Genomic DNA, 72,089 nt, shown 5'->3' on the forward strand with positions numbered 1-72,089 from the left:
TTATTTTTTGTCTAATAATATTAATTTAATTTTCTTTGTATTCTAAAGTTACAATATGGAAAAAACTTACGTTTAAATTTTCTTATTTCATCATTCTCTACAGGAACTTTTTAACTAGATGTTTTAGATTAATTTATTTCAGATATGAATTATTTATGTAGAGTTGAGATTAAAAATTTAAGGTTTTCATTCGTCTAAATAGTTATATCTCTTAAAATTGATCATTTCATTATCTTAGTTTTTCAACAGTTACTTCTAAATTTTTCATTTTCCTTGACAATTAAATCTTGATAAACCTGACAATTTGTATTTAAACTGTAAGGAATTTGTAAGTTGACACTTAATTTCTGTAACATTATATATCTGCACCAATCTTCTGCTATTTAGACTTCGATCAATCTTATATTTTTTTAGAAGTAAAAATATATGTTTTAATAAATAATTACATATCTAAAAAGCCTTTTCTGGTAATCTTAAGGTCAACATTGATTCTTTTATTTGTAATTGTAAATGGATTTGGTTACAAAATTCTATTTTGTTCTAATTTTTTTGGTGGATCATTTGAACACCTCTTCAAATTTTTCTGTTCTTCTTTTGAGTTGCTAACACCCAATATTTTATCTTTGTTTTCATATCAGTATTTTGAAATAGAATATAATATATTTAGAATAATTCCAATTTACTTTTATACGTGTAGTATATTTAATAAACTTGTGTATAATAAACAATATATAGTTAAAAAATAATAAAACACAAATAAATAATTTTTATAAAGTATAGATAAATATTAAATATGTTTGTTGTGTTTACATTTTTAGTATTAAACAATTTAAATTTTCATTAAAGAATTCAATAGCCATGCGCGAATGCACGGGTTTGTTTCCCAGTATAGATAAAAGCACAATCGTTTCTGTAGGAAGAATCTTGCACATAACTCTTGCATTATTATAGATTGGGTATCTAGGTTTAGTATAACTCTTCTACATGTATATAAACTCTTTTCAAGGGAATAAGAACACACAGCACTCTTTACCTCTTAATCATATAAAATGCACGTTTATTTCAAGATCTTATAAGAAAAATGTAGCTAAAAAGTCGCATCAGCGACTGTGAGGGAGGTGACAAGCAGAACCGTGCTTATAGCCTTTTGAAAAAGGCATTTGCCTAGGGTCCCCAAGTTTTGTAGAAATTTTAGAGCCCCTAATTACAAAATAATTATTTTTACAAGGCACTTAACATATTCTCTTGGTTAGATTTTTATTCTTATTAGATTCTGAATTCTGAATTCTGACTTATGTTTAAAATAACTAGGTTTATGATTAATTTTGTTATATTTATAAATAAAACTATAAAGATTCTACTTCTAAAAAACAGTAAATATTTGATCCATATTTTGTCTTCCTTTTATATGCTATGAGTTAGATTTATTTTATATATGTATGAGAATTTGGTAAAAACAAAAAAATTGAATATATAGTTTACTATATTTAATTTAAATGATAAGATTTGTTTTTTTAACAGGCACCAACATTTCAATCCAAAATCCATATCTTTTCTTTTATACTAGAAATTCATACTTTTTGATCATGATTTAAATTTTTTCGTTTATAAAAGTTTGGTGAAATTTTTTTTATGTAATAATTTAAAATTTTGTAGTGTCATATTATATGTATATTCTAATTCAAAACTTTGAAGCTGAATAAATTTTTTTGTTTATAAATATCATGTAAAATGTATTTTTTTTTTAATCCGCCTTAGGCCTCCAAAAACCTTCGCACGCCACTGGTGACAAGTAATCTTTTGCAGTTGTAGGAGTAGAGATAGCCCCTATCAGTCAAACATTATACAGCAACAGTCTACAAAACTAACAAAAAAGGCATGCACGTTGGCACGTTGCTGCATCAAACATAAGAAATCTTTGATAAGTCGTGTAAACTAGTATATATATATATATATATATATAATATATATGATTAACATGACAGATTGATATTTGTGGTAAATTGTCATAAATGAGCAATAAAATAATAAAATGCAATGCAACATGATCTTTGAAAGTAAAACATTCAAAGGGCAAGAGAATTGAGGTGTGATTTGAGTAAAAACTTGAGCAGGATAAAGTATTCTGAATATGCATGTATATCACGTAGTAGAGATTTTAAGTTTAAGGTTTCACATTAACCAATTGATTTTATACTTAACAGTGCTCCAAAAGCGTTCTAGACGTCTGAACGCCAAAGCAGAAACCTGGTAAAGTCATGACAGCTGTTTTCTAAACCTTCTAGACAATTACAATATTGTAACAATAATAATATATAATTTATTATTCATAATTATAATAATTGATATATCATAATGTAGAATTTATGAAACTAAATAAATTTTTATCATTTGTGATTAATAATATTTAATATAAAATATCTTTTTGTATATATTAAGTACCATAGTTTTTAAAATTTATAGACATGTAAACCGTTTAACTAGTAATCTAGTTGTCTTCTTTTTGTTCAAACAAGATTGCATTAACCTTAAAGGTTTTATGCTCCACGAGTAGAGCTTGTTACAAAGAGTGGAGAGCTGATTTCCTCAGGGCGTCAGCCTCGACGACATTGAAGTTCCGAGAAATAAAACTAAAGGAGACAACATCAAAGAGAGGAATAAAGTGATATATCAAACACGATTATTTACTGAATATGGTTTTGCGTCTTGTGTTTTTTTTTGTTCTATTTTTTCTTGTTCAACTTCTTAAAAAGTTTTAACATAGTACTTTAGTTTTATTTCACGATTTGAACTTTTATTTGTTTTAGGTCAAGCAAAAAATAAGAAATTTTATATAATATATGTATGCGCATTCTGTTTTCAAAAATATTTATTTCATGCACTTTCTATTTATATAATGATTTAAAATATTTAGATTCAAAATATATGGATATATGTTAAATTTATTTGTTTAATAATATTGATATTTTAGTCTCTATTAAAGAAGTCAAACAAATTTCCTTTTTATTCGTGTTTTTGTATATCACGAATCAATTTCGATCATTTTACAAATAAATATTCGGCATAACAACTAAGAGGAAACATTACTTAGACTATCTCCAACTCACCTCTATTTTCATCTCTATATTTTCCTCTAAAATAGAGAATCTCTATTATAGAAGTAAATTTGCTCCAATGTATGCCTCTATAATAGAGTTCCTCTATTTATAGAAGAAAATATAGACCATCTCCAACCCACCTCTATTTTCATCTCTATATTTTCTTCTAAAATAGAGAATCTTTATTATAGAGGTGGATTTGCTCCAATGTATGCCTCTATAATAGAGTTCCTCTATTTATAGAGAAAAATATAGAGATGTGATATTTTCACCTTTAAATATAGAGGTAAAAAGTAACATTTCTCTATATTTCTCTCTAAAATAGAGGAACGCTATTATAGAGTCATACATTAGAGCAAATCCACCTCTATAATAGATATTTCTACTTTATAGAAAAATATAGAGACATACATTAGAGATGCTCTCATCTTTAGTACTCTTTTAAACTATCAGATTTCATATATTACGATGATCTATGTGTGTTCCTGTATGTGTAATTAATTCTGTAAATGTGTATTTCTTTTGCATATAAAAGCAGATGCCGTCCAAATCATGAAAAATGTGAGAAGCAGAGAAACTGCAGATATGTAGTATACCACATTGTGACTCCCAATGTCTACTATATAGTCGTGAGCAAGAATCGAATACAAGACTTGCGAGTGGTCTGGATAATTATCGTTGTATTGTTGATATTTTAATGAAGATACACAACCCTTGTATACAAAACAATTCGACCATAAGTCGGATGTTGCAAACTTGCAACCATACGTTACGCATACCATAACTATTTGATTTAAATATTTTATTCTTTTGACAAAGCTATTTGACTACTAAGGTTTGACTTTATTAAAAAAGAGTTTTTGACTTTATTAAACATTCAGAAATGAACAACGAACGTATGTGTATATACAAAATAGAATGCCACCAAACAGGGATTATAAAAGGGTTCGAAGAAGTCCGTACTTTGATCGTAGACCTTATTGCATATAATAAAGATCGAATAATCTGGTAGAAAGTTATAATTATATTTCCATTTGATGCAGAGCTGTCATTTGCATGCATTTAGACATATCGGAGATAAAGAGAAGCTTCCTTCCAATCACGAGACGCAACTCGGATTAAGCAAGTATTACGAAGCAAACTACTCGGTGTCATCAATACTTATAATCAAGAAAATTTATTGTTCCATTTTCTTGATATATTGTGTTATAGATCCTGGCTTTAAATTATTAGTGGCGAACCTACACTACTCAAGGAGAGGGCAAGTGCCACCATGAAATTTTCATAATTTGTTTAATAATTAATATGCTTAAATTTTAGCTATTTTTTCTTAGTAAATATCATTTTTAGCTATATTTTTTAAGCTTATATAAACATTCGCCACTGCTTTAAATTGAACGTCTAGATCAGGAGAACGATTTCTTGTTTATTTTATTGTCAAGCTTTATGAATCTTTTCTTTCATTATAATTTTTCTTTTTGAGTGAATTCATCATAAATTACAAGACAGGTTCTTGAAAAAGAAGAAGAAGATAGGTTATCATTCTCCCACATGCATTTAAATCAGTCAGAAGGATGTGATATTATGTGTGATAGAGACAACTTAATGGATTTAGCCCCTGTTGCTAGTCGCTACGATGCTTCGAAAGCAACCAATTTCAAGCTACTCCTAGTTGTGCTTGGCGGTAAAGTATGAATGATCATTATTATGATAACTTTTTTTTTTTTTTTTGTCATCGTCCAACCTTTATTAAAGAAACTACTGTGGTCCGTTAAGGTCCGCTACTTGAGCAAGCCTATTAGGAACCAAAACGTCTACAACTGAGAAGCAATTACCTCGTGATCTTCCCCCTTTAGCCAAGGAGTCCGCACGGAAATTTAAAGTACGAGAGATAAAAGAGAATTCAAGATCTTGAAAGTGTGTACTCAGCAGAGTAATCTCGTCCAGCTCGGGTGCAAGAGAGGGCTATTCAGTTTCATTAAGAAAGATGTTTATCAGTTGTTGGCAATCTGACTCTACGGTAACTCCATCACAACCTCGGTTCTTCATTTCGCTCAGAGCCCATATGAGTGTCTCCGCCTCCGTCTTCAATGGTGATTGCGCACGGTGGGTGCACTTCTGTCCCTGCAAGATTACTACACCAGCCTCGACCAGGGTGAAGCCCAGTCCCATCCATTTGTCTTTCTCAGACCAGGATCCATCTACTTGACATTTGTAACGAAGTCCAGTATCTACTTGTACTGGAGCTGTTTGTCGTGTTTCCACATTAGTTTCATCTTCTACTTCTTCCAGGGTGTCTCCAAGTTGAGCCACTCTCCATGCTTCCGCTTCTTGGGATGCTGCCTGCAGTGTGTCGGGGGGGGGGGATATATCTTTTCCATTAAAGCATTTCTCGTTTCTCGCTTTCCATATATACCACACAAGCCATGGGAAAATAGAGAAGCCATCTGTCTGGTTATTCGCTGTCGCAACTTGAGTCAATAGGAAGTCGCCGTTCGAGAACAAAGATGTTCACGGGAATAGACCCGGAGAGGAGGGGATCGGTGACAGAGCCCAGCACTGAAGGGCCGGTGGGCACTCGAAGAGGATATGATTAATATTCTCCATTTGAGCACCGCATCTCTGGCACGAAGGGTCTGTACCACAGTGTCGCTCCACCAGCTTACTTGCCGATGAAACAAAACCTGCTAGGGCCTGCCAAATAAAGTGTTTGATCTTCCTTGCTGTCTTTATCTTCCAAACTCTTTGTTTCAGCGCCGTGACGCTGGGTTCTACTATCGGCATAGAGTTTTGGTTTCTTCTTTGTTCGACCGCGATATCATAGCCCGATCGGACCGTGTATGCTCCCGACGTTGTATGTTTCCAACAATATCCGTCTCTTCTTCCTGATTTGCTGATTTTAATATCCAAGATAGTTGGAATATCGTCTTTATAAATTACCTCAGAGATAAGTTCTAAATTCCAACTCTTCGTCTCAAAGTCTATTAGGTGATGCACTCGAAGGTTTGCATCGAACTCCGCTTGAGCTTTACGAGCTGGTCTTGCCACTTCTTCTGGGATCCAAGCATCGTCCCATACGCTTGTCTCTGCTCCTGTCCCTATAGTTCTACAGATGTTATCCTCCAGAATATGTTTTGCAGCCATCAGGCTTCTCCAGCCATAAGATGGCGTTGATGCTTTACCAGTCTGCAATGGGTTCGAATGGCGGTAGTATCGTCCTTTAAGGACACACGCAAGAAGAGAGTCTGGGAACACTAGCAAGCGCCGAGATTGAAATCTCTAAAGTCTCGAAAACCTAGCCCTCCTTTATCAAGAGGAACAAAAATTTTATCTCATGCAATCCAATGGATACCACGATTATTATCTTTAGTGCTCCACCAAAACCTCGCCACTACGGCGGATAATTTTTTACAAATACCATGCGGAATTAGGTAGCATGGCATCACATAAGACGGAACCGCTTGTGCTACAGACTTGATTTGTACCTCTTTTCCTCCTCGAGATAACAATTTACCAGACCAGCCGTTGATTCTTCCATTCAATCTCTCTTGAACAAAAGAGAAGACTTGAGCCTTTGAACCACAAATTTTCTCTGGCATACCTAGATACATTCCCATACCTCCTTCTCTTGAAATCCCAAGTGATCTTTTCAGATCGTGTTTTATGGACGTTACAACCTTAGAACCGAACAGAACTGAAGATTTGACTTTATTCAGTTGTTGTCCTGAGGCTTTTCCGTAGACGTCAACTATTCGCATCAGTTCCTCGCATTGAGGTTGGTCTGCTCCACAGAAGAACATGTTGTCATCCGCGAATAAGAGATGAGAGATCGGGGGCATTCTCTTGCAATCTTGATACCAGTAAGAGTTTTGGTGGCTTCTGCATGTTTGATGTGTGAGACCAAAACTTCCGTACAGAGTATAAAAAGGAAAGGCGACAGCGGATCGCCCTGCCTTAGACCTCGTGTCGGTTTGATATGGCCCTTCGCTTCTCCGTTAATCAGTACCTGGTACGAGACCGAAGATATGCATTTCATGATCCTGTTGACCCATACTTCATCAAAACTGAGTTTCAGTAGCAAAGCTTCCATAAAACTCCACTCCACCCTATCATATGCTTTGCTCATATCGGTCTTGACTGCTACGAATTTTCCTTTACAGCTTGGGTTTGTGCGGAGAGCATGAAACATTTCTTGTGCCACCAAAATATTATCCGTAATCAGTCTTTTCGCCACAAAAGCTGATTGAGTCTCGAAAATCAGTTCCGGAAGGATAAGCTTTAATCTATAAGAAAAAATCTTAGATATCACTTTATAACCGACGTTGCACAAGCTGATCGGTCTGAATTCTGTCATCGACGAAGGTCTATCTGTCTTTGGGATTAGGCAGAGGTTCGTTTGATTTAGTCGCTCATCCAGCTCTCCTGCCTCAAAGAATGTTCTTACCATTTCGCAGACATCTTTTCCGATTGTAGCCCAAAACTTTTGATAAAAAAGGGTTGTCATCCCGTCGGGGCCAGGAGCTTTTTCAGGATTAATCGAGAAAACAACATCCTTTATCTCCTCATCGTGAGGGATTCTCATAAGATGGTTATTCATCTCGTTATCTACTATCGTGGTAATATACCAGAGAGATTCATCTATATTATCTGGGTTTGAAGTAGAGAATAGTTGCTGGAAGTAATCAGTTGCAACCATCTCAATGCCTTCTTCAGTTTCCACCCATTGCCCCATCGAGTTCTTTAGCCTGGTGATTCGGTTAGGAGCTCGTCTCTGCTTTGTCTTTGCATGAAAGTATTTAGTGTTCCTATCTCCCTCTCGCAGCCAGAGAGCCGGACTCTTTTGCTTCCAATAAAGTTCCTCATCTCTATAGGTTGCACATAACTTCCATTTGATCTCCAGTTCTTCTTCACTCGAAATAGAGTCATCCGCTTGTACCCGGTCTAGTTCTTTCTTTAGGCTTTCAATAAGCTTTGCATTGTTGGAGACATGACTTCGTTTCCACCAGGAGATTGCTCTTCGGCTCTTACTAATTTTATCACACAGGGAAGCATCTCTATCCCAATCTCCTGGGTCCCAAGCTCCTTTCACCACATTGGTGAAGCCTTCCTTTCCGATCCAGCACTTATTGAATTTAAAGCTGCACTTGTTTTGGTTCTCTCTGGATAGGAATCTCGCCAGTATGGGTCTATGATCAGAGCCCCATCTCATCAAATACTCCACATAAGTGTGGGAAAACAGTTGGTGCCAATCCTCATTTCCAACTGCACGGTCGAGGCGGCATTGGACTCTTCCAGCTCTCGTCCGCCCTGCCCAAGACATAGAATTACCAACAAAGGGAAAATCGATCATACCACAACAAGTTAACATATTTTTAAACGGTAAAAATGAGGTTTCTGATCTCTTTCGTCCTCCTTTCTTTTCCCCATTGCTGGTGATCTCGTTAAAATTTCCCAAGATCAGCCAAGCCCCTGTTCGGTTCATACTCATCCTCATCAATCATTCCTAAACATTTTCACAATATTCTATCACCGGATCACCGTACATGAAAGTGATATACACTTTATGTCATTCTATCCTTGCTTCAACATCTATCATACGATCATTTAAAAAACCAATATCTATCTCCGAAGCATTCATATAAAACAAACCAAGTCCACCGCTCCTACCAACAGGATCCATGGTGAACAAATTATCATAACCAAACTCAATTTTACATATTAGTGCACTAACTAAAGACGATTGAGTTAAGTGTTAAGTTAGTTTGTGATTTCTTGTATAAATTCTATAATAAATCATAAATATAGTGAACAAAATTAAGTAGTTTCAAATAATAATTTACATAAAATTTGGGAAACAAAATTCTGTTAACACTGAATTAACTATATTATCAAAATAATTAGTAGCTATGTAAAAACATCATGATGTTTTGTCGTACGCCTTGGATCAATTGGTCTACATAGAACATTTGTTGGTAACTCATAAAAAAATACTTTATAATTAAAAGGTTTGTTAGTAGAAAACACGTTTGTTAGTAGCTAATTACCAACATATGTTTCTAGAACCACCAAGTCCCTAGTAACATTCTATGTCATCACATCTCATACACGAATTGGAGTTATTAAACCCCGGCAGCACAAGTGTCAACCATTAGCTATAAGCCCGGATTATAAGAAAAAGGAAGAGAATATGCTAGAATGACAAAGTATATAAGTTAATTGGCACATAGTATGCATAAACCCCATTGAAACATATATCCAATACATATGGGACCACTCATTCTAGGTTTACACGACGGACAAATACACAATCTAATTGTGCATGAGAGGAGATCTATAAGTTTGTTAGCTAGATACTTATTTCATTTCTTGGATTGTAATTGAAGAAATAATTGTATATATAGCGTTGTTGACCAAACCTATATCAATGGTATAAAAGTTTTGATAGCAACCCCTGCAGTCAACAGTTTACGTGCCAATATTATTGTCTTGGTTTCTGATCAAGTACTATCACAAATGATGACCCTTTCACAAAACTGCAAAGAACACTGGTGGACAAAGAGAAAATAATAAATAGTGATAAAGATCGATGGAAATACCTTTTTTGATATTTAGTGGAAGAAATATACGTTGTATATATGGCAATTAGTTTACCATATAGGAGTATGAGTTTTGTTGAACTGCCCGACTAATTTAAAGTATACCATAAAACATTTTCCGCAAACTCATCACGGATACAATGGTCGAACCAAAGTCTAATACTCCGTGGAAAGTGTTAACATATAGTAGACTCGAACGGTCGAACCCAAAGATACAGCAAATTTACGTTTTTGGTATCAAATCAAATCGTCCACACGTCACATTCACAGACGATGTTCTTCTTACGACCATTACGCATATATTATCTTAAAGTAGTATCACAGATCATTAGTATCATTTTTCTTAATATACAATTATCATTCTTCTTAAAATACAATTATCATTTTAGTACAAATTGTAACGTGCTGCATGCACTTACAGAACTCAAGAATCATCAATATCTTGTGATTAGAGTTTGGATTCACGGCTAGTAGATGCGGGACATAAAGTCGTGTGGGAGATGTATAAGAATCCATCATCTCATTATGTTTATTATGATGAAGATTTCATCGAAGTTTAAATACTATTAAAATAAATTGGATCAGAAAGGGAGCTTTAAAATTCAAACGAATCATTACCAAGATCATTAAAAACTAGTCGAATAAGATCTATCTAAGATTGTCTTTTAAGATTTGGAGGATTTCGTTTTAACTAATATTAGTTGTCATACCCGACTTCAAATAAGTATGTGGAGCTGTCTGAATCTGATAACTCTTTGCGGCTCAGGTTACAAAATTCTGTTTGCAACAAAAAGAAACACACATAATTATACAACAAAATGACAATTCGTGTTTTTCTAATACAAAGCTCTATATATTTAAAAGAAATGTAAACTTAAAACAAATAAAATTTGAAAATATCCGTATTTAAAAGAGTATAACATTAGCTGTCAAGCATCGTAAACATATCTTTAGAACTTAAGATAGTACCAATGGATTACATGAACTGTTATAAAAAATGCTCTACACGATCATAGACAATAGACTAAAGTTTAAACCGTATATAATTTCTTTCAGTTTTTTTTGTGTCTTCAATCCAATGTAACGTTTTACTCGTAACTATGATCGGGATTGTCTTTTTCTTGTTGGAGAGTAGATTCATAGAGCTTTAAAATTTTGTAAAACCAAAATTTCAGTTCTATCTTTCACCATATTTTTGTAAAAGTAATTCGAATAAATTAGGCATGAGACTTTGTAACTGAATCCAAACCAAATCTTATCCGAAAAACCTGAATCCGAATCTGATCCTGCATATAAAATACATAAATAGATCATGTTTAACGGTAACATGGATATCGAGCATTATCCAAACTCGTTCCAAATTCACAATATAAAATCTGAAAATTGACCATGAATAAATGTTTTTAGATTTGAATTAGTATCTGAAATTAGGGTATGGAACCTAACTATCTAATATTATATTTATTATCGGTATTTGGTCATACATTATTCAAGTTTTGTACGTTATCTAATGAATTAAATCGATTTGTTAAGTGATTTCAGAGTATTTAATAAGTAGTTCATATTAAAATATCAGCACTAACTCAAAGAACCTAAAAATAATATTTTTTTCCGGAAAAAAAAACCCATATAAATACTTGAATTCAGCATGAACCCAAAAGGATTTGAACCAATTTGGCTCAAAATTCAAAAATACTCGAATGGTGTTTAATATTTATTCTGAAAAAATTGAAATATCTGAACTGAATCCAAATAAATATCCAAACGTAAAATAAATATACAAAAGGTCGTATTCTTAATAACGCAAAATATATATACAAAAGGTTTCTTTGGCAAAACCAATTATTGGTTTATGCTGAGGTTTAAGGTCTAGACTTCCGGTAAAAAGGAAGAGAAAAATTAAAGGTGAAATTTCCAATGACATAACAAAAACAACAAAAAGGTTTATTTTGTTCTGACGCTAAATGCAAAGCTTCGCAGTTTAGCTCATCTCTCCTTGCCGTTGCTCTCTCATACGCTTTTCTTTTCCCACACACACATTTCTGCAGACTAGACAAACAACCTCCTAATTTTCTAAAGATCAAAACTTTTATTACATTTTAAAGAACATAACTTTTGAAAAAAAGAAAAGGAACATAACTTTTGAAAAAAAAAAGAAATGGACTTTGTTCAAAAAAAGAAAGAAATGGACTTTTTTTTTGCTTTAATTTCCACAGAATTTCAGAATAGAAATGGAGTTTTGGAGTGCCAAAAATGGAGGAGATCATATGTATTACATGTTTGTAGATAACCCAACAAAAAAAATGTGCCTTTTTCGAAAAATAATCTCTCAACGAACCCTTTTTATGATATGAAAAGCAAAAAAAAAATGAGCTGGAAAATGGCTGGGAAATAACCTAATCTTCCACCAACAGCCGATTCACAATCTTTACGCTTGGCTCCAAAACTTGCTCCTCCCAAATCTCTCTCCACTCTCGCGACGAACTCGAACTCATCATAACAGCTCTAAACGACGCCGTTGCGTCAACTCTCTTAATATCCCAACCTGCTTCTCTCAGCTTCTCTATCTTCCATACTTGCCTCCTCGCTAACCTCAACGTGTTCTCCTTGATATCCCCCACCGCCTTATCGTACGCCGCTCTCCTCCCTGAATCCCACTTTATCTCCTTCTCCGGTGGGTACATTTTGAAGTAACCGTCGAACTCCGGTACGCCTATGGCTTTCCGGATCCCAAACCGGGCCCTACTCGCTTTCACCGGGTCGTAAAACCCGGACAGCTCCTCGAACATGCCCGAACCCATCATCTCGTCGACCCGTTTCAGAAGATACTCGAACAGCACAGGTTCCGACACATCTACCCAGATGAAACAGCTGTCGTACCGCAAATCCCGACATATCGAAGAAGAAGAGAAAGGATCGATCTTTGGGTCGAATCTCTCGGCGAGGAGCGCGTGGACGAAGGAGTTGGATCCGCCGGCGATGATCGGAAGCTTTTTACGGGAGACTATGTCGGAAACGGCGTTTGAAGCGTCGACACGAAAATCTCCGGCGGTGAGTTCGCCGTCTTCGGAGGGGAGATAACCGAGGAGGTGGTGAGGAACGCCGCGACGGTCCGGGATGGTAATCTGGTTGGTGGTGATCTCTAGTCCTTCGTAGACTTGGATTTTGTCGGAGTTTATGATCTCTGAAGGGAAACGAGTGGCGAGATCGACTGAAAGACGTGACTTTCCGGCGCCGGTTGCTCCTAAGATGACGACGATCTTGTCTTTTCGGTTTCTCGGTCGTGACTGCTCCATGCGTACGGAGACAGGTCTGTGGTTACTTTGTCGTGTTCGTCGATGGGTGAAGGGAAGAAGGGAATGTGCGGAGAAGGACGGTGACGGTGACGTCGTCGTGAAGCGATCGGAGGTTGTTGGGAGGAAGTTGAGTTCTGTCATTACCATGGAAAGAGACAAAAAAAAACAAAAACAAAAACAAAAAGTCTGTGTCTTTTTTTCGTGTACGGGTTTGGTTATGTTTTGTAACGATGCACCACACTACAATCTCTCTCTCTCGGAGCTTCGCTTCAATGGAGGAGGTGGCCGAAAACTAATGCGTTACTACTTCTCGCTCTTGTGTTTTTGCTCCGGTTTATTGGGTTTGGAGAGGGTTTAGGAGAAACAAATCATGAAATTATGTTTTAAATTTTATAAAAATAAGCCAAATTACATGATTAATCAGAGAGTTTTTGTCTCTAGACCTGAATAGAACCTAGAAAACAACAAAAGAAAATGTTAATTTCAGGTATATTATATTAGTACCTTTCAGTACAAGCTTATTTTTTAATTTTTTTTTCCTGACATTTTAATGTTTGTTTGTTTTTATTGTTTTTCAGTGTGTTCCATCATTAGAGTAGTGCTAATAAACAAGGACAAGCTGGGTCTATTTATAATTTTATCCAAAAAAAAAAGATAGATCATCCAAATGGCAAAAAGGGAATAAATAACTTTGGGTGTAAAAACGCAGATGAGTGCCACGTGTTGGGGACTGAAGTTTATGGGGTGAGCAATGGGAAGAACGCAATGGTGAAGGTGTGTGCACAAGATAGACGCGTGGGGGGATTCATTGGGCCATTGCGAGCGTGAATTACAACATCACATGCTTCTTAACAACTCTCTAATTGTGCGTTTCCACGTTCTTTAAGCTCTCCACGCACCTACAATCTTCATAGATAAGTATTAGCTTACAAGCAATGATCCAAATAGCTCTCTCTTTTCTCTAAACCGAGAGTTTTTATATCGAAAGTTTGTACTTTCTATGTTTCTTCCGGATACCAAGAGGTCCATTACACATCGTATGGCTTTAATTGCGAGCATAGAATCTAAACTTGGTATGAAACATTCTCAACTTCATTTCGTAAAGAAAAATCTTTGATTGGTTATATGTTTATGTTGTTTATCATTCACATATTTATGTTTTACAGTTTTTTAATTAATATAAGGTTCTAGATCTAAAGGCTCGCAAATTGTTTTAGGAAGAAGCATAACCATTTCAACATCTATTATGAAAACTTCTCCATCAAATATTATCAACAAGGAAGTTGAAAAAACTTTAATTGTTGATTTCTTAACCACATTGTCTCAAGTTAGTGGATTTAAGAATCTTTCTCGCTTCACTGTGCTAGATGATGAGGATCAAGCCACCAATGAACCAATAAATTTGCTCAGTTTGACAAGGAGTGAAAAAGAGACAAAATCTCATATCAAATACCATGATTTGAAAGGGAAAACAATGCAAAAGAATGTAAGCATGATTGGCGCGGTCGTGGTACTACTCGCTAGTTGCTCTTTCTCATTTTATTTTGGTTCATCTCTCTTGTGCTTTAGAAGTTTCAAGGTATAATGTAATTATATATGAAATGTATTCATGTAAGCTTTTTCTCTATAAAGTTATTAAACCTTATCTTATAATCATTTATATTTTTAGTTTGAAAGCCCTTAGTAAAAAAAAGAGGAAGATGTGTAACCATGTTAAATTACATCTCCTAAAGAGAGCATATCATTTCTAACGAGAATCAAACATATGACCATTTGTACACTGTCAACTTTTCGTTGGATACAATTTCACTGTTATGATAAAGAAGATAAAAAGAAAACGTATCTTTTAGCACTGCAAAATAACACAATTTTAACGACAAAAAATAACGAGGAAAAAAGTCCTCGTAAAATTACATCGTCTTTACGAGTATCTTACGAGGAAAAAAAATTAACGTAATTTCGTCGTAAAATAACGACAATAAAGTTTTGTCGTAAAAACGACGCAATTTAACGTGATTTTTACGTAAAGTAGACGTAAATATAACGAGGACTTTACGACGAAATATAACATTTATGTGATGAAACACCATAATAAACATATTAAGGAGCAAGATCTCCCATTTTTTACGTCTATTTAGCATCGAGATCTCGAGTGCACCAATTTTTTCGTTGTAAACACGTTTTTTGTTTCGGCTAGCTAACTATATTTTCTTCCATACCCTCAGATGAGAGAATTATGAATAAATTGGTTAGCCGTTATCAAAGTTACACCTCGTGGACGAATAATCGGTGGAGAAGAACAACCTTTGCAAGAAGAACACATCAATGAAGTCGAGGAACCTGAACAATAAACTGATGACATCCTTCTCATTGATCCGCAAAATCGTGAGTACGAAGATCTTCCCGACGATACTACGGACGAAGCTATTGAAGACGAGTTTAATGAAAATGATGATGTTTCTAGTGATGACGAGAATGTCAATGATGTATCCAAATGATGATGTAATTTTTTTTATATGATTTACTTTCAGACTTAATGCATGTGTTTAGTTTGTTTAATCATGAAAATTAAATTATATAATTTGATTTTGTGTAAAGCAATTGGGGGTTTGGGGTTTGGAAAGAAGAGATTGAGATTATAAGTTAAGGAATTTGGGGTTTGGGGTTTCGGGTTATATGGATTTACATATCTTCCTCGTAAAAAAACACCGGCCTTCTTATTTTCTCGTAAATTAACGAGGTTCTTACGACAAAATTTAAAAACACTACGTAAACTACTCGTTAAAAGAAAACACGGGACTTGTTATTTCCTCGTAAATTTACGTGGACTTTACGACGAATATTAAAAATGTATGTGTTTAGTTTGTTTAATCATGAAAATTAAATTATATAATTTGATTTTGTGTAAGGCAATTGGGAGTTTGGGGTTTGGAAAGAAGAGATTGAGATTATAAGTTAAGGAACTTGAGGTTTGGGGTTTCGGGTTATAGGGATTTACAAATCTTCCTCGTATAATCCTTGTAAAAAAACATGGGCCTTGTTATTTCCTCGTAAATTAACGACGTCTTTACGACGAAATTTAAAAACACTTCGTCGTAAACTACTCGTAAAAAGAAAACGCGGGACTTGTTATTTCCTCGTAAATTTACGTAGACTTTACGACGAAAATTAAAAATGTGTGTGTTTAGTTTGTTTAATCATGAAAATTAAATTATATAATTTGATTTTGTGTAAGGCAATCGGGGGTTTGGGGTTTTAGGGATTTACATATATTCCTCGTAAAGTCCTTGTAAAAGAAAACACGGGCCTTGCTAATTCCTCTAAAAAAAACACGAGCCTTGTTATTTACTCGTAAATTTATGTGGTCTTTACGACGAAAATTAAAAATGAAAAGGCAGGCCTTGTTACTTCCTCGTAATTTCACGAGGATTTTACGACGAAATATAATTCCCTATATATACCCGAACCATCTCACTTCTCATTTCGTAGTCACTTCCTCTCCTCCTTTTAGCAAGGTACTCCTCTCTACTTCCTCTCTAGTTTAGCTTAAGTGGTTAGTTTAGGGTAATTAGTGTTGATTAGGTGGTTAGTGCAGGGAATTTGTAGATAGGTTTATGGAATTTGTTGACAATATAGGATGATGATTTTTAAATGTTAATTAATAATCTATTTATATGTTTTCTTTTCATATTGTTAATAATGAAAATTAATTTTTTTTCCAGATGGTTAGAAAGAACAAGCTTACAGGAGATGCAGAGACAAAATCCCGTTCCAGAGCCACCCCACACAGGAGGATGAGGAAAAAATAAAGAGGAGGAGTCAGGACCTCTTCTAGGAGATGCAGAACAACAACCCTTAGTTTTTTTTCTTCTTTTTTATTGTATTACAAATTTGAAACTTAAATATTTATAAAATATTTTCGTATTGATTTATTATTTACATTTTTAATAATTTTGAAATAAATTTAAAAATAAATTTGATTATATTTTTTTGTAAGAAATAAAGAATCGAAGTAAATTTGTAGCTAAATTACTTCTAGTTAACGAGGAAATTGAAAAGTTGTTAGCGAGAAATTTACGAGGAAACACTTTACGTGTACTTTACGAGGAAAATGTTTACGTGGCTTTTACGGTGAAATTATTGACACTACTTTACGACAAACCTTTCCTCGTAACTTTACGACGAATTAGCGAGGAAATATATGTTACGACGAACGATTATAGTAAGAGGTTTCAACAACGAAAACCGTCGTCGTTATACATGCGTTTTCTTGTAGTGTAGCTGGATATTATTTTCCTTTTCCATTATTCTTCAGTTATTTTGTATTTCCATTTAATTAACTTTTTACCAATCATATTTTTGTAGAAAACAAATCTTTCCATGAAGATTTTTTGTATAGTCTTTTTTTTTTAATCGCTGAATGATTTCAGATGGCGTTGAGTGAAAAGATTGTATCTAAGTTAAGAACTTAAGATATTGAGCGTGTGACTAAACGAAAAACAGCTGCGTATGTAGTTATAAACACTTTTACGTGTTTTACCACGACTTCAAATGTCATAACATACTTCATAAAATAGGTAATACGCTAATAACAGTCACTTGAACTGCATGCTGTTGTATTCCTCGTACGTTTCACACATTATATTTCTTGATAACTACGTACGTTACGCACGTTGTTAAATTGTCATTAAACTTACTCTATACAACAAACATATCGCCAATGGGAATAATCTATATGCGCTTACGCTGAAGCAAGGTTCTTTTTTTTTTTAACCAAGCGCTCGTGGCTTGGTGGTAAAAGAGGTACAGCTGTACTGCCCGCCACCCGGGTTCGAGCCTTGGCCACAACGGATTTAACATCCCTTCCGTTGGGGCGCTGGATCCCCTACGGGGATAGTTGGGAATGTGGATGCTCAGATACCAGAGTTACCGAAAAAAAAAAAGGGTTGTTTATTTTGTTTGGTCGGAGACTGATGATGTCGACGTATGCTACTATCATATGATCGACCATTTATCTAGCTACTCCTTGTGGGCAATAAAACAAAATAATATACGATTAGTTATTTTATAAATGGTATGCCAGTGTTTCCGCAAAGTCAACGGCTTCTCTAATCCAATACAAGAAAATATAAAATTTATTAACACTAATCAGGTTTCTTATTTTATATACTTCACTAAAACTTCCCTTTCATCCACATTATCATCAACTATTATATGATTTAAACCGACACTAATCCAACTAAACTGAAATTAAAATTCACATATCTAACAAATTATATGATATAATAGTCCAAACTGCCCTACAAGATGTCAACCGATTCAGATGGATACATAACTCACGTATACACAAATGGTTTTATATAGTTTTGAAATTCAGTCTTTGCTGACCAAAATAAAGAAAACCATGCACTCTTTAGATATACAGCGAATCACACATCTATTTATGAATATAATCAATCATCAATTTTTAATTGACAAAATATTTAAATTCTCATGCATGCGTGTCTAAAACTGTACGGCAAATATCGATTATCTTGTATGTGATTTATCTAAGTTCAAAAAAAGTTTGTAATAACGGCACCCAGCAAATTTGAAAAAACTACAATGACAAGGGTATTAATTATTACCAAAATTTAGAAAAAAGAGATTAATTATTAGAAAAACTTGAGAAATAAAATTGATAAATGACAAAGAAACGTTGGACTGGACAAAGCCTCCACTTGGCTTCGCCACAACTCAACGCCACGGTGCACACATCATCCGGAACTGTATAGTATCTGTATCTAATTAATGTTAAACCAGTGGCTGTAATCATGATTAAGTGCCGTAGGTCTTGTCTCTTGTGGAAATGTATAGATTATAGTCTTAAGTTCGTTTGATATAATATATATAATAATACAAATACATCCAAAAAGTGTAGCGCTAAAACTGAACTCATAGAATAATCATTGCCTATATTAAACAAGTCAGTGATCTGATGTATCAAAATATCAAATTATATAAAAATATTCTATAGGTACTTTAATTTCCAAGTAAAAAAATCACAATAAAATGACCACTTTTTCTTTTAATATAAATACTAAAACCCGTAAATGAATCGAAAACAGTCATCGCCGGTACACCAGATAATAGCAGTGGAGTTATCGTTGGGTTCACCAACCAATAGAAAGTTGTCATTTTAAATCTAGTATCTTTTAATTAAGGAAACCAAATAACTTGCAAATTATATTATTTTTTCAAAATAAAATTTAAAAATAAATAAAAATAATATATAAAAAACGAATTCAAAAAAAAAAATGTTGTCAACAAAACACTAAACCCTAAACTCTAATACTAAACCCTAAACTCAAATCCTAAACCCTAAATCCTTAAGTAAACCCTAAATCCTTGGGTAAAACCCCTAAACCCTTGGAAAAACACTAAACATGTTGTCAACAAAACACTAAACCCTAAACTCTAATCCTAAACCCTAAACCCTTGGGAAAACCTTAAACCCTTGGGTAAACTCTAAACCCTTGGGTAAACCCTAAACCCGTAGGTAAACCCTAAACCCTTGGAAAAACACTAAACATTTGGATAAATTCTAAATTATAAATCTTAAACACTAAACTCTAAATCTTAAAAATAAATATTTTTTTAAACAATATTTTTTTAGAACTATTGTTATTTTTATTTACTTAATTTTTTATTTTTTATTTTAAAAGCATAATATAATTTGGCAAGTTATTTTGTTTCCTTAATTAAAAGATACTAGATCTAAAATGACAACTTTCTATTGGTTGGTGAACCTAAAAGTTCACCCTAGGGGGTGAACCCAAGAAAAAGTCATAGCAGTGCTATATTACACGGAAGTAAAGCAAAGGCGAACCAACAACAATAACATAAAGAGGAATTGACAAAAAAAAAATAAGTAAAAGAGAAAAAACAAGAGGGGAGGGGGAAAGGAAGATTATGGAGCTATGTTACATACGGAAGCGCAGAAGCGAAATTTTTTAAAAAATTAAAAAATCGGATACGTGTTAAAAGCATATCCATATATATGTAAGATTTTGTTTTAAATCTAGAACTAAAAATTATATGATTTAAATTTAAAATAAAATATTTATTCATTTATAATAATTTTGAAATGACTTCATATTAAAACTGTAAAAATACACATAAATTAAATTAAAATAAATTATTATATTTATTTTAAATTCTTTATAATTAACTGACATAATATATTTGAATATATGATTTATTTTAATAAAAACCTCAATGAGGCTTCCATGCAACATAGCAATAGAGGCAAGCCCTCCTTCGATAAATATCGGCGGTAGTGGATCCAAATGTTTGAGACTTCACTAAGACCGGGGTGTCCAAACCCGCATTTAGATCCGTCTTCGTTATATCATCATAGAAACCATTTTGGAGGCGTCCTGCGGCCACCGACACCGTATTCGAAAAAAATGACTCCTGAAGCCCCAACTGCCATAAGTCGCCATGGAGCATCGCCGCCTCATAGTTCGAGCGACCGCATGTTTACCATAAATTTATACGAGTCATACAAAACACTAAGGGCATGATTAACCTCGGTTTCTTAGTCGGGTTTCTTAACTCATGATTTGACACTTTTTTGTTTTTTGTTTTTGTTTTACACTTTTTTTGGCAAATAGATGATTCTTATATCTCTTATTTAAGAGACGGTTCTTAGATTTTCTTAGTTAAAATCTAAAAAAAGCTAAGAACTGTCTCTTACCCGAAGCTAAGAACCCCAGTTAAGAGACTGAGGTTAATCATGGTCTAATAATGCTTAAAATCACAACCATCCAAATTTGTAAACTCTGACAATTGTATCTCCAACCGTTATGTTTACACCAGTCAGATCTTAAATGGTAAAAGTTTCAACAAAATCTCTAATTAAACCTTTTTCGTGTTACTGTGAATCCAAATTAGTTTATTAAACATACCATCAACACTAGAACTGTCACCAAAAAGAATTGTCTCCAACAATAAAGATACTGCTTTTTTGGAATATATTAACGTTAATAATCAAGGAGATTATATGTACTGCTCCACAGAAACAACATACAATATAGAAAAGGAAAAAAAAAAGAAGAATAACGTAATAATACAACTGATAGTTGTAATTAGAGAGTTTAGAGACTGAATATTTCTGTTGTTATTATTAATGATCAAGGGGGTTCCTTTATATAAGGATTACAAGGTGAAGATAAATGGAAAGTATCCAAAACCTAAACTCACTAAGATTAGGAAAACTACTAATACATAATAATGAAAAGAATACATCTACTAGGAAAAGGAAAGGGTTTCATTTTCTCCAAGCTTTGTGGTCGCCTTTCTCTCTCCTGAAGTCGGCTCTCTCTCTCCTCTCTCTAGGCTTCGGCCATCTCTCCATCTTCTAGGTATTGGGCCGGTCTCGGTCCAGGCCTGGTTAATGGCAATCCACTCCATGATTTATAACACTCCCCCTTGGATGCATAACCATACAGGATTTGTAGTACGCTTCATGTTGCCTCATTAAAACCTTATCAGGAAAACCCAGTGGGACAAAACCATGATGAAGGAAAAAGAGTACAACACGCACTACTCCCCCTGATGTGAACCTCACTGTAGGTTTCTACATTCTACGCATCTGGTGCGTGATCTTTCCTGTATATGTAGGAAAGGAGTAATCGGCCAAGTTCATTGCTAAGCCGTATCTAGACCACTTTAACCTCTTAGGTCGTTTCTCATGTCTCTTGACATTGAGTGTCCTGGTAAAGCATGTGTGCTAAACAATGTGAACCATATTGTTCTCGGGGATCACTATTAGATCTTTGCATATCGTGTTTGCATGTGTCCATAGTCTAGACGTGATCGTCTACTCTTAACTCTTTACTATGGTCGGATAAACCAAGTACTTATGGACAGTGTACTAGACATGGTTATCATGAACCTATGTCTCGATCTGGCCGATCCATGTCTGGGTCATAGACCTCGTCTATACATGTCCACTACCTGTCTCATGAGTGTTCAAGATCAATGATCATTGCTGTAAGTTTATAATCTCTTATTATGGCTCTGCGGCCGAACACTCTCATGGATGTGGACATCGATTTTTATGCCTTAGGCAGTACCATATCTATCTCGGACATTGTAGTCCTTTATCCATTTCTTGATGGTGTCTCATGACCTCCGTTGCTGTGGATTATATCACACACTGAAATATATATTATTAGGTCATAGATCTCGGCTCTCACAAGCTTATGGACTACAATACATTTGTATCCGGTTGATCTTTTGTCTCTACTAGCCCGTGATCAAGAAGAAGGGCCAGACGCCTTTTAGTCTTAAAAGCCGGACGCGTTTAGTAGAAGAGCCAGACGTTCTTTGCTGAAGAGCCGGACGCCCTTAGATGGACAGAATCGGACGTCTTTAATTTGAAGGGCCGGGGCCGGATGCTTTTGGTCGGACACCCACATAGATTTATTCTATGCCTACTAACCTCTTTTAGGTTTAGTATCACAAGGAATTTCAAATATATGGACTGTATTGGATTGTCTTTTATACAACTCCAAGATCAATGATCATGCGTGATCAATTTCTTTTACATACTATATGCAGCTGCTTTATGTTTCAGTCCATGAATCAGCTTTGGAACGAAGCTGTTCTTTCATCTTATCCAGTGATCCATATGCTGCTTACTACATCATTTGTATCTAATATCTTTCTTATGACCAGACCATTGTCAATTTCAAAAATCTGTAGCAGCATCCACCACATAGGAGTTTATCTCCTTATAATATGTTCCTTTAATCTTTGTGAGGACCTTGTGTAACAAGCTTTAATATAATGTTGTTAGTAGGAAAACATGAACACCTTTACATCATGTACATCTCTCACGGTTTCTTTACTTCTCACAAGATCCATCTATTTCACTGGTTGATCAGATGGCGTTTCTGTATATGTATATGGCCAATACGCCCATCTCTCTTTTAGATACTTTGAACCTCCACGTTTTATCTTTTCTAATCTCTATGATCTTTTATGATTGTATGAGTACTCATTCGTGGGTTCATGATCCTCGCTTATCTCTTTATGTTCAAGTGCTATAACTTTATGTATATTTATACAAATGTGTGTGTGTGTCGACACTTTCATGTGGTTCCATTATGTTCCAGACATGATCTTTAGATTTGAGATCTTATTATCCAGGACCTTTATTACCTAGTAGCTTGGCGTCCCAAGACTACATGGTTTGGTACCTTAGATGTGTAGCTGCGCAGCCTTTTATCAATGTCTGGTATGGTTTCTCTTATAATCTCGGATCTGTATTCTATGCACCATTTTTCTATCCGAGATTCCTTTATCTTATGGGACACTTGGTCTATCTTGTATAGACTCTAGAGCAACTTGATTATGTCTCTTCTAGGACATTCATTTGGTGCTAAGCTGGTTAGTCATTTCTCGGGTCAGTGTCTGGCATTTCGATTAGCTTCTCAATTAGTTAGCTTTATATAATCTTTCTTTGGACGTCTTAAATTATAATCTCTAGTCCGAGGATCTTTGCCAAGACAATGATGGTTAAAACCATTCGTACTTTTAACATTCTTTATCCAGCTTATAATCTTTTTCCTTTAATATTCGGATTCATTTGTTTCATGCAATCCGTACCTGGCCACTATTTGATCATCCATGTTTTGGCTCTCGGTCCTTTTTATTTCGTGGAGAAGATCTTATTCTTATATATTCCCAATCCTCTTCTGAGGTTCCATCTTAGACGGCACATGTATGTTTGTGGTGGTTTATTCAAAATCTCTTAAGATGGTGTATGTCTGGTTTTATGACCCGTATTCAATCTGAGATGGGAATATCTATGCTTACTTATATGGCCTGATGCATATTATCATTCTATACATGTAAATTCATAATGTCCCCAAGCTTATAGACTGTAGAATCTTAGTCTTATATATAATGGCTTACATGGCCGAACCTTTATAGGTAATGGATTGTGTGCGGCCAAGCCTGCACTATGCAGCCAAGTCACGGCCAAGTCACGGCCGAGCTGTTTATTCTCATGGTCTCTTCAGCCGGGTAATGGCCTCTTTGGTTTGGCCGTTTGTATCATGGCCTCTACGGCCGAGGAATGACCTTTTATGGCCGAGCCATTTATAACATGGCCAAGTAATAGCCTTTATGGTTTGGCCGTCCTAAACATGGTTTTAGACCATAGTAGTACACGAGGCTGGTTATTGCCTTTGCGGCCGAAGGCCGTTGTCTCTCATGGCCTTTATTGTTTGGGCGTTATAATAGTACACGAACTTGTAGTATTGATCATGAGTTTATCCTCTCTCCCCCTCATGACCATACTATAAGGTCGTGGTGCTTGGGATAATTAAGCCTAATGAGTTTCCCTTTGTGTACATGTTTCACAACGTGAGATCTAGATTAGGATCTAGATTAGGATGGCTAATCCTATCGTGCCATATAGTGTAAAATTTCGTGGTGTTATCTCAATATGGTTACCACATCTCTTGCCTCTTTATCATACTGATCTTGTAGCATAGTTTTGATCAGTAGAGATCATAGGTATAGTCTCGACCACTATCTTTCAAGGTCTTAGGCGTTTTTCTTCTTAAAGTCTAAAGGAACTTGTTTCCTTCCTTACCCATTGTTTCTACTTGGAAACCATACATTATAACTTCAAGGGGTCACATGTTCTTTTGGGTGTGTATAATGCCTTTTAAGGCAATGCCTTAGCCATAGTTTCTTTACTATGCTTACTATACCCATTCATGATTTCTTACTTGGTTTTATGCCCTTTAGGCAACTCTTTAAAATCATTTATATGTTCCAGTAAGATCAGGCAAGACAATGAATTCAAAACCAATTCCATTGTATATATAAAATCGTGAACCATCAAGTAGGTTAAAGCAAATCACAAAACAAGGACTTTAAAATAAAATGTCGAGATCCCTCTTAGTTAAATAGATAAGCCGGCCTGTCCATCTATTGCATTGGACACAGCTGCCTTGGATTCATCTTGATCCATTTCCTCAGGATATTTCATCTCAGTGCTTTTCTTTAGTACCTTGTCATTCTCAATCACCGTTAGGCAAGAGATCAGGTCATTGTAAGTGGTAGAACCTCTTCTTATGTAGATATGTTTTGACAACAAATTTTCTGGATGGAATGTGGAGTATGTCTTGAATAGACAATCATTATCTGTTACCTCTTCTCCACATAATCTCAGTTGGTACACGATCCTGGACAAGGCAAAGTGAAACTCGGCCACTGTCTCAAAGTCTTGGAATCTGAGACTAATCCATTCATGTTTGACCTTTGGTAATAATACCATAGTGTATCTGGACTTTAATTTTGTCCAAAGGTCACGAGGATTCTCAATATGTAGATACTGATTTCTCAGTTCCTCAGTGAGATGATGGCGCATTATTGTAATGGCTCTTAACTTTTTACTTCTAGTTGCATAATCACCATGAATGATACTCCTTCCGAGTCCTCTTGATTTCAGGGTAACTGAAGTGTTCATTGCCCATTCTAGATAATTATCTCCAGAGAGATTTAGAATGGCATAATCCATGGGGTTAAATCTCGGCATCTGAAATCTTATTATCAATCAATTCTTGATTTAGAATCTTGCAACTAATTCAAATAATCAGTGCATATGATTTCATAAGTCTTTCTATGATACGTTGGACCACACGGTCATGTATTGTGATGCTTAGGCCTTACGGCTTTGCATTGTGATGCTTATACCTCACGGCCATTATAAGATACAACGATCTTAAGGATCGGATTATGATGCAATCCGGTTTATATAACCATCCGGATACTAGGCCACACGGCCACTTTGATATTCACTAAGCCACACGACTTTTAATCAATCAAGGGCACAAGGCCGCAAGTATGAACAATGTATTAGGCCACACGGCCATATACAAAACGAGATCTAGATGCATTCAATCCTATTTCTTAGTTGCATTTCTATTAAGTTTTACCAAATTTCAAGGTTGGTAATATTATATTTTAGAATCAAGCACTCTAGCAACCTAACTCTCATTCAAAACAATATTAAATTTTCAATCTTTAAAGTTTAAGGTTTCAAGGCCTTTAGGATTTTAAATTTGAGATTAGGGTTTTAGTTTAAACAAGATTCAGATTCAAGTTTTAAAACAATCCTAATCATAGCTCTAGGCGATCAATCAAATACTCAAGTTTCAAATCAAAATTAAAAACCGATTTTCCAAAATTAGGGTTTTAGGGGATTTCGAAAACTTTGATCTTTGATCAAGGGAATTTTGATTTGAGATTCAAAAACCTTTAAGGTTCTGATTTTAATTGATCAATGGATCAATCTCGTTTTTAGGTTTAGATCGAACTTATAGAGCTTCGATTTACTCATAGGGGATTGATCTATTTAACCTATGGCTTTTAGTTTTAGAGATTATCTTTTAGGGTTTCAATCTTTACAAAAACAACCAGGTTCGATTCATGTTCTCAGATTAAGTATGTACCATTGTTTTTGCAGGTCTAAACCGGACCACCAAAGATCAGAGACGAGCTGAGACGAACGGACGCGGGACGGCTCCTTTATCGGGTCGCAAGATGGGACGAGACGCGAGCTGTCTAGAACGGTCTTGTGTCTGGTCACGGATGTGTGCTGAGGTCGTCGGACGCGATCGGGACGCGTCTCTTCTTATCTAGTTCGCGAGCTGGTTGATTGGGAACTCAAGCTGGCTGTGATGCGAACTGGACTAGCTCTGTTGTGAACAGGAAGCTGCGAATGTCCAGGATCAGGAACGCTTAAGGGCTTTAGCTGATCGGGTATTTGCAAGCTGGAACGCAAGGAAGAACAATCTAGGGTTCTTTGGGATTAGATTTTTGCATCAACTCCTCTTAGCTCATGAAATAAAAACAAGGAGTATTAGATTACATGAACACCATAATCTGAACAAGATATCATCAAACAACTAAGGTATGATAAACTTATCTTTCACAGGATTTGAATTTGGCTAGGAAATCTTGTTGGTTCGGATTAGGGTTCCAAAAGACCAAGACGGCGCCGCGTATTGTTTCTGCGAGTGTGGGCGCGTCTAAGATCATATCGACGAACGGTTTGCTCTGATGGATTCTTCTCGTCAAGATCTTCAATTTGATATGTGGTTCGTCGTCTGGTTCCTCAGGGTTTGAGAGATAGATCGATTTTAAGTTGCGCCTGATTTAGGGTTTATGTGTGACAAATTTTAGGTTAGGTTTTGTCTCAGGGTTTTGGGAGTCTATCGTGCTGATAACGTGTTGTAATTAGAGAGTTTAGAGACTGAATATTTTTGTTGTTATTATTAATGATCAAATGGGTTCCTTTATATAAGGATTACAAGATGAAGATAAATGGAAAGTATCCAAAACCTAAATTCACTAGGATTAGGAAAACTACTAATACATAATAATGGAAAGAATACATCTACTAGGAAAAGGAAAGGGTTTCTTTTTCTCCAAGCTTTGTGGCCGTTTTTCTCTCTTCTGAAGTTGGCTCTCTCCCTCCTCTCTCTAGGCTTCGGCCATCTCTCCATCTTCTAGGTATTGAGCCGGTCTCGGTCCAATACCTGGTTAATGGCAATTCACTACATGATTTATAACACTGATGTATATTTCACATATTGCTTATTGGATTTTCATTATATAGCTTTAGAAAGAACGATACGTCGGGTCTTGTAATTTATTAAAGTTGAGAACGAGGTTTAGCTACCAAATGATGTAAATTTTTTTGTCAGCACCAAATGATGTAATAGAAAAACAAAAAAGGAAAAATGGATACAAATTGTATTATTCAAAAGTTTACAAGGGAAACACAACATTATGATGATGTCCATTAGATTGTGGAATTATATTTATTTTCATATTATGTATAGAAAAAAAAAATAAGTTTCTCTGCAAATTGAGCATCCACATGCTGCCATGCTTTGCCTCTCCACACGCGTGTTTGAGACCCAAACAAAAGTACGGCATAGTTTAATCTCCCTAAATCAAAATTAAATGCGGTGAAAAAAATATTTAAGGAAAACTAACAGTAAACAACCTTCTCATATTGTTTTTCTTGTTACATGAATCCATACTGATTTACCGGTTTACCATAATCATATTTCAGTAGACTAATATTTGAGATTTTACAATACATTTGGTCATCGTAGAGTTGGAAGGCCAAAATTTGAGTTTTTACAATACAAATTGCGATCACAGTTCTCCACAAAATGAATTATTAGCAAGTTTCTGTAATTTTTATTTTTAAATGTCAAACATCAATGAGTTGTTAGTAGGGTTCATTAAACTCAACATCAAAAATTTTAAAGAAAATCATTTTATAGTACAATGTATTTAGAGAAATCTTGCCAATAAAACTCCGACCTTTCAAATTAAAGCCAAAAGAATTTTCAATTCGTCTTTGAGTCAAAAATATATAATTTTTAAATATTGGTCATTCAAACTCTCATTTTTTGTTGAGTCGGCCATTTTAGAAACTCGGAAAGTCAACTATGAAACCGTAAATGTCTATCAATTTACAAAACGACGTTGTTTTAAATACTACTTAAAAATTATTCTTCGACACAAATACCGTTATTCTTAGCCTCATTATGATTCTCATTAGTTTCACTATCATCTTCATTATCACCTTCTTTACCTACTGGATTTTGGATATTAGAAGACCGAAAGATTAGAGAATTAGAAAATTTAGGTTTTGCAAAAAGAGGAGATGATTTAAATGCTTACAGATGTAAAATGACATCATTTCATTAATGTTTAATCAATTTTTAAAATGACAATGTTTATATATTAACAGACGTTTACGGGTTTAATAATTGATTTTTTAGGTTTCTAAAATAACCTAATCAACAAAAAATGAAAGTTAAAATGACCAATATTTGAAAGTTGGAGTATTTTTTTGGTTCAAACACGAATTCAAAGTTTTTTTTACTTTAATTTAAAAGTTTAAGGTTTTTATTGTTGTTTTCTCAATGTATTTATAATTTATGTATATAATTAATTTTGATTTTTCTTTTCTCGAAACAAACTAGCTAGCAAGAATCTATTCTATTAAAACACAAGTGTGACCTATTGATGTTAGTTGAGTCCGTTTCGTATTAATATTAGACGTGTTTTTTCTCTAGCAAATATTAAATGAATTTGTAACGCAGAGATTAAATCTCGACTGATAGGATATGAAACCTGGAAATCGATGACACACGACAGAGTACCTCGCATTATACGAGCAGATCTGTAACATCTGGACTGCCATGCCATGCAATGGTACGTTACATGATGCATAATTATTTCCATGATACCTACCTTTTGATATGATAACTGTATATAAGAAAAATACAAACTTTATACGATAACCACCGCATCAGTTAACCTAATAACCACCACATCAGTTCTCATCTAACTGCATCAATATATTTGGGCCATAAACATTTAATTTACAAAACCCATTAAAATTGGGCCATGGACTTTGATTTACATAATTCATTTATAATTGGTATACAAATTATTATGTGTAATAATAATGTAATGATAATTATATACGAAATTAAATTATGTTTAATTTTTTTTTATTTTATTTATTTAATCTATCTATTTAATTACTATTTTTTTACTAAACAAAACTGTAACAATATTTTGTTATTTTTTAACAAAATAACAGTTTGAAAATAAAGTACCATATTAACGTGTTAAAGGCTATGGCACAAATGTATAATTTAACAATATAATAAATTCAATACAATTATACAAATACTTTACTAATCATTTTTTTAAATTACGCAAATACGTTTGTTGATAAAAACACAAGTATGATTACAAAAAATACATATATATTACAAGGAAAGAAATAAATATATAAATTTAATTTTAAATAATATATACAAAACAAATAATATACCCGCCCTCTAGTTATACTATTGAAAGAGGTCGATTAGTTGTAGATTTATACAGCTTTCTGGTATTTTCAGTTAGTTTTATACAGTTAGTGGCTGCTTTAATAAGTTAGGGGAATTTTTAAACATAAATTCGTTTGATTTTAGCATATCTGTTCGAGTTTACGTAATACGTAACTTAAATAATTTTCTACGAAAAAAAATAAAATACTTTTCTACTGATCAACTTTATTGTGCAGTGATTTAGCATTAAAAATATTGTGCAATGAAATCTCGGACATAATTTGAGATTCGAGCTAGTTTGGGCTTGGACTAAATAAAATAGCAATGGGCCATTTCTATAAGCTCACTGATAAATACCAAAATTAATTATTCTCGGGACCATTTACGATTGCGTCCCCCCACCCACCATGTAGAAACTGTTTTCATAAGTTCAGGTAATCTTTAAACTTAATAATACACTACGTCTTAACCGTGCGGGTGATTATTTTCATTTTAAAATATATAAATATATGATTTACATGATTAGTGGTATATAATTGTAGTATTTACTATATTATTAATAGTTTAATATAATATGTTCAAACACAATAATTTTATAATTTGCATGAAGTAATCTAATTTATTATTAGTGATATCTCTCTTATTAAAATATGAACACTAACTAAAACCTTACATTATGTGCTATTTATGAAAAATTCTGTTCAATTTAATATAAACTTAGATATTAATTTCCTTAAGATTATACTTGTATTTTAGATTTTGGTCATATTTAATCGAATTATTTTTATGACTTAACTCTTTGACTGAATAACCTATAAGTGTAATTTATAAAATGTTTGCTTCATTTAAGTTATTAAACCAAAAATTATAATGCATTGTGTTTGTTTTTGTCTTTTTAAACCTGAATTTGTTCTTTACTATCTTTGTTTTTTGAGGTTTTTTATATTGTCTATTGGTGATTTAGACTTTTCTACCTCAAAACTCTTGGATTATTTACAATGAATATTTCAATGTTAAAACTTTTATTTACAATTCTTCATCTATCATACATTACTTTATATAATTAAAACTTAAACCTACAACTACACTGGATAATAAACACATTGAAAATAAAACTATTCACATGAAATATGTTTTTTCAGTCATTCATTTGTCATTTACGTTAATGACATAGATTGGTACAATATCTGTTGCACTTTCAAAATTGCACAAGATAAGATAAACAAAACAATTACATTAATGAATAATATATGAAAATAGTCTGTATAAAATAAGCTTGATTATCTTTTTATAAACAAAGTAGTTGTATAATTCTATTATTGAGATACAAAATTAAACCAACCACTATATTTAATAACAGAAACTAAATGCACTTTTAAAATAACATTTGTATACCGATCATTCATATTGATAGCATATTTTCAACAGTGTGATATAAAATTCTAAATTAACAAATCTTAACTGTAAGAGAACAAAGATTTAATAAAAAAAATGATGTTAAATTAATATCACAAATTTGATACAAAATTGTATATGAGTTTAATATAATTACAAATTAGTTAGATACTTAAAAGTTTTATTTTAGTAAAAATGAAATATACATATATGTTTTAAATAATTACGAAATTAATTAAATATTCAAAAGATTTGTTTACGTGAAAAATGAAATATAAATTTATATTTTAAATAAATACGAAAGTAATTGAATATTTTAAATTGTTTGCTTCAATTAAAAATGAAATATATATTTATATTGTAAACAAAAAGATATGAAAAGATTTTATGTAGATGTAGTTTAGAGAAAATACGAGAATATCTATTTGATTTTCAGAATGATTAAAATATTTCAAATATGTATACAAAAATTTATTAAAGTAATTTTTTAAAAGATGATCCAAATAAAAAATTACACATGAAATAAGTCATCACTTCTGTTTTAATATGTAAAATGATTTACGTCTTCCATATATAGTAGAGTGGTAGGGCAATCAAAGTAGTGCCTAAATCTTTATTGTTGGGTCGCAAATGTGTAAGGAAAATGGACAATGAGATGCAACGCATGATAGTTGATAAAATGTTAGTTTTAGAACCAAATAGATAAGAGGAATCTATTAGGAAAATCATATAGGTTCTAAAGCACATAAGAGGAATATAACTCCCTGAAGTAGGCGATTCAACCGGTGAAAGAAAGCCTTCGCCTCTCTGTAGGTGATGCCGAGATAAAGGGTTGTCCTCAAGCCCTCGTGAACATCATAGGAAGTAAGAAGGAGAAATACAAACGAGAAATGGAAATCGCCATGGTTTTTGTGTCTCGAACTAAGGAACAAAGGTTCTCGGTGGCTTACCTGGAAACCAACTTTCACTCGATCTGAGAGGTGAAGCTCTGTGAAGACCTTGGACAAGCCGCTAGTGAAAACCTACTGGAGCGAGACGACAAGTGCATGAACGGCGGCAACGGCAGACACGTATGATGTTCCGGCGGTCTTGGATCTCAAAACTGACCGAGATTTGAGCGCAGTCGGCGACTAACATGAGATCCAAGGTCCGAGAAGTAACTCAGATTCCTCTCGCCTCACCAGTGGTCCGAGATTGAGATCGCAGAGTCTTAGAGTTTGATTGGAAATTTTAGGGGTGCGTTGGGTCACGAGCGGGATTCTCTTCTTGAGTGTTATTCTTATCGTCCATGTACACTTATTAACTTCTTCTGTGTACTGTGTACATGATAGTAGTGCTCATAAACGATTAGCCCCTAGTGCTTGTAGACAGAATTGTGGCGGAACCATCACTCCTAATCTAGTCACGGGCCATGAAGACTACATTGACCAAGTAATGAAGGCCAGACGATATGAAACAAAAACGCTTCCCAAATATTTACGTATTTTATGCTTTGAGAGACAAATAAAAAAGGGTTCTGATGAAGACAAAAAAAGATGTAAAGACAAACTAACTAGTAGAATTAGTGTTAGGCCTCCTAGATTTGCTAACCTTTATCAAATAAATTGAGAGAGCTAAGAGCATCTCCAAAAAAAGAACTCTATTTTGAAGTTTTCAAAATTCTATATTTGAAGTTTCAACGTGTTCTTCTCCAAAAGTAAAACTTCAAACCTAACTTCAAAATTATTTATATTTTACACTATGGTCCTTATATTTGTCATAGTTGATGTAAATTCATAAAACTTCTATAAATAACTAGTACATATATATAAATATTACAGAAATATTAATTAAAAAATCTTACACTAAAATATAAAATTATAAATAAAAGTACATAATTAAATATTAAACTGCAAGCAAAATAGTACATTATTCCATAAAATTATTTCCGTAATGCTCTCATATATGATCAACTAGTGCATTTCGAAGTAAGAAATGATTCTCTTTATTTTTTATTTGTAGATTACGAGCCAAAAATTGTTGAAATCTGATATCCTCATAATATACCCGCTGATAGTTTGATATCATCAAACGAAAAAATCCTTGATCTTTTAAACGAAAGTACAACAAGCATGGAAAAAAATCATGGGATGATTGAATTACGACTGCAAAATGAAGCAAAAAATTTAGTTTTTAAAGAAGTAAAAGAGGAAAATAAAATATTGCTAAAAAACTTAGGTTTTATCGATGATGTTAATATTCGTGAATACATTCGATCTGAAAAAGAAAGAATCGTACGAAAAAGGCGTCAAGAGCAACAACAACAATCATCTTCGGTTACACAAAATTTGTTTGGGCAATATTTTGGAGATTTGAGAGGTTCTGGAGTAAATTTACCAGACTATTAGTGTTGCTATAATATTTAAACTCGAGTAATAATTATGTCTTCATGTGTCTTTTTAATAAGTTTTTATTATGGTTTTTTGTAATATTCTTGTTGTTTAATTCTAGTTTTAAAATATTATAAATCTTGTTTTAAATTTTTTAATTTAATTTCATCTGTAAAACTTAAATTTATAAAACAAATTTGAATATTTATGAGATATAAAAGTTTTAAGGATTAAAACAATAAACAAAAAAATATTTAAGAATTATAAATATGATGTATAATTGTAAGGACCAAAATGCAAATAAAAAGATGAAACTTCAAATTTGAAGTTTTAAAAAGTGAAACTCTATATTTGGAGTTTTACTCTTCAAAACTTCAAATTTAAAGTTTTGAAGTTTTTTTTGGAGAGCAAAAAACTCTATATTTGGAGTTCAAAAAACTCTATATTTGGAGTTATAGAATTTCTTTTGGAGATGTTCTAACCGATAAAGACGTTAGGTGATAAATAAAGTAGCCAAACGTGCCCATAGTTGATTAGTTGTCACTAAATATTACATAATGTTGATGATTATGGTCCCTCATAATGGAAAATGACCAAAAATTATTTTGGAAACAAACACTTCTATAACAATATGTAATTGTTAAATTCATAAAGTTAAGAGGGAGAAGAACCACTAAAGCTGCACCCTCTAATTCACACCAGAGAATGCTTAGAAGTCGTCTCCGATGGAGTCTTTCTTTAACCCTTTTCCTCTGCCCACCGACAAAGTTGAACAAGTGGGGGCGTCATGACTCTTCTCAAGTCCTCTTGTCACATCAGCACCAACATGATCATGACACGTAGTCTTTGCATGTCTGATTGGTCACAAAGTCAATGCCCTCACTAGATCGCATGACATCCTAACCTAATCTCCAAGAAATGATCTCGACCGTTACTTCTCCACCATTGCTGACCACTCACAAAGTTGAGTCATCTAACAGCAGTTTTGATTAGCTCAACCGTTGCTTATCTCTTAAGAAACGATCTCAACCGTTGTGTCTTTTTTCTTACAAATGTCTCACCTAACCTAATAATGTAGTATGTTTCAAAAAAAAAAAAAAACCTAATAATGTAGTATATTTGCCGTCTAACGAAATTGATTTTCCATGGAGTTGTATATATATCTACTCCTCCTAATATAATTTCCCACCAATCTCCGATCGCCTCATGGCGACGGCAAGATTACCCTCGTCTTTCTCCCCTCACATTTTCTTCTCCATTTTCAACGGACGACGTACCAACCTGTATCCCTACGCACGGCCTAGATAAACTCGTCACATCTTGGGAGCCACATGCCGCGGAGAAAGCGTACGATTCGTCGATCTCACCTCTCGTTTTCTAGCCGAGATCATCAACTCCGACAAAATGAAGGTCCACGAGGAATTGCACATCAACACGAATCAGGTTACAATGCTGGAGCGTCGCACACCTCACCATATTTGATGCGGCGGAACGGGAAATTATGGCGGTGAGTTCGCCGTCTTTCTTGGAAGAGCTGGCACAGTAGATGGTGGGAAATGCCGCGACCCTCAGGCATCGTAGTTTGATTCTTGGTGACGTGCTATTCCTTCTAGACTTACATCTTGTCGGAGTTTATGATCTCGGCTCGCAAACGAGGTGCGGGATCGACGGTAAGTCGTGAGTTTCCGCCGCCGCTGACTCCATGGATGCCGCACACTTTTATCTTTGCGATTCCAAGGCGCGTGTCTTTTGTTACGGCTTTTTTTTTTTTGTTATGTTTTTGAAACGATGTCACAATGCACCACACTAAAATCTACCATACCTCGCATCTTTTAATTGTGATTCCTATTTGTTAATTTCAAGAAGCATCTACAATCTTGAATCTTTTAATCTTTTTGAACTTTTCCTTCGTATTATTAACCAACAAGCAATTTACCAAGTCCTCTCTTTATTTACTTTATGTTCTCTCTAGACCGAAGAATTGTTTCTTCTCGATCCCAAATCACACGATATTTGACTTTCAATCGGGACATAATCATTCTTTCAATAAAATAACGTTCAAATTGCGCTTATATATGACCTAGATAATCTCATATACATAAATTTAAACATTTGACAAGATTTTTTGAATATATTAACAACCTATAGATATCATCAGTACAATCGTGTTTGAAATATTATAATTAATTTTTCACATTAATTTAGGTTACAAAAGACAACAAATTATTGTATAAGTATTAATACATTTTGATAAAAGAATTGTAAGAGTATCTTAATAAATAAAAAATCTTGACAACACTGAATAACTCTACATTTTATGAACCGAGAGAAAGAAGAAATAAGTTATTCTTATTATTCCATAGGTCACAATACAATATATAAGAAACAAAACTTGGGTCTACGATGAACCTTTAAATTCATGTCACTTCTTTACACCAATCAAACTGCTACTTAAGATTAGTTAAAAAAATATTAAATTTTTAAAAAATAAAAAACTAGAAGAAAAAGTAATTAACGTGTGACGTCGCGTTAACAGTTTTGATCTGATTTCTTCTTCTTCATCAATTGGCTTCTTCTTCTTCATGGCAGACACTCCCAAATAATTCTTCACCTAACTTACAGGTTCGAGCTACATCATCACTCAATCAACATAATTAACCTCAAGTTTAATCATTGTTTGTTATATATATCTCTTGATCATATAGTTATAAGCTTAGAGTTATTAGATCTTTAATCATGTCTATGTATGGTCATATTTGATTTTCTTTTAGATCTTCTGATTATCACGTTTATGTATGAACATAGCAATAGGGAGATTGAGTCAATTAGGTTATGTTTTGCTTTTGTTGCTTTATTTTGATAGTGACAAAAAAATCGATGACTAATGATTATTGCCACACCATTGAAGTCACAATTGTTCTGGCAATAACTAAAAACTATGGAAAGAAAAGAGTTTTGATGAAGCCATACACGTTATCATATTAGGTGCGTTTAGTGGGGTTCCAGTGAATGAATCAAAGTTATTATTAGGACATTCTATTGCTTAGCTTGTCATGGGGGACATCTTAAATTATTTTTCAAAAACTCAAGGTTATATTCAGCTTTAATGTGTCTGCTGAACCTTTAGCAAAACACACACAATGTCAGTTTGGGTTCAAATAATTAACAAGTCCAAAGGTTAATTAATCAGACATCATGATCTCATTAGATCGAAATACCATATGCAGCAGAGTTCGTGTCTTTATTCATTATCATAGTGAAAGTATGATTTGTCTCTTGTTGTAATACGGTCACGTCTTACACTTTCTTTTACACTTCAGAACAAAGATAAGCTTGACCTTGGCGATCTTGGGAGAACTATCTCAGGCAACAAAATGGAAGCTTCACAAGCTAATAACTCTGAAGAAACTAAAGTCCGAGATCGTGACGTCTATGTAATTTCAAAAGACAAGGCCGAGAAGCAACAAATGATTCTCCACAGACAACACTATAGTTTACAAGTTTATGTATGGTTTACATTATAGTTTACAAGTTTAGGTGAGAACAACACTATAGTTTACAAGTTTATGTATAGTTTAATAGTTAATAACTATTTTTATATAACCACAAGTTTTATTACAGAAGATTAAGCTTAGAGAGGCTACAAAGAAGAGAGGGTGATGATTACTGAGTGATATTCAGATTTATAAACGTTGCAAGCATTCCTCTACTTCAGCTTTAGCTCTGGCTGCTCTTCTTTTTCTTTTCTTAAACCTCGCAATGCAAGTCTCGGCCTGCTTCTTCTTCAAGAGATCAGGCTGACCTCTCAGGAAATTAGCATTTTTTTTTGGAGAGACAACAATGACCTCTCCACTCGACTCAACTACTCTCGTTTGCTTCTCCATCATATTTTTTTCTCTAGTTCACTCACTCAGTCTCAGTTTTTGTTCTCACACTCACGCTTCTTCTTCACTCTTCTGTTTCTTGGGGCTCAAGGCTCTTCTTCTTCCTTCTTTGTAACTTGTTCTTTGCTACTCTCCTTTGTAGCTTGTTCTCTGATACTCTTCTTTGTTCTCTTCCTGGGCACTTCTTCTTAGATCCAATTCGTTTGTAGATTTAATCAAAGGTTCAATTCCAACAAAAAAACTTATTTTTTAACTCAATGCTCTTCTTTTCCATCTTCTTCTTCCTCTTGTTTGATACTTTCTCAAGTACAAAATCAGTTTTGGTTCAAGCTTGCGATGATGTTCAAATAGCAGGAAGAAGAAGAAAATCCATGGATGAACATGGTTTGATTTTGGCTTGGAGAAGCTGAAACTGAAATAAGATTTGAAAGGATAGATTGGAGATTCAGAACTTGACAAACCCTTGTATTATTTTCTGTGTAAGCGATTAACAAGAAAAAGCCTATGGACGGCGTTAGTTTCTTTTTTTTTTCAAGCTATATTTCTTTTTCTTTTCTTTAAATTTAGTACATTTTTTTAATTAATCATAAGTGGCAGTTTGATCGGTGTAAATAAGTGAGGTGAATTTAAATATATAGGGATACAACATTAGGATTTCAGAATCCTCTAGAACATGGGCTTATAAGCCTAATGGACATCCACATAATAGTTCATAACACTTACCCTTGGATGTACATTAAAAAATATGTTCTAAATCGCATAACATGCTGCCTCATTAAAAACCTTACCAGAAAAACCGTGGTGAAGACAAAAAGAGTGCATCGCGCATTTACTCCCCCTGATGAGAACATAACTTGAGATATCTGATAAGACACAATCCAATGTGATGAATTAACTCCTTTTTGGGATTGTACCGGTTTATTTCTCTTGACAGATTTGACACTCTTCACTAAAACTTGAATATATTGGTGGACCGTAGGACAAAATTACTTCAAACCACTTGGAAATCGAATCCAACATCCATGTCTAACTTTAGGATCCGATCTGGCTCTATTAAGATGGAAATATCGAGCGGTATTTTGAATATCATACGATATTAGGTATTTTGAGACAGCTTGTACATGTCCCACGAAAACAGCCATATCTCGAGTTCTATCATGGAGAATGACTTGATTCAAATTGGAGATGAAAATAGACTCAAAGAGTTTTCTCTAGACACCAATTTCATATTTTAATTCCATCTAGAAGGTCTCCTTTGATTGGAAAAGTTTTCATATTTTAATTCCATCTAGAAGGTCTCCTTTGATTAGAAAAGTTTCGACCTTTGATTATGTTACACGAATGGAATGCGTTCATCTCTTATTCTTCTTCAAGTATAATTAACCTTGATCATTCTCTTCTCCTTCTCTTAGTCTCAAATATACATTAGAAGATTGATATATCTTTATCACTTAAGTGATAACATTCCTCTCAAGGTATCTATCATTTACATATTCTTTGTTGCCTCGTTAAAACCTTTACATGGAAAATCTAATGGGACAAAACTATGATAAGGAAAAAGAGTACAACCACGCACATCATCATATTCTCCCCCTAGAAGCATCATCTTTGGGAGATGTATTCTCATCATATATATCATCTTTTTAGGAATTGCTATAAGCATATCCTTACACTACAAGAAAAAAGTCCTTTCTTAGCATAAGAAAAAAGCTATAATATGCTTTTGCTAGCGTTATTGAAACCGCTATGTCTGCCCCAGCTATCTTAGGTCTCCCATATATAATAGCATTTTTTAAACGCTATTATATAAAGAGTATATGATAGCTTTGTTTTTAACTTGATATGGTTAGTGAAATCTTATGGTAGCTTTTATTTTGAACGTTATTGTATGTTCTATCATAGTAATGTATCAATGCTATATCTATAATCGGTTATGTGCTATTAGAACCTGTTCATAGAAACATGTTTTGTTGTAAATTAGATTGACATAAAAAATAATATTCAATTTATATTTCATTAATAAACCAAAATGTACTTATATCAGCACCACAAACATGTAAACATTTTCATCAAATCTTACACAAACATCATTACAATATCAGAACTAAATATATAAAAGACAAGAAAACATGGGGAACTAAATCAAAACCTTGAACTCTCATTTTCCTTCTTGGCCTTAGCATGTATCTCTCAGAGAAAGTGTAGTGGATGCACTTTAATAACCAGACTCCCGTTAACTGATCTGTCTTAGCAGTGGGGACAAAAACAGATTTTGCTTATGTTCATAAAGTATATGATCCTTTTTTAACATAAAACCAAAATAGATGAGAGGAAGAAAGATAAATCTGATGATTAGGATTCTGAAATACAAAAATTCTTAAGGTTTTTACACAAAGACAGTTCCGCTGGTTTGGATTCAGTACACTGACTAAAATCTGCAAGCAGATTTAATGAGGTGTCACTCACACAAGCAGTATCAAAAGATCAGACATTTCCCTGACCAAGACAGCTAAATTGCTTTAATAGACTTTTAATGAGAGAGAGGAGACAGACCTTTAGAAGGGGTACCATTATCCACACAGCCATTGGGACCAAGAAGCATCTGTAATTGACCAGAAGGAATCAATAAGCAACGATGAAAGGAACATTACTAGCAATTATGTTCTCACAAAACCACTATATAATCACACATGCCAACAAATTGCCTATGTTCATAAAGTATGATCCTTTTTTAACATAAACCAAAATAGATGATCAATATTATAGGAGTGACGAAACGTAAACCTGATCAGGATTCTGAAATACAAATCACATAAGTCTGTGCCATTTACCCAATGTAAAGCCATTTCACCAGTCACTGCGCTTGTGCTAGAGGAACATGATTCCGACCGTTTCTACATTTTCACTTCATCGTATTGAAGTACACTCATGTCTCCGGAGTTTGGTGTCCAATGAGCAGTACATGTACACCACGGGTAAAATAATAGAACAATCATGAATACTATTTAAAAAACAATCAAAAAGGTTCGGCTGTCTAAGCTTCTGAATTAAGAATGGATAATACATTCACTTCATAGTCTATAAGTTTAAGAGATGTATACTTACTTCTTCTTGATAACTAGGATCTGAAGTAACCCAAGAGCCATTGCAGATGATGAATAGTCTGGATCTGATGTGTAGATCTTCCCTTAACACAAAGCGATGCATCTCAAAACCTCGCAAGCTGAAGAAAAGGATGTGAGCTTAAGTTTCAGTGATCCAAGCCTATCAATATTGTATTCTAATAAATTGGACTACACTAACACGCGGATATTAAAGTAATCTAGAAAAAAAGGCTTAACGTGGTTTTCAAAATATTCCAGTCAGACAATATTTAAACGTATACGATATCAACTTCAGTTCAAATTGACAGCGCAAAAAGAGTATAGCGTGAATAATGGTTCAGAATCTTGACTGGAGAAAGAAAAATACAATGAAAACTGAGAGAAACTATAGTTATGTCCTAAACAAAACTCAATCTCCCAATGACTTAATTAAGGTGTACTAAATAACCGCACACAAGAAAAATCAATAAGAAACAGAGATATATGCAATTCATACCAGAAAGAGAAGGAACATATTCAAATTCTGACAAGCCTCTATTAAGATACCATCTGCTCCAACCGTAAAACTTCTTCATTTAACTTACAAACTTCAACCTGCAAGACATAAACTTTTTATGAACACAATAGAGTCATTCACTTTTAATCATAAGCTAATGCCTACCATGATACTAAAACTGTCTCTTAGAAAGAGATAATCAGACAGGTTCCCTGAAGTTAAACTTCTCAAAGATTTTCTTGAACTCAACATTAAAACCATCTTCAAACACGGGCTGCTCTGGAACATACTCAACCACAATCTGCACAGATACATATGAGGAAACAAAGATCAGAAATCACAAACCCTAGAAAATATTCAGTCCAATTAATAGAGTGGGAGAAAGATAACACGAAACTAACCTATATCTTCACCGCCGTCATCCTATTCCTCATTCTTCTCCGCCTCCGCTACCGAGGAAGGAAAGCTCGGAACTGTGTTCGCCTCTGTCAAAATGCCGTCAGATTCAAAACAGAGGGATTGAGAGAGAGATAGAGATAGAGCGAGGACCTCGCGGATGGTGAAGAGTCGGATTTTTTCCTCGTCTGATTCAACTGAGCTTGGATCCGTTCACAACTTCAGGTCATCCTCCTCTTTTCAACTAAGCTTGAGTTACAGAGCACGAAATCGGGCTTCAAGGTGTCGACAGAGAGTTTCGTCGGTTGGAGATAGGGTAACGGTGACGGGATTAGGGTTTGTTCTCGAGAGAGTTCTCTCCGTGACTCTAATAACTTTTTTTTATTTTCTGTGCGAAGACTGATTTGTTTTTCCTTATGTAGTCTAAGTCTTAAAGCAAAGAGGGAACTAATTAAGTACTTCGCGGTTGTCGAAATTTTACCAAGTATAGGCGGCATCTGTTTTTCTTTTCCCGCTTGCTAATTTTTCATGGTAGCATTAAGTTAATGCTATGGATACTTTCCCAAAACGAAAAAATTAATCTGTCGTAGCAGTTTGAAAATCCGTGCTATCCCGAGGTGCTATCAATACCCTTTTTTCTTGTAGTGTTAGTGAATAAGCTCGTTTGATTGTCATATAATCTTTTAGACCATTGGACTTATGGTCTGTAGTATCTCTTTCACACAAAATATCATATCTTGGTCTATTAGGACTCTGTATCTAAATTTCATTTTATTGACAATCTTCTAAACCTTCACATTATGCATACTTATACATACGAGTTATCCTTTTTCTTCTCGTAAAAGTTACACTTATGACTATCATTCTTGTCATATGAAATCACATCTTTCAATCATGAAAGATATCAGTAAATTTCCAATATTATGGTACTTCATGATCAAGAATTATTTCATTTATATGCTGAATATACTCACGCAGAAATGTTCTCGAGAACTAGCAGTTACTGCTTCTAGCAGTCCAAATTCTTATGGGGTTTACCATTACTTGCAGTTTATATTATTTTGGATCATTGACATAATTGTCATTTCCTTTGGCTTTTAATTTTTGCCAGACTAAAGAAACTTGAAAGTTGATTCTTCCACCACATGATGATGTGTTTCTTTATAATCAATTATAGGTGTTTGTGATAATCCTTGTGCAATTATTTCATCACATCTCATGATTTTGTTATCACATCTATTTTTCATATAAAGACCTGTTTATATGCCATTGGTTTTACACCATTAGGTGTACGGACTACCGGTCTGAATACTATTCTCTTCCAAAGAGATTTAAACTTTGCATCTATTGTTTTTTTTTCTTTTCAGCCATTTATCACATTGTGTGCACTTTTCAATAGATGATTCATGATCTCCATTCTCATCAACTGCTTCATTGCATGCATTAGTATTTACGACGTCGATTTGATATCAGCTCAATATTGTTCCAAACAGGACATAACTATTTGAGATTTTTTTTTTTGTTTTTATTCTCAGGTACCTGAATTCTTTCTTGTCATGTTTTCTATCTCTTTTCGAGATTCTTAATATTTCATTCCTCGATTTCGCCATTCTCATTCATGCTCTTTTTCGTTTCCGAGGATTTTTTATTTGGAACCAATAGGTCTTTCACGCTTCAAGCGCTCTTTAGACTTATTAGCAGTTTGATACTGTCATTCTGGGACATCCATTTTAATTAGAGCATCTACAACTGGTACTTGTGGCTTAATCACTTTCTTATGGTCAGTAAATGAGTCTGGCAACTCATATGTTAATCTTTATAATAAAATTATCTTTATACATTCATTTTGGACTTTTATTCAAGCTATTTAGTCCGAGGATAAATGATAATTCATTTCAACTCATTCATTCTCCAGCTGTTTATTTTCTCTCCTTAATGTTGGATAGACTAACTTTTGAGTCTTTAAATAAATATTATATTAACAGAGATTATATCCAACATATTCATAACCTCCTTTGAGGTCCCATCTTTTATAGTGTGGTGGAGCAACTACAACTTTTCTAGATGAGAATCTTTGGTTCCTGACCAAAAACCAATTTATTGGGGAGAGTTTTTAATTACTATTTGACATTATGCGAATCAATGCTGCTGCATCTTAAATATGAACATTAGCTACAAGATGTTCATCATGTATCCACACATGCATAAAATAATCATCAAAGGCTTGTTATTTCACCAATATTACCAATTAGTCTCACAAACATCATGTTGCGGATCTATGACAAGGATACATGCAATACTCTTATCGATGCATTAATTATAAACATATGGTGGATGATCAGTCCACCAGTGGGTGATCAAGCCCACAAAACCTCATTGTATAAATAGATTCTAGATCTATTTGACTGGTAAAAACTGTATTCTTATATTGCCTTCTAAGCAAGCAACATATAGCAGATCTTTCGTAAGAATCCTCTGGATCTTCAACGAGTGTATATATGATTATCTTTCGCATCATTACTAAACTGAGATGTCATAACCAGTTTGCCAAACATTACACTTTCGGTAAACTTCTAGTTTACTATTACATTTATCTCTATTTTTTAATCATTGTGTAGAACAATACAATAGTGTCTTGCGTAATACTTCTGTTCGAAGGTATTCAACATTTCCATTTACTTAATTGTCTCAACATTAGTAGATTATAAATCCAGTGGTTTTATTTTATAAATGATTCATTAAGTCTATTTCTAGTGTGAACATACTTCTGGATGTTCCACTTACTAGGGTTGTGGGATTCTGTAATTCTCTCTCTCGAGATAATGACACTCCAAGTTCATATATCTGGAACTGAATCCCACTTTAGAATCAACGACATATCGAACTTAATGTCATGTGTTATATCTTAGATCATTTTGACCATTGAGACTTAGGAAAGTATAACGCACTAATGATTTTAAGTTTCATTCCCATAGGCAAGCATGTATATGCTCCTCTAGAGCTTCCAATAATCTTGATACTACAAGACATTGTACTCACAATAATTTTCTTTCATCTTTAGATGAACGAATTATATCTCTTCTTTATTACCATCTTTATTTTCTCAACTTCAAGTGAGAGTATGAGTTCTAAAAAGAAACTCTTTAGATCTTGAACTTATTTATATCCACATTTACGTCTACAACCACTTTTATGTCCACTTTCTTGACCAATGTTGATTTTCTTTCTCAATATAAAATGTCAGATTCTCTTCAAGAGAATGATCATAATCAACTAGACGCGATTTATCATCTTATATCAATAGCTCATTGTTTTTTTCTTGGTCTCAAGGAGACAAAATATAGTTATAAACTTCTTTAATCTCTTTTTTTTTTCTAATCGTGTGTCTACTAGACAACATTACTTATGTGAAAAATATATTTTCAAATATATATGCATCATTAAAAATTTCTTCCAGAAATTTAACTTTTAAACTTAACATCTAACATAGTTGAGAATTATTACGGACTTCATGTCTCGTAATCTTTAGATGCAAAATACATAATGAGTTTTAGGTAATCACATTCAGGTGATAATATCCTACGTTGCACTGAAGCTTCATCGGACGTCCGCTTCCCGCTTCGGAACTGGAATCGGAATCAGAACCTTGTGGAAGCTTACGGAATCTCGCTTCCAAAACTCTTTCAAAATATTCTTTTTAAAAACACGTTGGAAGCTTATGATTCCATTTTGGAATCACGCTTCCGTTCTTTAAAAAAAAAATACAAGGTTGAATATCAATAAAAATATAATCGTAGTTATTAATCTCTGTAAAATCAAAATTTTAATAGTAATGAATAGAGAGGATATAAATATATAAATATTAAAATTAATACTATAAATTATCTTTACGTATTGAGGTTTTTATTAAACATATATTATATATTCAAATATATTGTGTCAATTATTTATGAAGCATTAACAATAATTAATATAATAATTTCTTTTAAATTTAATTTATGTCTATTATTTCACAGTTTTAATATGAAATCATTACAAAATTATTACAAATGAATAAATAATTTATTTAAATTTATAACATATAATTTTTAGTCCTAATTTTTTTTAAAAAAAATCTTATATTTTAATATATATATATATATATATATATACATACATATGGATATACGCTTCCAATACATACCCGCTTCCTAATTTTTCAAAAAATCTCGCTTCTGCGCTTCCATACGCTTCCGCTTCCGCGTACCCGCTTCCGTTTCCATGTAACATAGATAATATCTTTCTTTAGATTGTTTTCCAAAACTTATACGGTCAAGTCTTAAACTTAAAGCTCTCGTATATATAATGATAATGAAATATAATAATCAAAAATATTTCAAATTATAGAGAATGTATTATTTTAAACGTTTTTATTATATTAGGAAATAAATAATATTCCTATAGTAATTTTCTCAATCACTAGATTTTTATTATTATGCTATTAATCATCTCTACGTCAACTAGTTTTCAATTAAGCATTCAAATAAAAATTAGATGACATGCACAAATTCAACTTAATTTATCTAATAAAACATTAGTTGACTATAAATCCAGACTAATCATGATAGGTAACTTATCTCGATAATGGAGAAGTGGAACAGAGAAAGGAGATATGACATTGAGGAAACGTTGGACATCGTTCATAATCCTCAGCCGAATCTCATACAATATCTCGTCTTTCATAAAGAATATACAATTCAGCATTTTGCTCATGAAACATGGCTACTGTGTTTGTTAACATCAATATTAACATCAAGCTGTTGCAGACTGATATTACTAATGATCAAATTGTTACAGATACTAAATCACTCTTTAAAATAGATAGGCAATAACAAAACACTCTTTAAAGCATGTGATGTTAATTTTTCTGCAACGATACTAACTCATAAAATACTAAACTACATTAAAACCTAAAGTCTGGACGTAAACATATGCATGATGTACCAGCAAGTTTGGTAAACTTAAACCATCAAATTTTAATCAAATCAGTTCAACCAATATTTTTCTAGATAAAAAATTTAAGCATATGCAAACGTAAATTCCATAAAGATTAACTATATCATGAATCTCTTATATATTAATTGAGAAACATTACAACCTTTAAGTGTAGCCACGTATCGTTACCGGAATGAAATTCAGAATTCTTAGAAAATATGTTGGTCCAATTAAGTACATATTATACTTCTCATTTAACTAATCATAAAATTAATTAAAGTGTACAATTACTATTTTCTTTTCTTTCCATAAATAAAAGCTACGGAATTACCAAATATGATTAATATATATATGACAATTAATTATTTAAATAATAAATATTTGATAACAATTTATATCTCATCCATCGTTTTTGTTTAATTTTATATTATTAAAATAAATTAAACAATCAAATTTGCTATAAAACTAAAATATAGATTTTTTCGTATATGTTATATTTTGAATTTTTAAAAATGACAAAATTACTAAAACTGTTAAATTTATTATGTTAAAAATTAATAATCAATGGTTTAACATTCCCTATATATTACTAGAGAAACATTTAAAAAGTTTAGAACATGTAGTTTGTACTAATTAAAAAAATGTCATGCTAAGTTGTCACATAATTGGAATATTAATTTGTTTACGTGGCGGCTTGAAAATCAATTGAGAATTTTGCTAGTCCAAAATTAAATTGGTAGGGAATGTTATATTATATAGTATGTCTGTTATGGACCATTCATTTAACAAATTGAAATTTATTATATATTATTTCCTTATATAAAACCTACAGAATTACCTAATGTGATTATGATATATATATATATATATAGTAATTAATGATTTTAAATAATGAAGATTTGCTAATAATCTGTATTTTTCTATCATTTTTGTTTTATTCTTTATTATTAAAATAAATTACACAATTACATTAATCATATATTAAAAATTTAAATTTTTTTGTATATGTTGTATTTTAAATTTTTCAAAACAAGTACAAATTACTAAAACTGTTAAAAGTTTTACATAACTTTTGTGTGTTTAAATTTTTTCCTATAACAATATACAATGATAATAAAATCATATAACTAAATAATTTTATTTTAGTAGGTGTTTATGTTAATATATATACATACTTCATATCGTTTAAATTTAATTATATATCATATACGATAGATAAGATTGATTGTTTTGATTTATTTATCCTAAAATGATTGCGAATAAACAAAAGCGGTCATTTGAATTATATGCGCAAGTCGATTTATTACATAATAGTAACCGATTTCTTAGTTATTTAATATTTAATATATAATTATTATTTTATTATTTCATAATATGCAGAAAAATATAAAATAAGTAATAAATATAAAATATTTATTCTGCACAAGGTTCAGATCTTAACCTAAGTATATATCTCTTTAATAATTTTGAATCTTAAACATTTTGTAAATCTCAGGCCAAAATAAAAGAAAGAAATGAGAATAAACTCAAAAATCAATATTTATATCGAGCAATAACCAAAATGACAAAAAAAAAAATATCGAAGATAGATAGGATTGACACGTGAACGTAAACTTATCATAACCATAATTAACTTTTAAATTGCTAAATCATGATATAAAACCGAGCTGACATAGTTTCATTGTAACCAAATAGTAGGCATGAGATTCTTCGGCCTAAACGTTAGGTTTTTATGCGATAAATAATTTTTTGACCTCAAATATTTTAAAACATTGGATTAGTTCATTAGTAAATAAATTATGTAATTAACAAAAAAAAGTTTTTAAAAAATTGTTTAAGGGCCAAAAATATTAATTCGATCAATAATATAAATTTTATTTTCTATACGATATTTCTTAAATAATTTTCATATAAATTTACCCTGCGCAAGGCGCAGGTCTTATCCTAGTACATTTATATTTCGAGTCTGCACTTATATTCTATAACAGCTTGATATATTACATTTGAACACTAACCTGTTAATATAGTTTCCCGGTGATTTTTTTACAAAATTTTGATTATGAGATATGTATTGAAACTAATTTTTACAGATGTCCATATTTTTAAGTTGACACATATGTAATTCACCGAATTCTTAGAAGAAATTAAAAAAAGAAACTTAACTCATATCAATGAAACAAAGACGAGAATGAAAACACAATTTTATAGAGGTAGAAAATGAAATCACTTATTGAGAGTCAATAGTAAACAAATCGAGAGTAGAAAACCTAATCCCCTTTCGTTATTATACAATCGATGTTGCCTATTTGGTTTTGGTGATTTGTGTGAGCCGCAAAACTTATTTTTTTATACATATGAAGTCTTAAAAATAATTAAAATGAGATGTAACATGTTAACTATTCAACAACGATGATATATTTAACAGACCAACATTTGTATTCATCATTTTATAATCGATAAACATTGTAGTGTTGGAAAATGTGAAAATCATTTAATAAACAAACCTTATTATAAAAATTCACTCCGTACGGGTTATCATCCAGTTATATTAAACTAGCATATTATACCAGGCCAAATAAAACAACGTCTGCCGTTAAACCTTGCTACAAATCAATAATTATAAATGTATCAAACAAAGAGACTGAATTATACAGAAGCACTATAGCACATATGAATAATTTCACGATATAAACCATAAATATATTAATTACAAGATAGTCATGCTTTACGAAATCTTATAATGAACAGATACTATTACAAATCTAATCAATTAATTATCGATTCATAGCATGTTTAAGGTCAAATCATAAAATGATAGGTGTAAAGCATGAGTTACTTATCTTGACTGATATCGAGGATTTTGGTCACGAAGAAGAAAACGGCTGATTTAACTTTTCCTCAAAGAAAAACAGATCAGGAATATTAAACCAGTCCATTAAATTATAATATACAGAATCAAACAAATCAACGATTCGTCACTAACTCAACTATAAAACAATAATCAATAGCCACATTGAACATATAGATCGAACCAATAATGAAACATTAGAACAATTGAGATCATGACAACACATCAATAAATCAACCTATCATGCATCACAAATATATTAATTACAAGATTCAATATATTTTGTTTTCATTACTATATGTCACGTAAAAGACTGAAACATAAGACAATAGATATAAGACATGAATACTTATGTCGGCGTGGAGATGAATAGATCATGAGAGATCGCAAACTCCGTTGACCGATAACCTCATAATTTAGAAAGCTCGAAGGTAATAAAGTGATGTTAGATTGGTCGGAGAACTCAATATCGATTAGGGTTTTCTTACTCGACCAAGCTAGTGTTTCGTATATTTTGGGTTTTATCAGACGGTTAGGGTTTCGTGCTGATAAGTTGTTGTGAACAGAGAGAGAAAAAAAATAGGTTAATCTTATTATTCCATAGTTCACAATACAATATATAGGGATACAACATTAGAGTTTCAGAATCTTCTAGAATATGAGTTTATAGACCTAATGGACATCCACATAAGGATTTTTAACGTTAAAACCCCTCGACTAAGTTTGTTTTGGGTAAAAACGCCCAAACTAAGTATTTAATGAAAAAACCCCCAAACTAACGTTATTTAATGAATTAAACCCTAACATGTCATAATTACCATTTCTACTAGTAAATCTTTAATTTAGGGGTTTCTACATTAAGTAAACATAGTTGAGGGGTTTTACCATTAATTTTTTTTAAAAAAAAATCAAAATTTTATAATATTATTTAAAAATTAGTAACTTTTTTTGACAACATAAGCGAGAACTAAATAATTGGACCGCACGATTCAGAAAGCCAAACCGAAAGTATTGAATCGACATATAACATAGCTGAAGGAGAACTCCTCGCACCACTTGCAAGCTTGTCCGCCATAGTATTTTATGCTCTTGGAATATGTCTGATCCGGAAGTTAGGGAAGAAAGTCTTACTGTGTCTAAATTCTTTATATAATTTTTTTTATATTTTCTCGGTTTTTTCATTTTTAATTTGTACATATATAATGCTGATGTTAAAACACATCAAACTCATATATTTAAAAAAAAAAAATTAAAAATGCTACTTTTGAAAATTTAAGTTACTAATTTTTAGATAATATTATAAAATTGATTTTTTTTTATTTTTAATGGTAAACCCCTCAACTATGTTTACTTAATGTAGAAACCCCTAAACTAAAGATTTACCGGTGGTATTGGTAATTATGACATGTTAGGGTTTACTTCATTAAATAAAGTTAGTTTGGGGGCTTTTACGTTAAATACTTAGGTTGGAGGATTTTACTCAAAACAAACATAGTTGATGGGTTTTAACGTTAAAAATCCTCCACATAATAGTTAATAACAGCAAGTGATTAGAATTTTTTTCAACTATAACTTTTTTTTTCTTTTTAAAACACTAAATCTATTTAACTTTTTTTTATAGGGCTAATGGTAATCTTTCAACTTATATTTATACTATTAAATGAGAAAAAGTCTTAAAAATCTACTTAAATAAGGTTGTTTGACCCATTAATTAGCTAATTATTTTTTGGTCTTACCTAATACCCCTAGACTATATTTGCGAAGTGATTTTGCCACATGTCCTCTCTACAATCAATTTTACAAAACAAATATGACATGGCTACTGAAATTGATGACATGGCTTCTGGAAAAATATGACATGGAGAATTTCATTTCATGTTGATTTATATTTTTGGCAAACTTATTAGAATATGATAATAATTCAAATATTACATTTAATATTGATATTTCTTTTTGGTAAACTTTTCTTAAGTATGGTAATAGCTCATACATCATCTATAAAATAAATATATTCATATATAACGTTTCAAATTTGGAATTATTATTATTTTTGTATAATTATACAATTTGTATTACTAAAGCTTTCAAAATTTTTTACAATTTTGTAAATATTTAAATATCTAATCCAAGAAAATAGTAAAATCTATAATATTTAATGAAATTTATTTTTAAATATAAGTTAGATTTAAAAAAATTCTTACTGCACATGGTGCAGGAAAACACGTAGTTTTCTTAATAATACAAGGTAACATGAGATACATATCAAATTTAGTGGTTTAGTCAATCCCCTTATTTATTATACAACATCATTCGGTAAATTAAAAACATTACATTATACCATATAATTAGAAACAGGACCAATAGCTAAACCTTTCTCATTAGTCTCATAATAAAAATGTGACCGTTTTCACCCAATAAATTTCTAAGTAGTCATGTATCTGCCAATCTAGATCTCTTTCATCAATTTATAAGAGCATCAACCTATTTACGGAACCATGTATTTCATATATCATAGCATATGTACACATTAAGATATTTTTCGTCCATATGGCTAATTATCCTAAACCAAACCCTATAACTCAATCTATAGACCAATATTTTAGTGATAAATCCTTAAACTAACCTATTAAGATTTATATGATGACTTATTAAGGTGTCACAGACTAGAATTTTGAATTAGTATGATACATGATTTTGGAAATATAATTGGTTTGATATTATGCTAAATTTGACTAAACTCACGTGATTCATATTTTTAAAAACGAATATACTTTTCTAGATACTAAAATGTTTATCACTTATCTATACTTCTAAAAACGATTATGCTTTTGTAGATACTAAAACCGGATCCAAAAAAATAAAAAATTATTCACCTCATTCATGTAATACATTTATAAAAAAATCTTAAATCTCGCCAACACAACAAATTTTACTCTTATAAATGCAGATAAAATATAATAAGAGAGAGTAAACATGGGCAATCGGGTTTCCGGATCCGGGTGCTCCGATCCTAGACATTTGAACATAACTAGGTATTTGAAATTCTTTTTTTTTTCGGATTAGGGTCGGTTCTTTTCAGGTGTGGCTTGGTTCGGGTTCATAATTCAAATATCTGTAAAAAAAATATAATTTTTGGAAACATAACAGGTCTAAATTGGTTCAGGTATTTAGGACCCAAAAAGACTCGAAGTATCCGAAAACATTGAAAAAATACATAAGCCAAAAAAAATACTCGAAAAGCCAAACAAATACCTTAAAATATTCAATTACCCAAAAGATACAAAATTTTACCCGTAATCTAACCGAAGAAAATAAAAATAGCCAAAATTTTACCGACCCAAAATTTTTTTTTAATTTTTTTTTTTTAATTTTACCCTGTACCCCAAACTATAACCAAAAACCTTATTTGTAATGCCAAAACATATCCGAAATATCCAAAAATACCTAATATACACAAAATATTTCTGGTACTTTACATATCCGATCTGGTCTCGGATAGGATCCGAACTCAAACAAAGACCCTCATGTCCAAAAAAATAATGGATAGGTATTTTGCCATGGACTCGGACCTCAGCTGCATCTGTATTTTGGGTCGGTTTTGGTTTGATTTTTCAGCTTCGGTAAAATGCTCAGGCCTAAGAAAAAGTTACATAATAATGTATATACAAATCTCAAATAAACTAATTCTTAAATTATATAATTTAAAAAAAAACTATTCTTCGATATAATAAAATTTTGTAACATAATAATGTACAACAGTCTCAAAATATTAATTCATTTCTAACTTTGTTTATAATTCAAAAAACCTGCGCTTAAAAAGCGCGGATCAAAATCTAGTACAGGTTTTTTAAAAGTTAGAATTTTTATTTTATTTTATTTTATTTTTACTACATATCTATAAAATTAATATCCTTGTTTTAGAAGTAAATTATTAAATTTTCTCAAACTTACTATGAGGTTTTTACGGCATTAAAATGTACATCAACAACAAAAAAGTTAGTCTTAAATTATATTTTAAAGAAAACAATTTAAAGTTAGCACAGTTCCCTCCAAGCAGATCATATTTTCTACGATTTTATGCATTGGCATGTTTGGATATACTTGTGGATGGCATATTTGTCATCAAATAAGAATGCATTTTGATGTGGATAAAGTTTAATTCTAAGTATTGGTGTAATAAGAATACAAGACATTAGCTTAATTTAAATAAACAAGTGGTAATGAAATGAAATAAAGTAACAAGATTCAATTTTAAGTGACAAGTAACTAACAGAAACTTTGAATCAATGCTAAACAAGAATCCATGAGCAAGGCATCTCCAACACATCTCATGCTCTACGATCTTCACCAAACCGTTGCGCCTCAATCATACCTCGAACCTCCACCTGCGGTTTCTTCTGTCTGAATCTGACCTCTAACGACGTGCCCTCTCCAAATCCGCGTCGAGCAGGTGTGATTGTCTCTGAGCCACCATAATTTCTTCTTACGCGGTTGTTACTCGCGGGTTCTCCTATGAGATTGGGCTTCGGATCGCCGCGGTTTTACTCCTCCGGGCGGCGCCTCCTATCCAAACTTTGTCCATCGTTGTCAATATCAAGACCAACACGGTTTCTACCTCCAAGCATTGTCCCTCAAGCAACATACATCGAGCATCGATCAATCCGGTTAGTCGGGATCGATCAATCCAATCCAAACCAACTTTTCCTAATTTGCACATTTTGTCCTCCAACTTTTGGTTATTTTCAAAATGACAGGAAAATGCATACATTATTTCAGTTTAAACCCTATCAAATGCAAATGAACCAACATATGCAATATATACACCAAAATACAATCTAGAACAATCATAATGACCTAAAATGATAAGTTTAAAATAATTAAAATCACAAGATATCAAATTTCCATAAAAAATAGCAATAACATTCCCATAATAAGGTTTAATTGGCTTCCTAAATTAGAAGCCTTTAAATTAGAAGCCTTTAAATATTATAAGTTCTTTAACTGGGGCCTTATTTCTCTAAAAGTGTGAAAATATGATTCTAGAAGTTGAAAATGCTAATAATGGTTAATATTTTCCATACATTATTTTGGCAAATTAACGAGAAAAGTCGATTTATCTAGAGTGCATTACAGTATAACACTTTTAAGTTATCTTTTACACAATAACACACTTTAGACTTGTATATCACTTTGGATTTGTTTAAGTATATTTTTAGACGAAAATACCTCTAATATGTAAAACTGTTTAGTTGGTCTTTTAACAAAAGAAGTAATTATTGTATTTGTGGTTTGAGTAAAAATATTGCTTTATAACAAGTATTAAACATATAAAAGTGGACCAGAAATCTTTACCATTGAACAAAAAAAATAGATCCAAGATAATGTATTTGGCGGGACTGTGTTTAACCTAGACCTAAATCTTATACTTTTTCGTAGTCATCCTATTTTTCTCCGTCTACATCAAATATCATTCACAAACTACAATTATTCTTCGATATGCTAACTTTTTTCTCCATGCCAACTCACTTCATCCATCCTGATTACTATTTTTATCTTCAGAGATTCCTATTTTTCGTTGAATACATCTCCAAGACGAAGAGTTTATGCAATGGTTGTAAATTTTGCATGTTAGTTTGGAGACAAATACGTCTGATTTTTTTTTGTCTTGGTTGTTAGATATACACTTTGAGGATTGATAAGTTATATGTCATGGATAAGAAATCATGTTCACACTAATGTTGTGTATGTCGGAGATGCAGATTGGTGAGATATTGATTTGAAGCGGTCGTGTGTGGACATGATCTTTGTGGACATATGGTTGAGAGATGGCTTTTGATGTATAAGAATATGGTTGATAGTTTTGGGTGGATAATTGTTTTTTTGATATTCTCATTGCCATTATTGAGAATACAGGTGTGAACAAATTTTTCATGGACAAAAGGTTATAGACCGGTTTCACAGATAATAAATGATGGATAGATTTTGGTGGATATAAAATTTGGGATGGGTTTTCGTGGATAAGTTTCGATATTTCAAAAGAAAAAAAATACAAAATCAAGTGGACTAAGGCATAGTGTGCGGTGGAGGAGCATGATATATGGTATGAAGATGATTCTATAGATGTGGTGGGCATATTTTTTTGAAAGTCAAGAATAAAAGCGCCAGTGAGACTACACATACAAGAGCATGTTTAATAGGGGTTCTTAGGGTGGAGTTCTTATCAGAATATAAGAACCCGTCTCTTAACTTTTAACTAAAAAAACTAAGAACCAGTTCTTAAATATCTGAAGATGATTCTATAGATGTGGTGGGCATATTTTTTTGAAAGTCAAGAATAAAAGCGCCAGTGAGACTAGACATACAAGAGCATGTTTAATGGGGGTTCTTAGGGTGGGGTTCTTATCAGAATATAAGAACCCGTCTCTTAACTTTTAACTAAAAAAACTAAGAACCGGTTCTTAAATAAGATATTTAAGAACCGGTTCTTAGTTTTTTTAGTTAAAAGTTAATAGACGGGTTCTTATATTCCGCTAAAAACTTCAACCTAAGAATCTCCACTAAACATGCTCTTATATATCTAGTCTCAATAGCAGACAACCCTCGGAGGATTGGATGACTGTTCTTAAATATTTAATGTGAGCTGCAAAATGAAAAAAAAATGCACACATGATTTCAGTGAGATTACATTCTTCAGTTGAATGTGTTAGAAATTAGGTACATTGATTTTAGTGAGATCTACAATTTGAATTCAAGTACAACAAATATCAAATTGGTAAGGAAGAAGTGAGGATAAACAAATAACGAAATCAAATCTTCCAAATCGGTTTAAAGGTGAATATATATGTTTTATATTTTGTAGACCTACCGTTTAAATGCTTACTAGATTTTAACCCGCACACACGTGCGGGTAACATTTCATTTATAGATATAAAGTTTTATATTATTTTGTGTATAATAATTTATGATAATATTTTGCTGTCATTTTAGAAATAACTTAATAGATGATATATAGTTCTAAATATTAAAATTTAACATATGTTAACAATTTTATTTTTTAAAAAAATTATTACATAATTTATGAATATTAATCATTTTAAAAGGTGAATGATATTTTAGTCACTTTAAATGGTGAATGATATTTTATTTATTTATCTTAATGAAAGTATTTTTCCTAATATATTTGTTTACCAATTCAACATAATTTTAATATGTTTGCACAAAAAAGATAATTTTAATATGTAATTCATTAATTACTTCTATTTTAATATAATGTAGAATATACTTATAAAATTTATAAAATTAGCATATAATTTCATTATTTTGTTTATAATAAAAATTTAATTAAAATTAATTTATAATAATATTATACTACTAACTGCGAAATTAATCAGTGCATTAATTAAAAGAATATTTAAATTTTTAAAAAGATTTTGTTAGATTTTTTCTCAACAGATTTTGTTATTCCTAAAACTAAAATTTAAATTTATAGTTAAAATGGATTTGTTATTAATATCCTTATAATTATTTAGAAATGTTATACATTAAATAAACTAATGTAAACAATAAAAAAATTATTTGAATATATGGACCTAGACTTTTAGTATGACTATTTTGTAGTAGATAAAAATTGTATTTTTCTTTCAATAGATAAGATAGTAAAATTGCAGAAGAAAGAATCTCTAGTGTTAAATGTATTTGTGTAAAAATGATGTGGTAAGGAAAAGATAAATTTTGAATTTTAGGATTTCATTGTAATCGACGAAGATAAAAAATATGGAGATGGAAGAAGCATGATTAGGATCGTAAGTTTAACTTTAGAAAAAATATGGTAACAAACTGAAAATTGTTGAAGATAAAGATGCAAATATAATATGATTATTTCATCTTCATCTAAAACGACCGACTGGAAGTGACCGACTTATATCTATTCTATTAAAAGGGAAGCAGTCTTGATAAATCTACTTATAAATGTTGTTTGAACCCTTTCATTAGACTTAATTTTTATTGGTCTAACCTTATATATTTGTACAATATATTAGTCAATACCATATATATAACCGATTTTTATTCCTTCCTCTAACAAGATGCGTGATATTAATTATTAATATCATTAGTTTGTTATCGAAATTAAAGGAAATCAAGTTATGGAGATTTTCCTAAACCGTTAGAGTCAAAAGGAATCGAATTATGGGAATCAGATTAATATCGTCAGTTTGTTGCACCCTTCTGTGCATTTCCATCCATGCAGCATGTCCATATGTGTTATTTTATTGTTTATTGTTTACAATTCTTGATTAAAATGAACTACATATTTAATTTAGTACTATATATATATACAGTATAACTTCTATAAACTAATACTCGATAGATTAATAATCTCTATAAATTAATAAATTTCGTCGGTTCCAACTTGAATCAGTTCAAAATTTGACGTAAATCGATAAAATAATAAAATAATAATTTTTTTGAATATTATATTTAAATATAAGATCCCATTAAATTTATAAATTAATAATTTATATGTATACATATTTTATATAAGTAAGAACTTATTATTAGATTATTTATTTTATATTCACAATGAAATTATCTTTATATTTTCTTAACACTTAATATATTTTTGATGAAATTTAGTAATATTATATTTAAAATCACATTTAAGTTATATGCAATATATATTATTATACACACTAAATAATATAATAAAGTTAATATTTTTATTTGTAACACAATAATAAAGTTAATATAAATGTCAAATTTCAAAAAAAAAAATTAATGTCTATACACTAAAATCAAATATTTTTCTTTTCTTAAAATAAATATATCTTAAAATGAAAAATCTAAATAAGAAAACACTTATAATTAAAAAAATTTTAAAATCCCAACATTATTAATTTATAGAGGTTTTAGCGTATATATATAATCTTTCCTTGATGAGGAAAGATGGACGTCTAATAACACAATCATCCATCAACTAAAAACATGGTTCACAATCTTATTTTAAAATTATTATTATTATTATTTGTTTTATATAAAACACTTATTCTATAAATTAACTTTATGCTCAGGATCTACAATATTTATATATATTGTATCATTAAACATATTTTGCTATATCATTTTACATTATATAGTTTCAAATAATTATTAAGAAATTTTAAAAACTATTGAAAACATACAAATATGTTCTAATGAATTAGCTAAAAATCTACTAAGTAAATCTTAATCCATATCAATTTAACAAATGTAACTCTTATAAAATAAACAAGATATAGTGAGAGAGTAGGTCTGGATATTCAGATATTCGGGTAATCTATTTTTTATCTGGATTCTTTGGATCATAAACATTTAGATACAATAAATATTTGAATTCTTTTAATTAGGGTTTAAGTTGGTTCCATGTCCGGGTCGGTTCGGAATAATAATTCAAATACATGTAACATACATGTAATATTTGGGTACATATAAGGTTTAGGTTGGTTCAGATATTGAGATCTGAAAATATTAGAAATACCTGAAAACCTTCAAAAAAATCTGAAACTTGAAAATAACCAAAAACTCAATAAATACCCAAAATATATTCAGATACTCGAAAAAGATCTGAAATGCTTCCCGAAATATAACTCATAAAACCAAAAATGCCAAAAATATATTTAAACTTTTTTTACATGAAATCTGAAAGTATAACTGAAAACTTAACTAAAAAAGAATATTTGTAATATCGAAAACATATCCAAAATACACAAATATACCTAATATACATACAACATTTCATGTACGTTGGGTATCAGATCGGGTTTTGGGTAGGACCGTCCGAATCAAGATCCACTGGTCCAAAAAATACCCAATATGTACATTTCCCTCGACTCGGACACGATAGTTTTTTTAAGATTCGAGTAAATGTCTATGTTGAAGAAATATAATTATATAAAAATGTACATAAAAAATATCAAATAAACTAATTCATAAATTATATAATTTTAAACAAATTCACTTCTTCAATATTATACAATTTTGTTACATAATAATGTACAACAGCCACAAAATACTAATTCATGTCAAATTTTGTCTATAATTAAAAAAAATCACTCTTCGAGTATAATCTAAAAAAATCCGCGCTTTTGAAGCGCGGGTCAAAATCTAGTCAATACTATTAAAACAGAAGGAGTCCTAAAAAATCTACTTATGAAAGTTGTTTACACCTATTCATTTTTAGTCTAACATATTACTTTTTTTTTTTTTTTGAACACAATCTAACATATTACTTATAACCATATATTATAACTAACCCCAAATATAGCAACCAAATAATGTCTTTAACATTTAAAAATCTACTTTAACTCACTCAGCCTTTTATTTTTTTTTCAATATACCACGTGACTATACAACATTTAATATAAATCATATCATATGTTTCAAATAATTCACTCAACCTTTTGTTTAAACCAACTTCCTACATTACTTGATATAAACGATACTAAAAACTTTAACACATAGGGTCAGGGAAAAACGTCAATAAAATCCTAAACTTAACAAAATAAGCTAAAAAAACCTCAACTTTTAAGTAAACCAAAATATTCCCAAACTTTAAAAAAAATTCCAAAATAATCATAAACTTATGTTTGACTCTGTCGTTTTAAGCATCCCCAAGTCAACTGTTAACTTTTTATAAACTTCCGTTAATTAATAAACCAAACCTATACTTTTAGGTCGGTTTCATTATATCAAATATTTGCAATAGGTAAGGTCATGTTAAATATATATTAATCAAACCAAACCTATACTTTTAGGTCGGTTTCGGTTTATTTTTTTGGTCGGGATAAAATGTCCAGACCTAAGAGAAAGTTATATAAGAGTGTACATATAAAATCTCAAATAAACTAATTCATAGATTATATAATTTTAAAAAAAATTCTCTTCTTTGATATAATATGATTTTGTATTATAATATAATCCGAAAAACCCGCGCTTTCGAAGCGCGGGTCAAAATCTAGTATTTTATTAATTTTACTTTTACTATAAATATGTACGTTCACTTCTTTCATTTAATCAATTCATACGTGAATGAAAAAGTCAGAGTTAACATCATCTCTCTCTCACTCACGTCGACCCTCAATTCTCTTTTATTCTATACACACAAAATATATAAATACAAACACTACATCATCTATATTACACAACACGTTATCAGCACGAATCTCTGACCAACTGAGGTTTATCAATCCGAAAGTTCTTAAATCAGCCGAGTTAATGTTTAAATCTATGTATTTCAATATATTTAATTTATTTAAATTTTATTATTATTTCGGAGCGAGAGGCTAGACCTTCTCCGTCAATTTATCGGGATAATAGACGCTGCCTTTCCTGACTGATCGTTATGGTAGGCTATGCCTTCACGATCAGAGAACACATGGTAGGCTTTGCCTCCGTGAATAAAAAGAAAATGTCAAAAATGGTAGACTAAGTCTCCTCGGACCTTGAAATAAGTAAAAGTCAAAATGGTAGACCATGTCTCCTCGGACTTTGAAAAATGATCAATATGGTAGTGTAAGACTCCTCGGATTATGTGGTAGGCTAAGCCTCCAATTTTATTTATTGATCTTTAAATTTCTACAATTTAATTTCTACATTTATTTTATGCTTTTAATTTATGCATTTAAATTTCCGTCTTTATGTATTATTATTCTATGAATACGATTATCATGTCAAATTTGACAAAGCTCAACATAAATGCCCTTGATATTACGATAAATAATTACAAGACTTGGGCAGTGGGTGCAAAGATGCACCTGAGAGAAAATGAGCTTTGAGAAATCATCGATAAGTTGAAACGATATCGGATGTGAAAAAGAAAAACCATGATATTTTACCCACTTCAATGATGGTTTATAAGATGAGGTGTATCATGAGAAAAGATTTAGAAGATCTTTTCTAGTTAAATCCTTGAAAGAAATGATCGGAGTTGATGTAAATCCTCCGAGTAAACTGAAAAAAAAAACTGAAATCATGATACTAAACCATCAAGTCGGTCCTACTAGAAAAAGACGAGGGTGTAGATGCTATCATGGTCGTGGAAGAGGACGAGAAAGAAGATTCTGTCCCTATGAGAATAATGAGAACTTCCACGAAAATGAAAGTGGTCGGGTGATAAAAGGCAAACATAAAAGGTTTGCTATAGATACGGCCAGAAAAAAAAATGGATACCTAGTTGTCGTACGCCAAATATTTAGCCGATCTATATCGAAAATCAAAAAGAAAAAGAGAAAGGAAGTATATTAAACTTCATCTCTTATGAGCCCGGACCATTTTTCATAGCTTGAATACTCATCTTGATGATTCAGATTTTCTGGTTGGTCCAGAAAATGAAAATAAAATATCGATGTGATATGAGAATTATCTTCCTGAATAAGATTTTGAGATTCAGGATGGAAATAAATATACCTGGCAGATATTGGATCATCGTACATGACTACTAAAGGTAACAAATATTTATCCTCTCTCAAAATAAATAAGTATAGTATCTAGTAATATAAAAATTACTATTGGCTCTAGAAGAGCTTATGATGAAAAGACATGCGTAAGAAAAAGATGGCAAAATTATAAATGAATGGTAAACCTGAAGTTTACTGATATATAGTCATCTCCAATAATGTTATCGACATTAATTGTGAAATGTTGAAAAACCAGAAGTTTTTCATATAGCATGTCTTAAAGAAAGTAAAGGAAACCATCATGGGTGATGAATCATCAAACAAGTTCATTATATGTGATTTCTTTAAGCAGACCCCAAATTAAGATCTCACTCTAATGGATTTGAAACATAATTCATCCAAAATGGGAAAACTGAATATGTTATTGGTTCTAGAGTGGGATTCAGTACGAGATTTTAGACATGGAGTGTCATCATCTCGAGGGGGAGAATTAAAGAATCCTAGTGAGTGGAACATTGAAAAATTATGTTCGCACTTGAAAAAGTACTTGATAAAGTAAATTCAAGTAAGATGATCCTCATGATCGGGTGTAAACATGCAGTTGTGCATGTAATAAAGACATATACAATCCAGAGGGATAAAGTATATGGATACTTAGAAATATGCTCGCAAGTTTGCTAGAAGCATATGATAAGCTGATGGAATGAGATATGTGAAATGGATTACAATGAAAAGTAGGACAATCCATTTATAAAATGGCTGCCAAACATTTTGATTAAATAATGATATCTCATATTCCAGCCGAAAATGCTCCAATAAGAAAATGTGTCATAAAAGGACGATATATGAGTCTATAACACGCTGGAGACGTGATAGACCACTTTGGTTCCAGTGAGTCCTCGAAAAAGAGCAAATATATGAATAGATGATGAATTTCATGATGAGACCGTTGATATGGTTAATATAATAGTCAGGTACCTGGGTAAATCATTGATGATGATAAAGAGATCTCAATTAACTATATCAGTACAGATAAAAAGATGGAACCAAAGAGAAAATAGATTGTCGACAAAATGAGGATTATGAATCTACCTCTATATATGAGGGTAGAGTGAATTGATTGGCCATCAATTCGATATAAAGCTCGTTAGAAAAACGAGAGATTTTTGGACTAAAAGTCCAAGGTATATATTTCTCAAGAGAATGAAATGAAAGATGACCTTGAGGTATGAAAAACGGCTTGTTCCGAGGTCATTGGAGAAAATTTAAAATAGATGCAGTATATTGATATGTCTGGCAGGACACAAAAACGACTTGAGTTGCATCTTGATATTTTAGTAGCCCCTGGAGAATTGATGATGTTCTCGGGAATGTATAAAACTCTGGAAGAGTTAGAACAAGCCACATATATAAGGTATCTTGAACCAGTAACTGGTGATATATTTACGGCACGGTTTTCCGATTGCCATTTAAAGAGGATGAATTTCCAGCGTTATGGGGAGGAATTAAAGAAATTCCTAAAGAGATTACATGGTGTACACAGTTGTTGTTACACTTTGGCCTCCCTACGAATCAAAGAGAGCTGGAAATTCAGGAAATTGTGCATTTGCATAATTTGGCAAACCAGTTACCAAATGTGTTCACAGATACGACATGATATACCCGCTGAAACTGTTCTATCAAGAGTTGATGTTCATGAAGAACAAACTGATGGTAACAAAATGAATGAACCTTGGGTTCAGTTAAAGAGGAGGAGACTAGCGGGTTCTAAAGATAAAAATCCCCGAAAATTTTTGTTGAGCAAAGCAGAAAGGTTTGGAAAGAACCTAATATTGAAAGATGTCTGAAAGAAGACATAAGTGGAAAGGTTTCAGAAGAACCTGATATTGAAAGATGTCTGAAAGAAGGCATAAGTGGAAAGGTTCCAGAAGAACCTGATACTGAAAATGTCTGAAAGAAGGCATAGATGAAAAGGTTTAAGAAGAACCAAATAAAGATATGGATCCAGATGACGAGAAGGGAACAGAAAAGTATGATATTTCCATCAACTACGCCCTTGATGAAAAGTAATAGATAAAAGATGTTGATGGAATGTTCTCCTTTTCTGTGTCCAAAGATATCGATCATGAAAATGATGATCCCGATCCAAGGTCCATTTTGGAATGTTAAAAGACATGATTGGGAGGAGTGGCAGAAGGCCATTCGAATTGAATTATTCTCCCTAAATAAAAGGAATGTCTTTGGACTTATAGTCACAACGCCTGAGAATATAAATCTTGTTGGGTATAAGTGGGTAGTCGTGAGAAAAGTAACACGATATAAAGCCTGATTAATTGCCCAAGGTTTTTCTCAGAGACCGGAAATTGATTTTGAGGAAACGTATTCCCCGGTAATGGATGCAATTACGTTTAGATTTTTGATGAGCCTAACGGCGTCTAAAAATCTTGAAATGCATCTCATGGACGTTGTGACTGCATATTTATATGGATCGTTGGATAATGATATATATATGAAAATCCCTGAGGGAATGAAAATGCCAGAGGCATTGAAAGAAAAATCCAGGGAGAATTGTTCGGTCAAGTTACAGCGACCACTTTACGGATTAAAGCAATCCGGACGCATATGGTACAATCGCTTAAGTGAATATCTTTTGAGTAAAGGATATGTGAATAATGTGATATGTCCATGCGTTTTTATAGAGAAATTGTCATCTGGCTTTGTGATCATTGTTGTATATGTAGATGAACTGAACATAATTGGAACTCAAAAGAAGGTTGATGATGCTCGAACTCATATGAAAGAGGAGTTCGAAATGAAAGATCTCGGGAAGACAAAGTTTTGTCTTGGGCTCCAGATAGAGCATCTCCGAGAAGGAATATTTGTGCATCAATCAAACTATACAAAAAGGTTACTGAAACGCTTTTATATGGATAAAGCGACTCCTTTGAGTACTCCAATGGTTGGTAGAACTCTCGATGTTGAGAGAGATCCTTTTAGGCCCTACAAAGATAGCGAGAAGACATTAGACCCTGAAGTACCTTATATGAGTGCTATCGGTGGGCTTTTATATCTTGCAAAGTGTACCAGGCCTGATATTGCATTTGCTACTAACCTCCTGGCAAGATATAGTTCTGCTCCTACTCGCAGGCACTGGGACGGAATAAATCATGTATTCCGTTACCTCCAAGGTACAATTGATTTAGGGTTAATGTATTTTAGAAAACCCGAGTTTGGTATGGTTGGTTTTGCAGATGCAGGATACTTATCAGATCCTCATAAGGCTCGATCGCAAACCGGCTATGTTTTTACCATTGGTGGAACCGCGATCTCTTGGCGGTCCCAGAAACAAACTCTGGTTGCGACTTCTTCGAATCATGCAGAAACTATTGCGCTTCACGAAGCATGTCGAGAATGTGTGTGGCTTTGGTCAATGAGTCACCACATGCAAGAGTCAAGCGGAATAGTCAACGAGAAAGAACCAACGAAAATCTTTGAAGACAATGCGACGTGTGTCGCTCAACTTAAAGAAGACTACATTAAGAGTGACAGAACAAAGCACATCCCTCCAAGATTTTTCTCGTACATACGAAAACTCGAGTTCACAAAGGCTCTTCCGGCTACAATATTTCGAAAACATGTCTACGGTATCGGAATGCGGCATTTGCGTGACTTGTGACGAGAAAGCTATATCCACTATTCTTATAAAGAGATTACGGGAGTGTACTCTTTTTTCTTTGTCATGGTTTTTGTCTCAATGGGAGTTTTCCATGACTACATTGTTAACGATGCACTACGTAATACAAAGATGAATAATCCAGGGGGAGTGTTGAAGACGAAGACGCAAATATAATATGATGATTTCATCCTCATCTAAAACGACTGACTGGAAGTGACTGGCTTATATATTTTATTAATCTTACTTTTACTATAAATATGTACGTTCGCTTCTTTCATTTAATTAATTCATATATGAATGAAAAAGTCAGAGTTAACATCACCTCTCTCTCATTCGCATCGGCCCTCTTTCTCTTTTATTTTATACATAAAAAATATATAAATATAAACACTACCTCACTTATATTAAACAACAAAAATATTGTAGAAAGATAATAATGTCTCGTTAAGAAAGTTGGGGGAAATAATAACATTTTGCATGAAAAATTTGCGACACGGTGATTGTGTGTCTTTGTGTAAATAGAGTTTTAATAAACGTGTATGGTCGTAAATAACTCATGTCTAGTATTTTTTATTCAATTCCCATAACGTACTTATGCATTTATGAAAAATATAAAATGGGGGCATACAAATTATCATATGTGGTTTATAGTCACTTTAAATGAATTTTTCTGTAGTACTAAAACTCTATGAATTGGATATTTTTCTCATTAGTTTCAAAACTTAAATCATATAGTGTTTGAAGAATAAATGACAACTCTCTCTTAGTCCAAATATTGCTATCTCTATTTCTTTGGACTCTACTATTTTCTTTGAACAATAAGTTATGCTTAATAATTTTTGTGATACATATGCAGTTTACAATGAGCCTAAAATTTATCTAACCTTATACTACCAATATATATATATTTAAACTCTTTTTTATTTTTGGTCAAAAGATATATTCAAACTCTAAAATCCTGGTTTTGTGTATATCTCATTTGGATTTGGTATCTATACTATTATTATCTGAGAAGTAAATTTGTTTATCTGTCACATTTTCCATGATTTTATGGCTGAATCATTAGTTTTAATAAATGATTTTTTTTTTTGCTGAAATATTAACTTTATAACAATAAAATTTTTTTGTACAATCTCATTATCCTAAACTAGGAGATCAAAAGAAATAAGAACAATGAAAAGATTTCCGAGCACAAGAATGCTCTGCTTTTGTTTGGAAAAAAAGAAACATAAGAAACATGACAAAAGCATAAGCTATGATCCTCCTTGTCTTTACGCTGAAACTGATGCACTGATGTTAAGACAGCACTGCCTTGGTATTCCATCTGCTCAATCCTTCATTTGTAACTCCTTCTCCACTTCCAACCTGCAGTGCAATAAGCTGGTTCTGCATTTCGCGATGAACAGTCCGAGCAATATACAGCGCAGAGTGTGGAGGATGAAGATGACGACGTCAGTTTCTTTCACACCAGCTCCAATAAATTGAGGCTTGGAAAGCCATCTTTACTAGATGTGCGTCCAACTTAGAAAGTCTGTTGCTTCTGATACTTGAAACTGTCCTAGTCCAGTCGGGATTTATGCGGCCTAACAGGAACGGATTCATCAATGTTGTCCAAACGGTATAGGTGAAAGGACAAGCAAAGAAGAGGTGATCGCGAGTCTCATCCGGCTCTCCACACAACAGGCAAATCTGCGTTTGACCCCACTGTCTCATTCTAACTTCCGTATCCAGCATATTCCTACAAGCTAGCCAAGTGATGAACGCCTGACAAGGAAGAGCTTGAGGAAACCAAACAATGCTGAACCACTCCACCACAACATGAGTTGATCGAAGCTGCTCCTAAGTAGCTTTCGATGCAAACTTCTCTTCATATTGTCCATGACTTTGCTTCCAGAGAGGACGATCCCTGCCAGCTTCTGGTCTGGGAGGGGGAACACATTTAATTTTCTTGATGATCTCTTGCATAACTCGACCACGACACCTCCGAAGCTTCCAATCCTGAGCATCTGTAGCATCAGCTACTTTAGTTGTCCTGACCAATTCCCAATATTTTAGTACCCACTTCTCCTGAAACATGTATCAATGGTTGAAAATCACACCATATATCAGTCCAGAAGTAAGTGCTGGCTCCATCTTTTAAGTCAGTCTTGAAGAAAGTAGCCGCGACATCCCTCAGCTTCAAAAGCTTTTTCCACATCCAAGAGCCACATGTTGTTGTTGGTGAGATATCCCAAAAAGAAGATCCCCTAATGAGGAACTGATAAACCCAAGATACCCAAAGGGAATTTTTCCTTGAAAGAATCATCCAAATAAGCTTTAGTGAGAAAACCATTAATGTATCTCTCAGTTTCCGAATACCGAATCCTCCTTCCTTTTTAAGCACGCAAAGATCAGACCAAGCAACTTTAGCTTTTGAGGTAATGTTAGGAGAACCAGACCACAAAAAAGCCGAGCACATTTGTTCCATTCGATCCAAACAGCCAGCGGGTAGTTTAAAGCAGAGCACCAAAAGTTTGCAGTACTAGTGATCACTGACTTTATAAGCTTGAGTCTTCCTGCGTATGAAAGGTTCTTACTTGTCCAGGATAAGAAGCGAGAACGTATCTTATCAATAAGCGGCTCATACTCCAGTCGCGTCATAGTTTTGGTAGTCAAAGGTAAACCCAAATAACGAATTGGCAGAGTTTCCAAAGGAATACCCAAGAGAGTGGCCCGTTCTAGCAGATCATTCGAATTTGTCCCAGCCTTATAATGAGCAGACTTGCTCATATTGATGGCTAATCCTGATTCACTCTCGAACTCCTTGAGCACCTTAACTGTGCCAGCTAAAGACCGCTCTGATCCATCAGTGAAGATAAATAAATCATCGGCAAAGCTTAAGTGGGTTAACTCAACCTCTTGACATTTTGGATGGTAACCAAATCTACCCTTTCTAGCTGCTTTTTTTAGCCGGTGCATCAACACGTTGATGATAATGACAAAGAGAATTGGCGAGAGAGAACAACCTTGTCTCAGCCCACGAGAACTGATGAAAAATCCCTCAAGCTCCCCATTAACATTCACCGAGAAAGCTGCAGTGGATATACATCCCTTTATCCAATTTATAAAAATCTTTGGAAACCTCAGCGCCTTTAGAATGTTGAGAAGGAAATCCCAACGAACTGTATCAAAAGCCTTAGTGATATCAATTTTGAGGGCTGCTCGAGGAGATATGGAGTCCTTGTGATAGTTTTTTACAATCTCAGTAGCGAGTACAACATTTTCCAGGAGTAAGCGACCCTGGATAAAAGCGCTTTGATTCGGTTGGATAAGATCAGGGAGTAGTTTCTTCAGTCTCTGGGCAATGGTTTTAGAGATGAACTTATACAATGGGTTACAGCACGCAATAGGATGGTACGTAGTCTCTCATTTTTTGTGCATCAATCTTCTTTGGAATCAAAGCCAATACCGTAGCATTCACTCCATGAGGCATGAACCCAAACTGGAAAAAGGACTGCACAGCCACGACGAAATCACTTCCTATCACTTTCCAAGCTGCCAAAAAAAATTCCTTCGTATATCCATCTGGCCCTGGTGTTTTCTCCGAAGGCATTGAGTGAAGCGTTTGATTTATCTCTTCTGCTGAGACAATTCTGATTATCTTGTTTCATGTTTCCTCCGCAATCTCATAATCAACAAGCTCAGACAGGTCTGCAGTACCGTCAGCTTCTTCCTGATCATGTGGTGATTGGAGAAAATCCTTAAAGTAGTCTACTGCCTCAAGTTTTATTTCTTCGGGATCTGTGAGAAAGACATCATTAGCATCTTGTATCATACGAAGAGAATTTTTTGCTCTCCTAATCTGCACATCACGGTGGAAAAAGGATGTATTATGGTCTCCAGGTTTTAGCCAAGTGATCCTAGATTTCTGTTTGAAAAAAAGTTCCTCCACTTCTGCATAATGATTCCGTTCACGTGCTGCAGCTGCCTCTGCTTCAAATGTTTCTGTACAAGGATTTAGAAGAGCTTGTCTTTGTCTTTCGCATAGAACCTGGAGAACAACCTGAGTTATGCGAGTGATGTCTACGTACCGCTCTCTGTTTAACGCACGAAGGACATGCTTTAAGGCTTTTAACTTCTTATGGAACATGTGCATGGCAGCTAGAGAATGATATAAAGGTTCTGTGGATGCCCAGAACTCTTTTCACTCTTTTATAAATAATTTTAATTAACTATAATTATAATATAATTCATTATTTATCAGATTACAAATTAATATTATAAAAATTAATCTAAAAAAAAATGGAAAATTTTTTTGAAAAAAAAAGATAATTTCATGTATTTATTTTGTGTTTATCTACATCTTTCTTATTAATTAAATTTTATAATTAGCAGTAAATATATACATATAATAATTAGATTTATCATTATACAAAAATATTTAAAATAGGTTTATAAAAATGAAAACAAAATTGATTTATATTTGTTTATAAATTTAATATATTATGAAATATTTTTTTTATAAATTATTAAATTTATTTTAGTATTAAAATACTAAAAATAGTTATATAAGCAATAACAATAAATTTGACTTATATTTATTTGTTATTCATGATTTTTCTAAATATTTTTATTAGAAATGAAATTATCTTTTAATTTTTTTTTTCAAAATATCTGTCTCCAAAAGAGAATATTTTCAAAATTTTAATTTAAAATTAACTCTATTTACTTTTATGTTTTCAATAATTTCGGAGAACTATAACTTTCATTAAATTACAATTTATTTAAAAGACTATTATGTAAAGACAAATGTGATTCTATTTAAAAAAACTGTATTTTCCAAAATTATTATTTTTAATTATAATTATAAAATTTTGAAAGTTAAAAGACCATTTTGAAAATAAGAAATTATAATTTTATAAAAAAATACTATTTAATCTCTATATTTATTTATAAGAATATTGTAGTGTCTGTTTTAAATGAAAAATAGAGATTGTCTATAGCATATTTGTTTTCCTCTATTATAGCATTTAGAAATGAATATAACAATAGATAGCAAATATTCTTATCTTATACATTATATATTAATATTTTATTTGTTAGCATGGTTGGTTTGTTTGAGTGTTTATTCGGTTATGAGAGGTATTTCACAATATAATTATATAATATCAATTTTTTTTATTTTTTTTATTAATATAATATGTAAAATTGGGTTAGGTTGAACATTTTTTTGCTTTAAATTTATTTTTAGATTTTGTAAGTTTTGGTAATTTCAAAAATTTGGTTTAATAGCAGCACTTTATATTAGCAGTTATATCTGTTTTATTTAATTAGATAATTGATTATAAATTATTATAATAATTTTTTTAAAGATAATCACATATTTTAAAATAAGAAAATATTGACATTGTTATCCAAAATAATGTTTTTAAATTAATAAAAATAAAATTAAGAAATTAAAAAAATTATAAAAATATTATAAATTTAATGTTTGACTTAAAATTTTGATCTTTAAATTTAATAATAAATTTATTAATAAATATTTATAAAATAATTATGCTCGCATATGCAGATAAAAATAACTAGTGCACGGGTTGAGTATTGTAATCTTTGTATCATTAGCTGATTAAATTAATCATATTAAATTTTTGGTTTGTCAAAAGTCACATCAATTTATGTTTATGAATTACGAATCACTGTTGTAATAATACTTACTGTTTTATTTTATCGACTGAATAACCAAGACAATCTTTGACCAAAAAAATAGTAATAGCGAAGACAATCAATATATTTTATTTAATATCTGATAATATTAGTAAATTTGAGTACGTAAAGTCTTTACTTCCTTTTTTCTATTGTATGGCATCGTTATATATATGTGGAGAAATTGTTTTATGGAGTTCTTCTGTGTGGGTTCAGAAGAAACAAATGTGAGACTAAAAAACAATGAAGCTAATTAATGGTAAATAGAGTTGCTTGGTTGCATGGGACAAGATTAGTAGAAGTATATCTGTGCTGTTAAAACATAATCTATCATAGGATTCTGCCTTTGTTTTTTTCTAACATAATTACAATGCTATGCCATTTCACTTTTTAATATTTATTTAACCAAAATCTTTTAATATATTCAACCAATCAAAACCAAGATTTTTTAAACTAAACATATTGCACTTTCATTTACATATTAGGCAATAAAATCTATAGATTCCCTATATTAAATTTACCAACGTGTGTCAGCTGAAACCAAAGAAAAAATTACGTGTTATAATGAACAGTTTAGTTTCATCAAAATAGGCCAAAAAAAAAAGGTATTATAATTATATTTCGATCAAAAACAGTCTAGTATAATTATATTTCGATCAAAAACAGGTTCATCAGCATGTAGGAATATGCCCATCTATTTAAATAATAAAAATATTAGTATCAAATATTAAAAAAAAATAAACTTATAATTAAGAGGAACTAGGACACATATCCATAGCAGAAAAAAAATTAGGTTTATTCACGTAGTAACAAGCATGCTATAATATTATGTATATCTTATGTAATATTACACCACTTACCCTTGATCATCCTCAGCCGTTTGATCATCTCTTCATTTTTCTTTTTCTTT

General features: G+C 32.3%; 2 protein-coding genes and 2 long non-coding RNA genes across 7 annotated transcripts; 2 read left to right on the plus strand and 2 right to left on the minus strand.

The window, feature by feature from the left end:
• Positions 1–10,228: 10,228 nt before the first annotated feature.
• LOC106395095 (adenylate isopentenyltransferase 1, chloroplastic) lies at positions 10,229–14,063 on the minus strand. Its single transcript, XM_013835623.3, has one exon. It carries the CDS (start codon positions 13,135–13,137, stop codon positions 12,091–12,093), a length of 1,047 nt encoding a protein of 348 aa, XP_013691077.1. The 5' UTR covers positions 13,138–14,063; the 3' UTR covers positions 10,229–12,090.
• A 20,412-nt stretch (positions 14,064–34,475) lies between these two features.
• LOC125581801 lies at positions 34,476–37,297 on the plus strand. Its single transcript, XR_007319526.1, has 2 exons — positions 34,476–36,310; positions 37,009–37,297. It is a non-coding gene; the product is annotated as an uncharacterized LOC125581801 (long non-coding RNA).
• A 2,270-nt stretch (positions 37,298–39,567) lies between these two features.
• LOC106391046 lies at positions 39,568–41,997 on the minus strand. 4 transcript variants are annotated; one of them, XR_002655815.2, is made up of 7 exons: positions 41,722–41,997; positions 41,574–41,657; positions 41,338–41,473; positions 41,173–41,270; positions 40,357–40,795; positions 40,126–40,174; positions 39,568–40,007 (listed from the first exon to the last, which is right to left on the minus strand). It is a non-coding gene; the product is annotated as an uncharacterized LOC106391046 (long non-coding RNA). The 4 variants fall into 4 exon arrangements; XR_007319524.1 differs by having other exon boundaries at positions 39,568–39,814; positions 41,722–41,996; XR_007319525.1 differs by having other exon boundaries at positions 39,568–39,814; positions 40,404–40,795; positions 41,173–41,284; positions 41,722–41,995.
• Positions 41,998–64,777: 22,780 nt separating this feature from the next.
• LOC125582221 (secreted RxLR effector protein 161-like) lies at positions 64,778–65,497 on the plus strand. The gene has a single exon (XM_048748800.1). The coding sequence runs from the start codon at positions 64,778–64,780 to the stop codon at positions 65,495–65,497; it is 720 nt and encodes a 239-aa protein (XP_048604757.1).
• The last annotated feature ends 6,592 nt before the right edge of the window (positions 65,498–72,089 follow it).

This window comes from Brassica napus, chromosome C2 (genome assembly GCF_020379485.1).
Source record: "Brassica napus cultivar Da-Ae chromosome C2, Da-Ae, whole genome shotgun sequence".
NCBI classification, from domain to species: Eukaryota; Viridiplantae; Streptophyta; class Magnoliopsida; order Brassicales; family Brassicaceae; genus Brassica; species Brassica napus.

Bases quoted from the DNA above. Each gene is read 5' to 3' on its own strand.
- LOC106395095 (XM_013835623.3), bottom strand. From the start codon at position 13,137: ATGGTAATGACAGAACTCAACTTCCTCCCAACAACCTCCGATCGCTTC.
- LOC125582221 (XM_048748800.1), top strand. From the start codon at position 64,778: ATGGTTGGTAGAACTCTCGATGTTGAGAGAGATCCTTTTAGGCCCTAC.